Source organism: Saccostrea echinata, unplaced genomic scaffold (genome assembly GCF_033153115.1).
Source record: "Saccostrea echinata isolate AGI-Se365-2 ecotype Australia unplaced genomic scaffold, CSIRO_AGI_Sech_v1 ptg000043l, whole genome shotgun sequence".
Taxonomy (NCBI): Eukaryota; Metazoa; Mollusca; class Bivalvia; order Ostreida; family Ostreidae; genus Saccostrea; species Saccostrea echinata.
The window spans coordinates 2,775,199-2,836,146 of record NW_026889792.1 but is presented as its reverse complement, the minus strand read 5'-3'; the positions used below and the strand labels follow the sequence as shown (position 1 = coordinate 2,836,146).

The 60,948-nt window shown below is 35.3% G+C and overlaps 5 protein-coding genes across 5 annotated transcripts; 3 read left to right on the top strand and 2 right to left on the bottom strand.

Moving 5' to 3' along the window:
• Positions 1–516: 516 nt before the first annotated feature.
• LOC133201363 (tyrosine-protein kinase Abl-like) lies at positions 517–19,965 on the top strand. The gene is made up of 11 exons (XM_061337178.1): positions 517–847; positions 8,026–8,199; positions 9,781–10,079; positions 10,646–10,841; positions 10,960–11,121; positions 12,528–12,705; positions 12,798–12,982; positions 13,253–13,405; positions 14,822–14,911; positions 15,630–15,746; positions 16,591–19,965. The coding sequence occupies exons 1-11, from the start codon at positions 733–735 to the stop codon at positions 18,741–18,743; spliced, it is 3,822 nt and encodes a 1,273-aa protein (XP_061193162.1). The 5' UTR covers positions 517–732; the 3' UTR covers positions 18,744–19,965.
• A 12,414-nt stretch (positions 19,966–32,379) lies between these two features.
• On the bottom strand, positions 32,380–46,867 carry LOC133201366 (exosome complex component RRP4-like). The gene is made up of 8 exons (XM_061337183.1): positions 46,720–46,867; positions 45,337–45,441; positions 45,097–45,232; positions 42,099–42,164; positions 40,776–40,844; positions 40,168–40,344; positions 35,299–35,427; positions 32,380–32,689 (listed from the first exon to the last, which is right to left on the bottom strand). Exons 1-8 carry the CDS (start codon positions 46,842–46,844, stop codon positions 32,609–32,611), a joined length of 888 nt encoding a protein of 295 aa, XP_061193167.1. The 5' UTR covers positions 46,845–46,867; the 3' UTR covers positions 32,380–32,608.
• A 238-nt stretch (positions 46,868–47,105) lies between these two features.
• On the top strand, positions 47,106–48,298 carry LOC133201360 (N-terminal Xaa-Pro-Lys N-methyltransferase 1-A-like). The gene is made up of 2 exons (XM_061337175.1): positions 47,106–47,264; positions 47,772–48,298. The coding sequence occupies exons 1-2, from the start codon at positions 47,112–47,114 to the stop codon at positions 48,279–48,281; spliced, it is 663 nt and encodes a 220-aa protein (XP_061193159.1). The 5' UTR covers positions 47,106–47,111; the 3' UTR covers positions 48,282–48,298.
• Positions 48,299–49,873: 1,575 nt separating this feature from the next.
• On the bottom strand, positions 49,874–54,645 carry LOC133201359 (F-box/LRR-repeat protein 6-like). Its single transcript, XM_061337174.1, has 10 exons — positions 54,377–54,645; positions 53,561–53,731; positions 53,198–53,384; positions 52,770–52,901; positions 52,329–52,442; positions 52,057–52,200; positions 51,801–51,904; positions 51,441–51,606; positions 50,582–50,739; positions 49,874–50,480 (listed from the first exon to the last, which is right to left on the bottom strand). Exons 1-10 carry the CDS (start codon positions 54,529–54,531, stop codon positions 50,348–50,350), a joined length of 1,464 nt encoding a protein of 487 aa, XP_061193158.1. The 5' UTR covers positions 54,532–54,645; the 3' UTR covers positions 49,874–50,347.
• A 289-nt stretch (positions 54,646–54,934) lies between these two features.
• On the top strand, positions 54,935–56,583 carry LOC133201286 (2-aminoethanethiol dioxygenase-like). Its single transcript, XM_061337084.1, has one exon. It carries the CDS (start codon positions 54,955–54,957, stop codon positions 55,642–55,644), a length of 690 nt encoding a protein of 229 aa, XP_061193068.1. The 5' UTR covers positions 54,935–54,954; the 3' UTR covers positions 55,645–56,583.
• The last annotated feature ends 4,365 nt before the right edge of the window (positions 56,584–60,948 follow it).

The window sequence follows — 60,948 nt, the reverse complement described above, 5'->3', positions numbered from 1 at the left end:
GGTAATAATAACATTAATTAATCATCAGCATTATCAAAATAAAAAAAATGTTAAGACCAATTTTATTAACTTGATGTACAACCCCATCCCCCTCCCAAGAAAAATCCTAAGCCAAATTTCCAGCTGGGGTGAAAACTTATAAAAAGGTTAAATGAAAACCTCAGAGTTTGTTTTTTTTTCTATTCTGACATCCTTTTTTTTCAAAAAATTTAAGATGGGTGCAATTTTATGCATCACTTCCACTGGCACTGGAATCCGCCATGCCCGTGATACTTGACAGTATCATATTATTTGTAGTGTGACAAGGTAACACCAGTGTTTTTATATTTATCTAGGCGAATCAAGCTGGTCGAGTATTACATTCGTTCACGTATGTTTTTAATCACTTTCAATTTCATATTTTGAGACCAATGTGACTCAAAACATCGGATCGTTTCTAGATTTTTGCTTCTAGGCTTTACAATGTCCTTTCGAAATATCGAGTTTCGGATGGGATAGATAGAACAATTACCGCCTCGTTTTCGCATTGGGAACAGACCAATATGGCGGACTCGGAAGGAAGGAAGTGAATACGAGGGAATAGATTATCGACTTTTTCCCTGTTGTGTCAACTACATGAGTTCAAGTATTTCCTCAAAATTTGCTACTTACCAATTATCTACAATGACGTGAAGTGGTGCAGACGACATGCAAGGAGAAGGGGGCTAGGGAGTCGTGAACAACCGGAGAGAGATGGGAGCCCAACAAGGAAAAGAAGGCAATCCTAAAGCGGCCAAATCCAAGACAAAGAAGGACCCACCCCCGGCCAAGATTCCTCAAGGGAACTTTTTCCCTTCTGACCAGCCTGGTAAGTGGTACTTTTCGGACGCTACCTCAACACGGATTCCATAGTGGGTTTAACTGGAATCCAGAGTACACAATGACTCATTCTGTGTCAGACTGACTACCGATTGTCTGTCTGGGTCGACAGATATGCCATGGTCAGGGTGGTCATGAGTCCCAGGGAAGGGGAAAATAGTTGGTTTTGAAGTGCTTATTTGATATATAGAAAAAATACTTCTATACTATAGAAGTTCAATCAGAGCAATTTAACTTGATCTGGTGGTGATCATCTGTAGTAAAATATCCTGTGGCCATGATAATTATGTCAATAGAAATCAACCTTTGTAAAGTTATTTAGAGATTTTCTATGAAATACAGTAGAGAAAGGGTCTCAAATTTTCCATATTTTTATTCATATCTTTAATGATTTTACCCATACATACTTTGAAGTTTTGATAATGGAGATGAGATGGTCATCCATTGTAACAAAATGGGCATCATCAGCATGATGCCCATTCATGGTCAGGCTCATTTTTATCACGTGCATGATGCACATTCTTAATCAGGTGCATGTGATGATATGAGATTGTTTATTGTTTGCAACATTTTGCACTGATTATTTTCATATTTGTTACTTCATGTCACCTAGCTTAGCTATATATTCCTGGAGCTATGAAGATATTTCTATGGCACACATGAAAATAGGTCATACATGAATTAATGTAGTAAGAGAGGTTTAATTTTGTTCCACACTGAGTGAGAATCACAGTAGAATTCAAATGAATTCTTCATTTCTCAGTTTGCAGTGAGAGATCTAACTATTAAATCTATATTTTACAGTGACTGTGACAAAAATTGCAAAATGTTATTCGAAGAATTTGAAATAACTTGTGCAAGAGATTAAGACACAAACATACATTATATAATTATTGACTTGATGAGGTCTACTTTTGTGACTATACAGGCCTGGTCAGGTATTGGTTGACCGAGGCCAAAGTGTGTAACAAAATCGAACCTCTCTTACCACATAAATTTGTGTTTACTTCACCTCACAGATGTATTTCATTGAACTAAATTAATATTTTTATGGCATGGCCATTGTTATGAGTGCAGTTCTGTATTTATTACTGAATACTATAGTTTACACTTAAAACTTAGATCCCCCTCTTCAGTGAAACCGCACAAGACTCAATCTAGCCTGTAACATCACATGACATCATATGTTGGTTGCATTTCCATGTAACTGAGTTGAAGAAGTGCAACTTTGTAAGAATGAGCATTTAGTCTACTATCTTTCTGCAATTCCCATTAAAGCAAGATGAGTTTTCTCTTTTATTTGTGAACTTTTGTTCGGTTATCATGAGAATATTTTTTGGGCATTCATATGCAATTTATGGAGGGTTGTGGGTACTGAGTTAACTGCAAAAAAATTCTGTTGAATCAATGTGCAGTAGTCCAAGTTTTCTCTTCACACAGGGATTGTTGTAAGAGCTTGCTGCACTCACAGTATTTAGAGCCTTTCCTATTATTTTACTTCCTAAATATATTATAAGTAAAATTATCAATGCATAAAAACTGGCCTTTTAACAAGCAGCATTTTGGGGGATAGGTAAGTTGTACAATCCTAGCTTTCTTACATATGCTAACTCAGTATTGATAGCTGGTAATATGTATTGTTAGTCAGGTTTATGGGGAAGCCTTCTGTTTGTAACAAGTAATTTTCTTAATGAAAGGAATAGAACATAATTTTGTGTACAAAAAGGAAAGTTTCCGTCATATGTCCAAATGTCAGTTTTAGTTGAAAAGAAGGTTACTGAATCAACCATTGACTATTGTGTTTAGTGAGTTTGACACAAGTGTTATCAGTCTAGATGAACTCTAAAAACGGCGTGAACTCCGAAAACGAAGTCTTTGGCTCCATCATGCATTGCGGCAAAATGGCGTCCGATGTAAACAAACGATGGATTGTCGTTCGCTTTCTCCAAATATACGGGTGCATGATGGCTGTATTTAGTGCATTGTGACTTTATTTTAATTTTTTGTTGAATGGATAATTATATTTATTAAATTATTTTGTGGATATTGACTTATTTATTGCTTCAAACTCTTGCATAGTAGTAAATTGGATATACGACATTGAATTCAATACTGCCGGTAAGAATTATTTTCTTATTTGATTTATTGTCTCCTTGATTTAATTTTCATGTTGTTCCTACAATATAGGTGCTTTTATTTGTTTTTGAAGACACTCAACTTGTATTTATTTTAATTAGAAAATGCGTATTTTTCACCACGGAGCAGAGATATTCACAGGTTCATTTTTAGAAGACATGTTGTGACCTTATAATTTCTAGAAGAGTGGTCTTTAAAGATTTCATATTGATAACCAATAGTTTTAAAAATGTTTTCATAATAATATCTGTTCGTATGTGATAAAAAATCGGTAAATAACGATGGTAAGAACTTACGCGTTCAATTCAGATGTCTAACACAAATAAAAATACCGGAATGCTAATTTATGTGTAAAATTCAGTCAAGTTTTTAACAGTTACAATATATATTATCCCATTTTGCATATATATCCCTTTTATTATGCATTTTTACTTCTCAAACGTATCGTTTTCTCTGTAATTGACCTGACTTCAAACGTCAACTTTGAAAGTAAATATCTCCTTTTTTGCAAATAAAATAAAAATTCTGACAAATACGATCTCTTCCAAAGTCTTTTATTTAGCATTTCTGAGTACTGGCATAATTGCCATACTTTCAAAAACTTTGCACAGACAGTTTTTGTAGACCCATCATTTTTGCCTAAAAATCGCCATTTTTTGTGCGTGTGCGCATGCGCGGACTCTTTTTTCGGAGTCTTTTTCAGTCTCAATTTCTTACTTCCGGAAACGCTGTTTTTGGAGTTCGTCTAGACTGGTTATCTATCTTTTGTGTTAATGCACCATATCAGAAAGTCTGTGTATTTGAAAGCCAAGGCTGTGCTCACGATTAGTCAAGACATAATGTGTGAACAATCATATATAATGTGTATGGAAGAGAAAGCAAAAAAAATTTTCTTTATGACCCGTGCCCAAGTAGTCTCTGATTTTAGTTAATGCTGGTTAAATTAAGCATATTAATGATATTATGCTTTTATCTTTTGGGAGAAATACCAGTCGCATATTTTTGATGTTTGAGAATTTCAACCATGGAATTTTCTATTTTTCAATTATACCACTGAGCCATGTGCAGAACAGGAATCCTGAGTGTACTCATTCACTTGTATGAAATATGTACAGTTTCAGTTTAAGTTGCATGTTTTACCAAAGTTCAGCTTGTTAGAATTGCTCAATATTTATTGCCATATGTTTTATAGGAACACATTTGTGTAAAATTACAATATTTTACATTAAGCCAATAAGGATGTGTATTTTACGCTTTGGACAAGGACATGGTTGTATTGTTTATGTGGACTGTGTTGTACCAGGTGATGTTTACAAAGGTCATTTATAAGGGGTTGGAATGATGAGTGTTTTTAATTTACTAATTGTTTAGGATATTGACATTGTTGTATAAGTGCTTGAAAACCACAAAACCACGTAACAATTGAGTAAAACTTGCCTGTACCATATCTTATATATCCAGTCACAGTTTTACATCCTACAGGGAGTAAGTCCTAAGATTGTTTTATGTAATATATATATAATGATATACATGTAGTCAAGTCAAACTTTATATAGTTGAATGTCTGTAATCCTGATTCTTTACCTTTTGTAGGGAACAGAATAAACAGCTATACATGTATCTACCAATCATAAATGTTAGGTTTCAGTATTCTTTAATCCGGAGGATTCAATTATCAGGATAATTTTCTCAGAAACATAAGCTCCAGATTTATAAGGCTCAACTATATGTATATTATATATATTAATTTAAATGGATTGTATTGTTTTGCATTGTCTTGCAATGTAAGGTGTGTATTCCTTTGCATCCAGAAGATGTTGTTACCAAAATGCTTTATCACCCCAGTGTTGTCCGTAAGAAATGAAATAGTAGGGGACATTAAAAAAAGTAGAAGGGGGTCTGGGGTTCCTCCCCTAATAGGGGGTTGAGGGGGAGTACCAAAGTAACTGGGGATAACATTAATATATGTGGGGAAATTCCCTGGCCCCTGGGTCTTAGGGACAACCCTGCCACTGTACTCCATTATCTCAAAGCACTAACCCGTCTTACTGCTATTTAAGTACTGTACTCAGGGGGTTATTTTCGCCCTTTTACACTTTAGAATAATTTTGCCCTGTTTTAAATTCGCCCATACATAATTGTATTTAAGAAATAACTGTTTACTTTGAACTCACCCAATTGTGATGAGGGCAAAAGGGGTGCAAGTAAAATGGGGGGGGGGGGGGCATTAACCTGTATAAAGTTTATTGTTCATTACTTGCCATAATTGGGATTTTGTACATTTACCAGTATGTGTTCTGTGATATATCAGTCCCCAAATTTCAGTTAATAAATACTTATGGGAAATTATGTATAAAGGTGAATAGAATGCAATTTCTTAAGAATAGCTTGAGAGAGAGGTTTCTTAATCAAAATATATAAAAGGTGTATTCAATTAATGGTTGTAGTATGTGCATGTTTATAACATTACTCCCAAAATAATTCTTTGGTTGTGCTGCACTTTGGGTAAACTTAGAGAGGTAATTCATAACTTGTGTTTTATCCTTCCTTCTTAATTCAGTGTTTTAAATCAAAATCTGGTGATTTATTCAATGGATGAGGATAGTTTTGCACCTGGTGACTGTCAGGTGTTGATAACATCATTTCTAAATGAGGTATTAAAAGAACAGGTCAACAAGTAGAGTCAGTAAGGGGAATTGTCTTTAAAACAATCGTACAGGTTTCATAAAACAAGGAGTGCAAATTTTCATGCAAAAACTGTGATAGGACAATGTTGTAAATAACGTATAGGTGTGTTCAGTGTAACTTGTAGGTGTTCACAGGCAACAGGATCTTTAATATACACAGTATATGTACAGGTAATACATGTAGATGTGGATAAACAGAGAATTACTGGAAGGTATTTACATAGTCTTAACAATCACTGGTTTAAAGGGCAACTTATGGAATCTTGTGACCCAGTTCATCTCGAAGGAAATTTTCACTGTCTGCAAATTAGCTGCATTTAAACATTTCTTGCTTATATTGCACATGGTTTGAGCTCTGATATGTTAATTTGAGATTTGGAAGAGCCATAAACTTGGGAATATCTTGGTATCTCCCCAGCTGTACAACAGAGAGAAAACAAGTATGATTTGGTCACAGCAGGAGTCTAACTGCTGAAGAGACGTTGAAGAATTGTTTAACAATAAAAAATATTAAGTTTAGTTGGCAAGAGGGAGAGATTATGAGAGCTGAATGTACTTGGCACATCATCAGCATGTTGGTCAGCTCCTGATGTACAATTCACCTGTTCAGGTGTACACACCTGTATACCTTACCACAGTAAATACACATATCTGAAGGGCACCGTCCTAGGCTGTGACCACCGACATTTAATCTTCACCATTCAGAAAATTAACCTCTTTTCAAAAGCTGTAAATGACATTTGATACACACCCACAGATAACATCTCTGTGTTTACATGAAAAGTTGATTTATAGAAGAAATGCTTTTGTTATTGCTTTATAAACTGTTATGTCTCTTTGTATTAGAGAGGTATTTATAAATGAGTTTAGAACAGCTGATGTATTTATATGTCTGTATTGTCACATGAAACAGTTTGACCCTAACTTGATGGACAGGGATGGTGTGGACCATAAGTGAGTATTGGGAGCCTGGTCATTATTCAGAAATAACAAATAAAGAGAACACAAGGCAGTGAGGCATGTCTTAGAGCTCTGCTGGAGAGAGGGCTACAGAAAACAGTCCACAATGGTTTGTGTGGCTTGAACAGGGCACATGCTGAATAAATAACAGATATAACATGAAATGAAAATATTTAACATGCCTCACAGTGACACATTGTTTAGAAGGACAAATTTTAAGTTTTTACCTTTTTTTTATTTTAAGTTTGCAGTTTTTGTATCAGTGATGGAGATGTGCATTAATCAGCTAATGTTGGTTAATGATTCCTCATGTAATTCATCAATCACCTTTAAATCTAAAGAAAAGATGTATTAATTATGTGTGGAATGAGAGACCACTGGTAAATTATTGATTTTTCTTTGTAAAACTGCACGATGCATGAGGCACATTGATAGAATTGATTCTGGTGTTAAGCTCTCTGATTTTTTTTTTCCATACTTTGTTCTGAATTCATTTTGATCTTTCTTTCCCATGGCTTGTTAAAAATGAACATTTACTGTTGCAAGTTGTTTTCCACATTTGAAGAGAATGCACATTTGCAAAAAGGAAAGTTCAATATTAGACAGCATCATGATAAGCAGAAAGAAGTAAGATACCAGGTCGTTGACCAGTGAGGTTTTTGTATGTGTCAGAAGTATCTGCTACAGCAACAGACAGATTGCTACAAATAAAACAAGCTTGCTTCAGATCATTTTGATAACTGAAAGCAACTCATTTCTCCTGTCTAGCATGTGAAAAGTTTCTCTGGCTGCTCTGTGTATGTTCAGTATCAATTGAGATACAATACCAAGTGTTTTCTTCTGCTGAAGAGTTTTCTTAACAAGTTTTATGTATATTCAGATTGGCCCATGTGCCTGATTATGCAGGAGAGAGAGTTATGTAGGATTGTTCAACAGATGGGATTGAATAATGAGAATTTATTAATGTAGATAATTGGAGTCAACTAACAGATAACTTGTATTCAGAAATTAAGACCCAGACCTCTATGCTGGCTGGGTCAGACAGATTATACTTGGCATACTGGTTAACTTTTTATCGCAATCATGTATTCAGAAAATAATGAAGCAGCATAAATCGCCACTTATCTCTAAACAACAGTACATGATACATACAATTGGATCAGCCAGACCCAAGGGAAGTTGATGAATAATGAAATTTAGACAATTTAAAAAAAAAAAAAATATATGCACTTGATTGGTAAAGTCATCATCATATTCTAAAAGGAAACTGACATTTAATTCTAAATATTAAATATATGCATGCATTTAATTGAAAGAAGCTTAAAGTGTGTGAGGTATCTTTCTACTGTATTTAATATATGTTGTTTTTATTTGTGACCTTCAGATACACCAACCTTGACAACCCGCCCTCTACCTCCATCCCCACTTGGTGACTTCCTGAACACAAAATGGATGTCAAAGGAAAACCTACTGGCACAGAATGAGGATGATCCAAATTTATTTGTGGCACTGTACGACTTCCAGTCAGGGGGAGATAATCAGCTCAGCATTATCAAAGGTACTAGTCACAACCCTGCTATCAAAAACTGAAGGTTTGGACTTATGTTTTGAATTTGGATCTTTTAGATCATTTTTGTCAAATTTATTAAGTATTCAGATGTTAAAATTGTCTGGATTGCATAAAAATCATGCTTAAAAGTGTATACCATGTTGTACTGCATTAATACTAGTATGCAAGTACCTGTACTAATGTATGTTAATACTAGTACACAAGTACCTATACCATTCAGGCCCTAGACTATACAATGCTGCTAGTTGAAGTTATCATTTATAAAAAGTCAGTTAAAATTAGACACTAATCTAATGCTGTACATTCTGAAGGTATTAGAGTTATCATTAATATGTATATATAACAAGACTGTTCAGGGGTACAGTGAAGGTAGTAGTTTGACAAATATTGTGAGGAGATACTTACAATTCATTGATGACCCACCCTGTTCTTAGGGAGGAATTTGATTTAATTTCTATCATTCCAAAGCAGAAACAGCAGGACAGTAATGAATTGGTGGAGGGATCACTTGATGTGGAATAACCCCCCCCCCCTTTTTTTTAGGATCTGACATTGTATTTCACAAGAGCAATACAAGCTCCTATTGATTGGTACAGAGATGCTAATGCATCATAATAACATTTCTGCATGACTGAATTAATATAATTTTTTGTGTAAACTTTCTTTGGATGTACTTGAATCATAAGAGTCATAGTTGGTGTTAGACATATATTTTATAGTGATTTCTATTTTGTTGTTGTCTTCTATTACACAATTATTTTACATGTAGATGTAGTAGACTCCTATCTTGTGTAGAGACTTCATTCATAAATTCTTAATCTTTTACCTGGCTGTGTGTTGGAACCTTTTCCATACAGTCAGACATGTTCAATAACACACCAGCACTGCCCTATCAATCTGAGGAATGCACGACTCCGTGCAGGAAAGATATTGATTTTTGCTTATTCTTCACACTTGGTATAGGTGCTTTCTATATAGCCATCTTACAGTGATGTCGTCATATCTGCAGACAGGCCTACAATCATCTTCACTGTCACACATCCACAATATTGATAAGAATTGCAGCATATCTCTGTTGTTAGATTAGTCTTTAAATCTTGCTTTTTTGACAGTCAAGTATTTATGAAGGGTAAACATTGGGTTTCAGAATATGCCTAAATGTTGAGTATTTAACTATTAAGTGATTCCCTTGTTAATCTGAATTGAGATGAAATTTAATATGGTTATAGGTATCTCATATATTCAAAAGAAAATTGATCCTTTTAAAAATACATGTCAGCTTGAATATATAGGGGCTAGACATTTCTAACATTAATAGACCATCTAGAAATTGCTAAGGGAAAGTAGAAGTTATCTTGTGTAGGTTTAACTACTTCATGAATAAAAAAAATAATTTAGTTGAGTTAGAGTTGATTGTTGTGTTGTTGTTGGTTTTTTTTTTTGGGGGGTATTTTATGTAAATGATTTGTTTTGCCTGTGTGTTGTTAATATTCTGTGTATGCTGTTGATATTATGTGTATGCATGCTACCCTCTGCTACATCTTTCTATCACCTTGCACTTTGTTGAAGGGGAACAAATCACAATCCTGGGCTATAACAAGGGCGGAGAATGGTGTGAGGTCAAGAACAAAGCTGGAGAGATAGGCTGGGTGCCAAGCAACTACATCGCCCCCGTCAATAGCCTGGACAAGTTCTCATGGTACCATGGACAAATCTCCAGAAACGCCTCAGAATATCTTCTCAGTAGTGGAATAAATGGCAGTTTCCTTGTCAGAGAAAGTGAAAGTAGTCCAGGTCAAAGGTCAATTTCTGTACGATTTGAGGGACGTGTATACCATTACAGAATTAGTGATGATTCAGATGGAAAGGTAGCTTTAAATTAAAAAACTGTAAATCGAAGTATTTTAATATTACTTAATCAATTTCATAAAAGAAATTGTGTTTCAAATTTGATTGATTGATTGATTGTATATTGTTTTATGTCCCATTCGAGAATTTTTCACTCATATAGAGACGTCACCATATACCGGTGAAGGGCTTCAAATTTTGACCTTTACTCGGCACTCAGGGCCATTGAGCAGTGAGGGATCTTTATCGTGCCAACGCCTGTCGTGACACGGGCCTCGGTTTTTAAGGTCTCATCCGAAGGACCCGCAACTTTCACTTCAAATTGCCGAGCGCATGGCGAAGGAACAGTTGCTACCTATTTTTTATCGACTTAGGTCTGTCGCGGCCGAGATTCGAACTCACGACCTCCCGATCACGGAGTGAGCGCTCTACTGACTGAGCTACCGTGAACGGTCGTTTCAAATTTGAAGTAAAGTTAATTGTTGTTCGTCCATTTTATTTTTATCGGTGTTGTGTATGACTGCCAGAATCAAATCATATCATGAAGATAAATTTATCTATTAATGCAAAAACAATTGATTTTCAGGTGTATGTTACAGCAGAACACAGATTTAATACATTAGCAGAACTAGTCCACCACCATTCGATCCACTCTGATGGTTTGGTTACCACTCTTCTGTACCCTGCACCGAAGCGCCAGAAGCCCACAGTGTTTGGTCTCAGTCCTGAGCCAGATAGGTGGGAGATCGAAAGGACTGAAATTGCCATGAAACACAGACTAGGTCAGAGTTGTGGCCCTTCTATTTTATACAAGATTGTCACATATTGTTGGATCAAACCAAAGTGAACAAATTAAAAGTAAAAGAAAATCGGAGACAACCTGTTGTATTTCTTTAACAGGTGGGGGTCAGTATGGTGACGTGTATGAAGCCATATGGAAGCGCTACAACAAAACCGTCGCTGTAAAAACTTTAAAGGAAGATACGATGGCTCTCAAAGATTTCCTGGAGGAAGCTTGTATAATGAAGGAGATGAAACACCCAAATCTAGTCCAATTACTTGGTAAACTGGGTTTTAAGTCAAGTTTGTTAAACTCTCTTTTTGGGATATTATTATGCCAGTGCATTCTGAAAAAAAAACAATGGGTTGAAACTGAAAGGACATTTAAATGATTTCTAAAATACAGGCTTTTTAAGGTAAAGATTTTCTTCAAAATCAGTAATTTCAGATTTTAATTGAATTTGAATCAATTTTAGATTTATTAAAAAGATGTGATTAAATTTCTAAAATTATTTACATAAAGTCATACAGATTTCATTTTTTAATAAGTATGAGAACTCTCTGTTTCAAACAATTTTTTCAGTAAAAAAACTTTTTATAAACCCCCCCCCAAAAATTGAGCCAGTGAGGCCAACAGAATTGTTATTGTCCTAGAAATTTGCTTAAATATTAAGCAATAAAGTTTAACAGCACACACTTTTGAAAGCATTTTGTGTTTTTAGCTCACCTGAGCAGAAGGCTCAAGTGAGCTTTTCTGAAGGAATGGTGTCCAGCATCCTTCTGTGGTCTTGTAACTTTAACTTTTCACATTTTTACTTCTTCTCAAGAACCACTGGCCACAAAGCATCCTTGGGTGAAGGGAATTCAAGTTTGTTCAAATGAAGGGCCATGCCCTCTTTCAAAGGGAGATAAAACAGAATTAGTGAGAATATAATGGCATCTTATAAAAATTTTTTCTCAAGAACCACTGTGCCAGAAAGGATGAAACTTATGTGAAGCTTCATTACATAATTGTGTAGATTCAAGTTTGTTCAAATCATGACCCCCAGGGATACATGTAGGATTGGGCCACAACAAGAGATCAAAGTTATACATAGGAATATATAGTAAAAATCTTTAAATATCTTCTTAAGAACAGCAAAGCCATGATTAGTCATATTAATACAGACAAATTCCTTAGGTAGTGTAAATTCAAATTTGTTCAAAGTATGATCCCCAGGGATAGCGTGGGCCCACCATAGGGGATCAAAGTTATACATAGGAATATATTGGAAATATCTTTAAAAATCTTCTCTCAAGAACAGCAAAGCCATGATTAGTCCTATTAATACAGAAGCATCCTCAGGTATTGTAGATTCAAATTTATTCAAAACAGGATCCCTAGGGGTAGGGCAGGGCCACAATAGAAGATCAAACTTTTACATGGAAATATATAGGAAAAAATCTTTAAAAATCTTCTAAAGCCATGATTAGGCAAAGAAATATGGAAGCATTCTCAGGTAGTGTAGATTCAAGTTTGTTCAAATCATGACCCAGTGAGGGTGTAGTTTTGGACCACTTATATTAAACTTTTCAATAATGAACTGATTTCTGCTTATCTCTAGCCAAAGTGTTCAGGTGAGCAATTTGGCCCATAGGCCTCTAATGTAGGTTTTTATCAGGGAGAATCATAAGGAGATTTTTTTCAGGTGTCTGTACACGAGAACCCCCTTTCTACATTGTGACAGAGTTCATGGCTCAGGGAAACCTTTTAGATTACCTACGGAGCACCACTAAGGATGACATAGGCCCTACAGTGTTGATGTACATGGCTACACAGATAGCCTCAGCAATGGCGTATCTCGAGGCCAGAAACTTTATCCACAGGTATAGTTCTAAAAGGAACTAATTTTTAGCTTTAAAGAACTTGGATGGTTTCTTGAAAAGAACAAAATTTTTATGTAAACCTGATTTTGTAGGGATCTGGCTGCCAGGAATTGCCTTGTGGGTCCCGATCACCTTGTAAAGGTGGCAGACTTCGGATTGGCTCGGCTCATGAAGGATGATACCTACACTGCTCACGCAGGGGCAAAGTTTCCCATCAAATGGACTGCCCCAGAGGGTCTAGCCTTCAACAGATTCTCCACCAAGTCTGATGTTTGGGGTATGATTTCTCTTTATTAGTGCTGTAGAATTTCATTTATACATGTAAATGTAACTATATTGATAGAGTATTCTAAGAACAAATTGATAAAGATACATGAAAAAAAGTATTGCAGTAATAATTTCTGATTTACTACTTTGCCAATTCTATACATGAAAGTTTTTAATTTAGACAGGAAATGTGCATGTAACTAAAATTGTAGCCAAACATAATGTCAAGTTTATTATCCAATTTTTTATATAATACATGTACATACTTTTATATTTTCAGCTTTTGGAGTGCTGCTGTGGGAGCTGGCTACCTATGGGATGTCACCCTACCCCGGGGTAGAGCTCACTGAGGTGTATCATCTCCTGGAGAGACAATACAGAATGGACAGACCCGCAGGATGTCCTGCTAATGTGTATGAACTCATGATGAAGTGTATGTATTAGAGGAGAGAGGGAGAGAATCCTTCAATTAATACTAAAAAGTACAGTGGTTCCCGTTTTATCAAATAGTCAAGTTGTCAGCCTAGTTTTATCCGAATAGCCGAAAATTAGAATAGCCGATTGCTCCATACCGAGTCCAAAGATAGATGTATAGAGCTACATGTATTGATAATACATCGTAGCAAATTTCAAGCTTGCACTTTCGTTTTTCTTTTGACATGTTTACTTAATGACTTTACTAAAAATAATTTATTTCACTTACTTATGAATTTAATATGAAATTTTTTTTCAAATAAATTGACGTATAGAATATATTCTTTGATATTTATTGCCATCTTTCTTCAGCACATGTTTACATTCCTTCTTCGATGGTCGCCATTTTGGAAACGGAAGTAGACTAAATGCTTGAATAATAACCGTAAACTATTTTTCCCTGGATAGATTGTAAATTAAAAATAAACAAAAATATTAAATATATATAATTGTTTCGTTTTTATTTGTTTCTTTAATACGGTTACGTATTTTATACTGTGTGTGAGTTTACCAGTCTCGTTCTTGTCTGCTGAAGAGAGATTTTGAGAGCCATGTGAAGAAAGATGGTATGAATTTTGAGACGTATTTTTAGAGAATGGGCCATTTGTGATTTTTACCATAAATTTTGCACTGAAAAGTGAATAAATATTAAGCCAATTGACCAAGTTAAACGATTGAATAGGCTTATTTCATTATCCAAGCAAATTGTCATACACAAGCTAATCAGTTCAATAATTAAAATTTCACGCTGAAAAAAAATTACAAATAAATGTCATAATTAACAAGTGCATCGTTGAACCCAAGCTGATCACCACAACTATAATTAAAACATATCTATTTACTATGCCCACTATTGACACAGGTAAGGTGCCTGTGTGCGTCCAGCCGTAACTAATCCCCTTCATTGTCGTACTCAAGCCAGTCAAGGTAATTGGTGTCAAACTGTGTAAACAAAGGCTTCACATACGAAGTTGGAGGTGTGAACAAGGTGCTGATTATCAAAAAACACTATGATAGTCCAAATATTTGTATCGGATAAAACGAAAGTCCAATATTTTCTCATCAGAATATCAGGTGAAATTATTAATAAATATATAAGAAATGGTTTTGTGCTCTGATATTATATTGAAATAGCCGAAATATTCGTTAAACCACTATCCGATAAAATGGAAGCCACTGTATTATTTAAATAAACACTATCTTTAAGGATTCATTGTTTAAGTGTACATTATGCTGTGATACAGAAAATAATATGAAAGAGATCAAGCAGAGGAATGAACTTTAAACAATTATCCCATTATGCAGGGATTTAGAATATAGATTGAAGAATGTCTTTGTGCTACTAATTTCAAAGTGGCTTCCCTTGTTTTGGCAGGCTGGCAATGGGACCCAAAAGATCGACCAACTTTTCTAGAGATCCACAATTCACTAGAACATATGTTTGATAAATCAAGTTTAAATGAAGGTAAAGCTATTGAAGAACATCAGATTGAAATAATTGCTATATTGTCATCACTATATTTTCAGATTCATTTACTGTGAATTCACATATTTTTGTGTGGTCAAATTTTCAAGGTTTGAGGAAAAATATTGGTCTGGGGTGTTTTGATTTCTTGGGTAGAGTAAGTGTTGAATAGTTAAACATATGAAATTGTACATTTCGTGGTGGACATGAATTTGTGGGTCTCTTCATACTTCGAAAACAACAAAAATTAAACCCCCAAGAAAAAAAGTGATTTCACAGTATTTAAACTCCCACTCTGAAAAACAGTGGTGGTAAATTCTTATTTCTTCATTAAGTTCCTTCTGATTTTATTGTTTCAGGCTCATTATATATAAACTTCCAACATAAGTACCCCTTTACATGTAATAAACAGAGCTAGTTCACATACATGCATCATTGACAGGCTTGTTTTAGGTTATATTATTTTATTGTTTCAGGCTCATTATATATAAACTTCCAACATAAGTACCCCTTTACATGTAATAAACAGAGCTAGTTCACATACATGCATCATTGACAGGCTTGTTTTAGGTTATATTATTTTATTGTTTCAGGCTCATTATATATAAACTTCCAACATAAGTACCCCTTTACATGTAATAAACAGAGCTAGTTCACATACATGCATCATTGACAGGCTTGTTTTAGGTTATATTATCTGTCAACCCATGTCTTGTAGAAATTGAGAAAGAGTTGGAGAAAACGGACACAAAAAAGATTCCAATACTTCAGTCATCAAAGAAAAGAAATGTATCGGAGGCTGATCACATGACAGACGGAGGACAAATGAGTGCCAGTACGTGTGTGATGAAATATTTAGGGAATAACTGTCTTCTCATTCGTTATTTGTGACTGTTAATGCTGATTTAACGGTCGCAAACTGAGTTTTACCAGCAAGAACCGGTAAAACGGATGTCTGCGACTGTTAAATCAGCACTAAAGGTCGCAGTTAACAAATCAGAAGACAGTAATTCCCATTCTAATGCAATTTATGCATTTTGTTCAATGTTTTCATCTTATTTTGGGAGTTTGTTACATGAAATACATCACGAAGTGTTGTGTTTTTGAATCGTTTTATTATAACATCACAGTCAAAAGCTTTCATTCTCATTAATGCTCGTTTTACTGCCTCAAACATCAGTGTATTATCCAATCAAAATACATTTTACAAAACAGTTGCATTAGAATAACCAATTAATATAAGAATAATGCTTAGCAACTTAAAAAGGACCTCTTTAACTTCATTCTTTAGTGTACAATATTGTATACTGTAGATCATCAAATTTTCATGACACCTTATTTTTGTGAGATAGGCATTTGGTTTTAAGGGAGACAGAACTTTTCATGAATGCTCATTAATGCTGTATTATATCCTATGCTATTGCTATTAAAAATGTACACGAGAATGAAATTTTCGATTTCATTGCCTCAGGATAATGAGATACATGTACATGATCTTATGAGCTAAAAACATATTTTAATTACCTAACTAAGTTGTCCTAGATTTAATTTAAAATACATTTTCTGTCAGTTTAAATATTTGATATATAACATGTACAGATGTGTTTGATAAATCTTTGTTTTACTAGAGTACAGCTTGACGTGAGATGTAATATCTTCTCATTCTTGTCCTTTTGTAGGTTCCACACCTCTTACAGGAAGGAAAGTCTTGCCCTCCAGGAATTCTGATGAGTCTTTGAGACAGGTGTCTGCTGTTTTATCCAACAAAGCCAAGAAGAAAGGTGGGGCAGCACCACCTCCCCCACGGAGAACCACTTCTTGTAAAGAACAAGAAAGTCCTAACATGGAGAGTGAATTAAAAGCCAAGATGAAGCTTCAAAAAGCTAAGATAGAGAGTTCTAGTAAAGTGGAGTTCTATGGTGAAAATGACTTGGACCAATCAATAGCTAGTGATTTCGGACCAACAATATCTTTGCAACCGTCAAAGCGATTGGAGTTAGGATCACCTAAAACGTTCCAGAGAATGGATTCTAAAGAAGGAATAAGAACATCCGAGGATGGAAGCATTGGCCAGAATAGCTCAGACAGTGTTAAAAGAGCACCGATTGATAAATCAAAATACATGATTAATGTTGACAGTGCCACAAAATCTCCTTCCTTTGAACAGGGGGATAAGAACACCACTCGTAAGTTCTCCATACCTTATCATAGAGAACTAAGACTAGCATCAGATGTGGAAAACCGACAAAAATCTGACAAAGAGACAAACACTAATTTTTTGGAGGAAAACAAAGACTTTGGACATGTTCAAGTGAAAGGAAGATCTTATCCCAAAAAAGCACTCCCTCTCCCCTCGCAGGCTCTTCAGAGGAAAAAGTCTGGAGGTGAGCCCTTCAGAAGGGTAGAGGCTGGAAAGAGCAACACGATGGTGGCCAGGAGTCTTGATGCTGAGTCTGACCAAGTCACCATTGGACGTTTAGATGTGAATAATGTTACTAAAGCTATTAGTCGCTATGGCACCATTCCCAAAGGTCGGAGGATTGAGGCTTATCTTGCCTCTATGGAGAGTGGTGTTGATCAGCAGCGTGTGGATAACCTTCCTACAGTTGAAGATCATGATTCTGGCACGGACACAGCCAGCATTGCTTCCTGTCCTGTGTTGTTACCAGAGAACGAGAACGGACTAGGTGATCAGTGGAGACAAAACCAGAATGTGGTCCCTCCCGATTCTGTGGAGGGAATAAAACCTGAACCCAACGTAAAACCATCTGCAGTTGTCAAGTCACAGTCTCACAATGTGATAGCTGAGAATCAAAATTCTCATTTTAATTCCTTACTTCAAAGACAGAAATCTGACTTGACCCACACTGGTGGTGGTGCTTTAGACTCTTTTTCTCGGCAGTATCCTGATCTGGCTCAAAAACCAAAACCTAGTCCTCGATTATCCCGAATGTTCACTGAGCCTGCAGATCAAGATAATCTCCATGATAAGAGTGTGGACCAAACTACCCCTTCCTCCATGTCCCAGAGTTTGTATAAATCTCTTCCTAGTTACTCTGTAGATAAAGGTGGAGAGAATGCATTCTCCCCAAAACTTCCATCAGAAGTTAAAAAACAGTCTGAATTTGTTTCCCCAGCCATGAGACCACATCTCGCTCAAAAAATGAGGTCATCTTCTATTGGTGAGTATCCTTACACGGAGGAAACTGCGGAGAAGGACGACAAGCAGAGTGCATCTGTTTTATCAAAAGTAGCAATGTTTCAGTCTGCTGGCCCAGACTTTGGACATATAAAGCCATTCTCCAGAGGAGAGCAGGATAGGAATTCAATGAGGGAGGGGAAAGCAAGCAACATTGATGACATTATTGCAAATAAACCTGTATTACCAAAACCACTTCCTCATAGCATTGGTATGCAGCAGTCATTTATGTCAAAATCTGTGTTTGATTCCTTAGAGCCTGTGCAAGAGAGTTACCATCATACAGGGGGAAATTCTGATTCTGATAGTCCTTGTGTTTCTCGTGACAGTATTTTGAACATGTCTGATGATGTGTTATCCTCTCTTCAGAATTTAACTAGTACAGGAAATAAAAACAGCGCAAATTTTATGATTCTGTATGAGAAAGTCCTACAATTTCATGACCTATGTTCTCAGTTCTTTGATTCCATGCCGCCACATGCAAAGTTTCATGCCAAGGAGTTATTATCGCGCCTTCTTTCTCAAAGTGAAAATGTCAAAACAATCTGTAGTTCCAATCCTGCATTTGGAATGAAAATCATTAACGATGTCCATGTTGCTATCCAGGAAATTGTGGATCTAATACGAAAGTGATGCATTGAGCTTGCATATTGAAATTCATGAGGTTGTATCCTTGGGGCATACGTATTTCTTTTTATATGTATTATAGGTATTTTTACGTGAAAAAAGCTTATCAATTTCTAAAGTGCTGGTATTGCTATTCTGTATAAATATTACAAGCTGTTTTAATTATTTTTATTTCAAATGGCATTATTTTTCACAGCATTGCCGATAGATTTTACACATGATGGTTGTTAGCTGCTTTCAGTGACCTCTTGTGGTTGTCGTAAGAGTTATGCCCCTTCTCACAGAAAATATAAAAACTTTTCCAGACTGTCCTTCAGATTCTTCCATATATAACCAAGGTGTCATATATTTTGTGTGAATTTCATTTATTGTCATCTGTACAGAATTTTCATCAGTAAATTTTTGTTTCCATTCTGTAGATAGGTTACCAGTGTATACAGTTGTAAACTACAGATTCATACCTTGAGGGTTCTTGTAAAATTCTTTTTTGCTAAAACAAGATATCCTCTTCAATGCAATATTATCAGTCATTTCATCCTATTTACAGGACTGCACAAAAAAAAATTTGCACTTTTTCAAAGTCATACCGGTATTAAACAAATCACATGAGTACCTCTTTCAAACAGAAATCCCTTATTTATATACACTTTATAATATGCTGCAAATTACTGATAATATCTTTGGGGTAGAAGCAATTTTAAGTAATTAACTATACCCCTTGAGAAAAATTAATTGAAAGGCATTAAAATGTTTTGTATTACAGCAAATTTTTGCATTTTACAAATGGACAACATATTTCAAGAATTTTTTGTTTATGCTCTACATAGACAGCTGTATAATTTTCAAAGTCTGTTCAAATCTTTACTCTGAACTACAGTTTTTGAGTACTTATCAAGGTGAATTCCACATTTCTAGATCTGTTTTGTAAGTAAGAGTCCTTTAAGAAGGTATAGAAAAAATAATAAATGCTGGACCAGTGCAAGAAAACTTAATATTGTCTTTGGTGGAGATAAGCTCTATATGATGAGAGAATCCTATAGAACACAGAGAGAATGTGGGGAGGACTAAGTTATTGAGAACAATCTGTTGTAATTCTGTGAATGATAGTGGACTTTTATGTTTTTCATCCAGGTCCAGAAAGCAAGCTTTATTTAAACTTCTTTAAATACTCAAGGTTACTGTAATTGTAAATGAAACTTTTCAATGAAAATACATTTTTATAAGTGATCATGATGTCTGTTGTTATTTTTTTATTGTACTGATAAGCTTGGATCTTGTGAATGGACTATCAGTATAACACATTGATTTAGGTCATCCTGAAATCCCTACATCTATAACAGATGACATAGATACTAGTACCACAGTAGATAAGCAGGCAAGACAGGCTATACAATTTACCCATTTTCATCTGTAATTTTACAAAGACAACAAACTCCTGTGCAGGCCAAAATTGTTAAGCCTAGCTGCTTTTTTTTTTTTTTACCTAAAAGATATTTTGAAATAAAATTTGTAAGTCTCTAAATCTGTTTTGGTTACCCATGAACAGATTAAATTTCAAAAGCCTAACTTAAAACATAGGTAATTAAAGATTCAAAAGGTCACCTTAGCGGATGTTATTTATAAGACAAGTCTCACACCAAACAAATGTCCTGGTAATGTGCATCCGTACATACAGCATCTACCAACACAATTTTGGTCCATAGATACTTGAATATGACCCTGCTCCAAAAACTTTCACTGTACAATAACCCTGCAAATTAAGGTCAGATCCAGCCTCTTGAGCATATCTGGATGTGTGCATCCAAAGTAACATGCAAAATCGATTAAGTTCATCGACAGTAGAGCTTAAAATTACTAGAGTATGGACCAGCTGTAAATATTTAAACTGTTCATTCACCTGGAAAATGAATCATCACAATAGCTCAGTTGGTAGAGTGCTTGCTCCATGATCAGAAGGTCGTGAGTTCAAACCTCAGCCATGACATTGACAGACCTCTGTCGATAAAAAAATAGGTAGTAGCTGTTCCTTCACCAAGCGCTCAGCATTTTGAAATGAAAGTTGTGCCTCTTCTGATGAGTCCTTAAGGTCAGATGACACATTGCTCAAAAATATATTTTCCAAGAATTTGCAATTGAAATACGACTATTTTAAGAAATTTCCTCAACAAAAATTTGGGTACATTACCAGGCATTTGTGCAAGATCCTGGATTATGGCATTTCCTATATATTTCTATACTGGAAATCACTAGAACTGCTGATAACACAATTTTTGGTTAATATACCTGGGTACATGTTTTTTACAGACATGTCAAAAATAGTTTACAATTCAAAAGATATTGATAATTATAAAGATATTTTTGTATTTTACAAAGGAATGCAAAACCAGATACATGTATTCGAGGAACATGTTGTCAGACCTTAAAAACTGAGGTCCTGTGTTACAGAAGAGAACAATAAAGAACCCTTGCTACTCAATGGCCCTGACTGCTGAGTAAAGATCTAAATTTGAAGCTCTTCACCAGTACATGTATATGGATTATGGTGATGTCTGTGTGTGAAAAATTCTCAAAGGAGATGTAAAATAACATACTGTAACGGGATGGCACTCAATCACTGGGGTGTATTAACTGATTAACGGTACTTTGAACACCCAGAAATTTACTAACTTTAAACCAATTTATTTTTAAATTAAATGATGGACTCCAGTAAATAATTAAAATAAGATTTAAATAGCTTGAGATGATGGTTTATTCTGGCTTAATCTCAATTAACAAATTAAATAAAATTTAATCAATGATAAAAATTCAATCAAGAAAAATACAATAAAAAAAAAAATAATAATGGCTGCAGTCGTCTTAACCCCAAATTCCCAAAAATATTAAATTTCCCTAAGACATATTAATTAATATTGTGAAACGGCTCTAATAAATAAATAGGCCTAGCTAAATTTCTTCAAATTACTGAGTTACTAATAGAAATAAAGAAAAATTCCCCAAAAGTTCTTAAAATTTCACCTACATCTTATCCTAAAAGCCCAAAAATCTGGAGTCCCCGTTGTACAACGGGTGCTCACTTATATACCCTCGGGGAACGGTATGCGTTCCAAAACAACACGGAATCCGTTGGAAAGCAACGGAATCCGAAAGAAAAATACAACGGAAAATAGTTCCCATCTATAAAAAAATTACTTTAACAAGTTTAAAATACGAATAAAATATAACTCTAATTCATTAATATATTATGCAACATAATTAATTACCTTAAAGCTCATTTTTCTAATTAATAGAAAAATCTGTCAGCGCATAAATATCTGGGGTGCGCGGATCAAAGAAGTAAACGAAAATTCACCCATAATGCATTGCGCCGACATGTAAATAGAAAACTAAGACTGTCTGCAGCTTACAACACGTGTTTGCACAATACAGGTAAAATACCAGTAAAAAACGTAATTTTCTTAAAACATTTAGTAGATCATGCTCTAGTTACAGCATTTATGCAATTATTTCAACAAGGACATCGTTAAATATGAAAGGATATGCATATATTACATGTGTTCGTTCTACTTTCACTTTACATACGATGACATGAAAAGTTGTGAATCCAAATTTAGAACATTAAGTAATAAACATACAATACATATGATCAAAATACTCAAATTATGAATCATTTATAGAGGTAGATTAATATGACAAGATTTGTATTTTAAATACAAATAAAATATGGAAACTTGAAATGATCAAACTTTACATTACCCCTCCGTTAAAAACATTCATGTCCTCATGAATAATAATCAAATACTATGACAGTACCATTGCAAGTATGCAAATAAAAAAATATGTACAGTTGATGAGATTATGAATGTTAATAACAAAACAACATTAATAACAAATTATCAGCATTTTAAGATGTATACTAACCACAACTCAATTCACTCACAAAAACTTTCTATTATATACATACATCAAGTCAATATCAATGATGCTTATAAATATGTTATATCCAGGTACACATATTTAAATATATACAGTCATACTGACATTGTTTTTCAAAAAAAAATCCACCTCTAACCCACATCTATAAACAATTTACCCAAATGTACAGATTTATTTTTAACAACAAAGTTTATACATAATCCACAGATTATTAAAAAAAAAAGAAGAGAAAACACTAACAATACAAATTCAGATTAATGATAGTAATATATTCTTTACTTCCTCCTGTTATACGGTGCTTGGTACCTTTGATACTGGTTGTTGTTCCTTTGCCTTACTGGAGATCTTGATCTTGTGAATTGATTTATGGCATCATTCCGGGTTGTCTGTCTATCATTCCTGGTCATCTGATACTGATCCCTTAGGCCCTTCAAAATATCAGTCTGTGTTTGCATCTCATGATGGATGTTCTGCAGGGTCCTCTGAACATTGAATAGGTGGCCCACGATGTCATACATAAGACGAGTCTGTGACCCTGATCTCGATCTCTCTCTTGGTTCTGCCCTTCCTCTTGTCCTTGCTCTCCTTTTAGTACTCTCTTTCTCGTCTTCACTGAAACTACTGCTACTTCTACTTCGTGATCTCTTTTCTTTCTCCATCGACTTCCTTGGGGCTTGCCTTCCACCTACTTCTGTAGCACTGGTAGTTTGTGTAGGAATTATAGTTGCTCCTTCTACTTTCTCTGGTGGCAGACAAATTGGTGTAGCGGTAGTTTGCTGTTGAAGAGGCTCCCCCAGAAAGGAAAAAAGTTCCGGGTCAACATCGTCCAACTGCAGCAAGTCTGGGAAGGTGGGAGTGGGTTGGAGTCGTTGAAAGGCAGAGTTGCTAACCTGGCTTTGAGTGTTACATGTAACACTGGTTACTGTGGAGGGCAATACTGGTGGAGTAACAACAATGGGACTATTATGACTCAATGGTTGAGGCGTAGGGGCAGCAGCAGCCTTACTAGTGCCCTTCAGTCTGTCCAGCCAAACTTTCCTAGACTCCTCTTTTCCTAATCTTTCAAAATGCTGGTCTTCCTTGGGAATAATACCATCTCTGTTCTTCTGTAAGTAAGTCTCGTCACTCCCCGGCTGTCTCCCCAAGCGTACCAAGTTATCCCTGGCCTCCTGGTGTCTGCTGTAACTCTTTACATGCTCCTTGAGCTTATTCTCCTCATCCGTCTGAAAATGGCAGAGGGAGCAGTAATATGGAATTGAATCCAGTGGTATGTGGTATTTGTATATGTGGCTGATGACGTACCGCTTCTCCCCCTCCTGCTTGTCGCAGAGAAGACATCGATATACTCTGCCTCTCTTCAGTATCTCCTTGGCAGTTGACATGTTAACTTCAGCCATCTATACAATATAAATATTAAACATATATACAACATCCGTTCATTAAGTACTGTAGTAATAACTTCAAGATAATATCCAACCCTTCCCCAGGATTCTCTTAGATGAATAAAGTTGACGACTGCAGACCACATCTCTTTTAATATGAGACATTGTCCAGATTAAAAACTTCACAAAAAAATAATTTCCTAGCTTCCTATTTATAATAATTTCTTTTCTAAATGATAAAAGATGATGACATTGTATAGGGACGATAACTCAGGAGATTATCAGTATAACTACTCATAATAAGGTTTTAGCTTGTCATGATGTATAACTTTCTGGGTAGGATTATCAAGGGACTTCACTCTGTAAGTAAGATCTGAAATTTTCTCCACAATAATACAAGGTCCCCAGTAACAATTACTGAGTTTTCCCGTGTCGGATTCATTTAGAACCCATACTTTGTCTCCTGCCTTGTAATGGTTGAGAAAAGTTTTTAGATTATAGAAGTGTCTTTGTCTTTCTGTAGAGCTATTTAAGTGCTGTCTAGCTATCTTGTGTGCTTGTTGTAAGCGATTTCTTAGTGATTCCACATATTCCCCATAATCTACCACAGAGTTATCTTCCTTGGTTCTACTGCCAAAGATAATTTCTGTTGGGATACGCACTTCGCGTCCTAGCATCAAAAGATTTGGTGTAACACCTGTCGATTCATGCACACTTGATCTATATGCTGCACCAAGGCATCCCAAGTATAAGTCCCAGTCTGTCTTATCATCTTTTATATAACTCTTGATCATCTTTAGAAGTGTTCTATTGAATCTTTCAGTTTTTCCATTACATTGGGGATGTCTTGGTGTTGTTCTTTTCTTCTTTATTTCAAGTAAATTGCATAATTCTTCAAAAATTTTGCTCTTATAATTTCGACCTTGGTCAGAAAGTATAGAGTCTGGACACCCATAACGACTGATGACTTCGTTTAGCAGAACTCTTGCTGTAGTGACAGCTGTTAAATCTGAGATGGGGATAATTTCTACCCAATTTGTAAAGTGGTCTGTGGCAGTTAGAATGTATTTATTTCCTCGAGCTGTTTCTGGTAATGGCCCAAGAATGTCAGTTGATAATCTATCTAAAGGTGCTCCTACAGTCATTTGTCCTAATTTAGCTTTTGGACTTCTATATGGCTTTTTATTCCTTTGACAAATTTTACAACTGGCCACATAGGCACTTATATCTTCTTTCATCTCAAACCAAAAGAAATTTTTTGATATTCTCTCTTGAGTTTTCTTTCTCCCTAAATGACCACTTAACAGATTATCGTGAGCAAGGGACATGACCTCTTTTCTAAATTTCTTAGGTGTAACCAATTGCAAATGAAACCCGGAGTTATCCCTTTTGTGAAATTCCTTCACCAAAAGTCCATCCAAAATTTTCAGTGAGCTAAAAATATGCCAGTAATATCGTAGTGGTTTAGATTTCATTACTATATCTGAGAACTCTGGTCTACAATCCTCTTCAACCCATTTGTAAATTTCACTGAGGTCAGGGTCATCAATTTGTTCTTTTTGAATCTGTGATTTACTGTATTTCTCCCACACTGAAGAATATCCCAAGCTAGTTTTGTTGGTCTCCTGTCTTGTTTTAACAGCTCTAGTGCATTCTGCAGTGTTAGCATCTAACGAAGGTTCATTTTTTGAAACAATATTGTTTAGGAAAGAACTACACATGTCGGTAGCCCTTTTCTTACATTTGTTACATGGGCCACACTTTAAATACTCAAGACTGTCTGTCTCTGGGCAAGAACAATCTGCTGGATTATCGCATCTACTCAAAGCATCAGCATTGTTGTGTTTTAATCCAGGTCGATACTGGAAGGAGAAGCTAAAATATGACAGAATTTCCAACCAACGCGCAATGCGTCCTTTAGGCTCCTTTAATTTAAAGAGCCATACAAGGGCTTGATGATCAGTGCGCACAGTAAAGTGACGACCTAATAAATATTGTCTGTAGTACTCAACAAAGTAGCGTAGTGCAAGAAGTTCCTTGTCAGTTATACAATAATTTTTCTCACATTTGTTTAAAGATCTGCTACCATAGGCTATGACCCTTTCTTTACCATTCTGCATCTGTGACAAAACACCTCCTATTGCTAAGTCACTCGCATCAGTATCCAAAATATATTCACCATCATCCAAAGGATAAGCAAGTATTTCTGGACTTATAAACAACTCCTTGAGTTCACTGAAAGCTTTTTCACACTCGTTAGTCCAAATGAAGGGTCTTCCTTTTTTAGTTAAATCAACTAAGGGTCTAACTAAATTTGCAAAGCCTTTGATGAATTTTCTATAATAACTGCCCATTCCTAGCAATTGTCTAACCTCTGTAACTGTTGAGGGCCTTGGCCATTGTATTATTTTGGCAATATTGTCGGGATTAGGAAGTACTCCTTCAGCTGATACTACATGACCTAAAAATGTGACACTTGTCTGGAAAAGATTACACTTTTCTGGTTTAAGTTTCATTCCAGAATTTCTTATTCTTAAGAAGACATCTTCAACTCGTTGCAGGTGCTCTTGGAAAGATGATCCAAAGACAACAATGTCGTCAAGATATATAATACAAGTCTGCCAGTTTAGTCCTTGCAAAACAAGTTCCATAAGTCTCTGGAATGTGGCACAAGCTGTGCTCAAGCCCATGGGCATTGTAGTAAATTCGTAAAGTCCATATTTAGTAATAAAGGCCGTTTTAGGAATATCTTCCTCTTTTACAGGTACCTGGTGGTAGCCGGATGTAAGATCAAATGTAGAAAAGTAGACAGATCCTCGGACTGTATCTATGCAGTCCTGAACTCGAGGAAGTGGAAATGCATCCTGGCGAGTTACTGTATTAAGACGCCTATAGTCTATGCAACATCTGGTTTTTCCATTTTTCTTTTTAACTAGTACTATTGGACTAGCCCAAGGAGAACTTGATTTTCTAATAATTCCTTGTTCCATCATTTGTTTGACAACTTTTTGTTCTTCATCTGCAAATGCCAAGGGCACTCTCCTTGGAGGCTGTCTAATAGGCTTGGCACCTCCAGTATCTATTTCATGATGTACAAGAGTGGTGACTCCTAAATCGGTATCATTCTTTGAAAAGATAGACTGATAATTGCAGAGAAGATCTGAAATTTGTTTGCATTCTCTTTGAGTTTTATGTTGGATTGCCCTACAATACAAATCTGAAAGATAATTAGGAACGGTCGACTCTGAAGAGTTGTCTCCCTTGTCAGAGTGATCTACTTGTACTTTTCTGACTTGTTCACTACTTGATTGAAGCTTACTTTCTGAAGACAAGACTTCAGCCACATTTAGGGTATCAATAAGCTCTGCTTCTCCTAAAATATCATCCTGTTGTATCTTGGCTTCTGTATTGAAAGGATTTAAAACTCTAATCTTTGCTGAGACTTTATTTTCCATGTCTATCAAACAAGAAGCCATCAAAAGTGGAAACCTGTTATTGAAATCATTTGTAGGTTCAATACAAAAAGTATTACATAGCAAATTCTTGTCAGACTCAAATCTGTCTACAAAAACATCTATCAGCTTCTCACAGTTAGCTGGAATGACATAATCATCTGCTGCTATAACCCTCCTAGTTCTGTCTAGTGTTTGTCTAAATTCAATTTCTGTTCCCCTAAAATTGATTATATTTTCATGCAAGTTAATATTGACAGGTCCATTTTCTGGTTTTAATAATATATCAAGTCCTAAAAGTGCTTGGTCTTCTATTTCAGCCACAATTATCTCCTCTTGGAAAGTTTCATGGTCGAGTTGAATTTTAAAAATGGCCTTTCCAAATTCTTTCAAAGGTTCTCCACTAACACTTGTTAATAGATTAGATTTCTTTAACTTTGGTCTCTGGTCTTGGGGAATTCTGTCAAAAGTTTTCTTTGATATAATGGATCTGGTTGCACCAGTATCTGTGGTCCATTCCAAACCTACTCCCTGTACAGATCCACTTATATATATTCCTGGACAGCTGTTGATTTGTCTTAAAACACTGGTAAAATGGGAAGAATGGTCAGATTCAATAGCCGTGCAACAACTCGTATTAAGGGATTCACCTGCATTTGTATCAAGCATCTCACTTGATGTATGTTGAGGCTCAGACAGACCAAATGTCTGATTGTCACTATCAGGGTTCACAATGGGCACCGCACTACAGTCCACCAAACTGTCTCCAAGTGTGTCCAAACTTCCAACAACCCTATTTTCCTCAACTTCACAAAGTTCTTGCTGATCATGAGTCTCACAAGGTCCACTACCTGTACTCTCAGCATCATAAAATACATCATCAGTTAAGTCGCAGTGATCTCCCTTAATTTGTTGTAAACTATCATCTACAGTCTCAGTGTTTTCAGAAAAATCAAAACAGGAATCTTGTTTCTCATTTTTACAATAATTTTGAAATAGTTGGCCATTTTTAAAATCCCCTGGGGTCATCCCTTGGCCCTCAGAGCTGACCCTTTCTAGTTTGACGGAGGTCTAAATTCAGTGGCTCTAGGGTTAAGACTACTCTCTGCATTTCCATTTTGAACTTTTTCGCTTGAACAATTTCTCGCAAAATGCCCTTGTTCTCCACAGCGGTAACATATCAAGGGGTATCTCAGCTTATGTCGCTGTTCTATGATCGAAGAAGGTTTTGAACAGAGAACTTCATTCAAAATATCCTTAAGCTCTGCTCTTGTTATAAAGTCAGAACTCTTCTGATTCTGTTTAATTTTAATGTCCTGTTCGGGAGAAGTAGGTTTTTGCTGATATATTATGTCTTTTTGACGATTTTGAGGTTTTGTGAAACTTCTAGGATTTTTGTCTTTAGGCTTTAGGGAGCTAGCAGAATTACTTTGTTGGCTTACTTGTCGTATTTGTCTCCGCCTATTATAGCGGTCATTTTCATCATTATCTGCTCTTGGGTACCTAGTTGTCTCCTCATACTCAATTACAAACTTAATAGCTTCCTCAATGGTGAAAGGATCTTTGTTGAGCTCAACATGAATCCTAGCTTTCTCATTTATGAGTCCTAGTAAGAACCGGGAAACTAGATCCTCTTGTCTTGTGACATGATCTCTGTTTGGGTAAGCCTTACTATAGAGGCTTTTTAATGCTGCTCCATAAGATTGAGCAGATTCTCCATTCCTTTGGTCTCTTCTCCTGAATTTAGTCTGAAAAGTCTTTGGTGATTCATAAATTCCAAAGCGATTCCCAAGTTCCCTTCTTAATTTCCTATAATTTGTCAAAATTTCAGGGCTGAGTTCCTCAAAAGCAAACTCGCCTGCAGTGCCTTGTAGTCTTGGCAAGAGCTGTCCTAACTTTTGTTTGTCTGTCCATCTATTGTGATTGGCAACAGCCTCAAATCTATTGATGTATGCTTTCCAACTTTCATCTGGGTCTCCTTTGAAAGCAGGTAGTTTCACTGAAACATTATGCTTTTCTTTGAAAATTTTTCTTGTAGAGACAGAACTTGCATGGTCTGATGAATTTTCATCTGAATCAGATTCACTGCTTGACTCGACATTGTTTATGTCTCTGTTGTTACTCTTGTTGAGCCTACTCTTTGACTGAGTTTTGTGTTCTTTATGGACACGGCTAGTCTCTTTAATATTGGTAAACTCACTTATAGTGGTTTTGAAGATGTTCCCTATTGTCTCAGTCATTTTGCTGAGTGCTCCATTTATCATTTGAGCTAATCTGTCTAACATGTATGTGTTCCTTTGATTCATTGAGCCCTCATTTTCCTTGTCAAGATTTATTCCCTCATTTTTGGTACTTGTGTCATGTGTGAGCTTTGTGGGTCTTGAGACTCTCTTAGTGTATGTCTTGTTTCTTTTGTTTTTAGAGATGAGAGGACTTGCATTTGAAGATATGTTTACTTTTTGTGGGGACTGTACAATAATTTCAGGGTACAGTACTTGTATGCCCTCTGTGATATTTGAGTTATTCTCTGATTCAGAGTTGCATGTGAAGTCCTCCTCATACTCTGTTAAAATTTCCTCTTCACTTTCTTCATTGAAATTTCCTATTTCTCTAGGACATGCATTTTGATTTGTTTCACTGTTGTTCATTTGTCCTTTCAAAGCTGCCTGGCGTCTTGTAAACATAATTGAAATATGTATTCAATCAGAAATAACATTCAGAGCAATTTCGTATCGCTGGATCCACGCCTGAAAATTGTGGATCCCACTTCTGACACCAAAGAAAATATGTAACGGGATGGCACTCAATCACTGGGGTGTATTAACTGATTAACGGTACTTTGAACACCCAGAAATTTACTAACTTTAAACCAATTTATTTTTAAATTAAATGATGGACTCCAGTAAATAATTAAAATAAGATTTAAATAGCTTGAGATGATGGTTTATTCTGGCTTAATCTCAATTAACAAATTAAATAAAATTTAATCAATGATAAAAATTCAATCAAGAAAAATACAATAAAAAAAAAAATAATAATGGCTGCAGTCGTCTTAACCCCAAATTCCCAAAAATATTAAATTTCCCTAAGACATATTAATTAATATTGTGAAACGGCTCTAATAAATAAATAGGCCTAGCTAAATTTCTTCAAATTACTGAGTTACTAATAGAAATAAAGAAAAATTCCCCAAAAGTTCTTAAAATTTCACCTACATCTTATCCTAAAAGCCCAAAAATCTGGAGTCCCCGTTGTACAACGGGTGCTCACTTATATACCCTCGGGGAACGGTATGCGTTCCAAAACAACACGGAATCCGTTGGAAAGCAACGGAATCCGAAAGAAAAATGCAACGGAAAATAGTTCCCATCTATAAAAAAATTACTTTAACAAGTTTAAAATACGAATAAAATATAACTCTAATTCATTAATATATTATGCAACATAATTAATTACCTTAAAGCTCATTTTTCTAATTAATAGAAAAATCTGTCAGCGCATAAATATCTGGGGTGCGCGGATCAAAGAAGTAAACGAAAATTCACCCATAATGCATTGCGCCGACATGTAAATAGAAAACTAAGACTGTCTGCAGCTTACAACACGTGTTTGCACAATACAGGTAAAATACCAGTAAAAAACGTAATTTTCTTAAAACATTTAGTAGATCATGCTCTAGTTACAGCATTTATGCAATTATTTCAACAAGGACATCGTTAAATATGAAAGGATATGCATATATTACATGTGTTCGTTCTACTTTCACTTTACATACGATGACATGAAAAGTTGTGAATCCAAATTTAGAACATTAAGTAATAAACATACAATACATATGATCAAAATACTCAAATTATGAATCATTTATAGAGGTAGATTAATATGACAAGATTTGTATTTTAAATACAAATAAAATATGGAAACTTGAAATGATCAAACTTTACAATACAATCAATCCCCTGGAAAATGTAGGAGCAACTCATGATCTGAAGCAAGTCTGTAGTGTGTAATGGATTTCTAGATGCAACATCCATGCAAGGTTGGTCAAGGTAGGTTACTTCTAGTTGATTGGAATTGAACCTGCTTCAATAAATGTAGGTCAAATCCAGCATCTGAAGCAAGTCTGGTAGTGTGCATCCCTAGAAGCATCATCTATGCAAGGTTGGTCCAGGTAGGGCTTACAGTTACTTGCAATTGAAACTGCTCCAATTTTTAGCTTGCTCATTCATCCACAAAATGTAGGTTAGATCCAGCATCCAAAGCAATTGTGGTAGGGTGCATCCCTAAATGTATCATCCATGCAAGTTTCATTTATAGTGGGCTTACAGGTACTTAAGAATGAACCTGCTGTAAAACTTTTGACCTATTCAATCATTCAAAAAATATCTAAAGCAAGTCTTGTGTGCATCCCTAGATGCATTATCTATGCAAGATTGGTCTAGGTATGACAGACCTGTTTACTCATCTGGAAAATTTAGGTCAATTTATCCAACATCCAAAGCAAGTCTGGTAGTGTGCATCCCTAGATGAATCATCGGATTTCATGGAACTTGATGGAAGTTTGGTCAGGTAAACATATTTACTAGGAATTTAATCGAGGTGAGCTAAAAATCAGAAAGTTTTGCAAGGAGAAATTTAGATTTTTCCGAAAAGTTGTTAAATAGTTTATCACTCTGGGAACAGCTTTATACAAAATGCCACTTTGACAAATTTGACAAAGCTGTCCGTAAAACTTTTCTACACAAATGGGTATTTCATTGCAAATTCATTTTGTTCCTGTTCTTCAAATTGTACATAGATGTCAAAGGTGTACATAAATGATGTCAACAAACCCTGTATCAAAATGCTGAACTAAGAAGAAATAAGAATCAGCTATTTTATTAACAAAACTGCATCTGCAGAATTACAATTTCTTTCACTCCTAATGTAAAAAATCACTGTGTACAATATTGCTGATATGAATTTTAATGTCTCTTGAAGTTTTTCATTCACATTATATGTGGGTTTTTTTTTAGAACACAGCTTGCTGAAGTAGAGTCCTGTTTAAAACAGGGATTGTCTTAGGTCCACTACCACCGTCTGCCATTATAAGGATAATGAGTCATCAGGTACCCTCCAGTTCTAGTCTTTGCCGAGTATGATCAAGGATTTCTAGTCCAATCTCTGGCTTCAAAATGTCCTTTATCTGTAACAAAACCAAGACATCCAGATCAGATGGTAACTCTACTGGTTTGATCTCAAAATAGTGCACAGTTGTATCAAACCAAATCAAAGGTGTAAGACCTAAAAACCAGCAAATATTATTTAAAGATCTTTCTTGGTTGTTTACATCTGTTGAAGTTCTATGTAAACACCATGTGAGGTGTGGAATTTCATTGGTTTTATATTAATTTGGAAGTACCATGTTTGTTCCATTGTAGAACAAAAGGCCCAAGGGCCTTAACAGTCACCTGAGTATAGTAAATCACTATAAAGGATCCATTGAAGATAAAACAAAATAAACCGACAAATGAAGATACTTGTATATTGCCACAAAGCAAGAGAAATTGGTATCAACAAAGTATTTAGTCTAGTACTCGGTAACGTATCATATTTAGCCATTTACTTGCCTGTACATACTAGTGCTAATACACTCTTATTTGTCACTGTCACCAAGCAGACTACACATTAGTGCTTGAGCACAAGTAGTAAACCCATCTCATTCTCCCTTACATTTTCCTCTCTTGGTCCTTGAAAAATATTTAATGTACAAAGAGATTTTCAAAGAATTAATACATTTTCACTATATAATCAACAGAACCCCACCCTAACACCAGAACCCCTGACCCAGGGGCCATAAATTGCACATTTTTGGAAGAGGCAACTTTGCTAATCATAATAATGCTCCTAGTTTGACTGCTTAATATACAGGGGGAGAGAAAAAGTTTTTGAAAGAATAAATGATTTTTCCTTATATTGTAGGAGTCAATTCCCACTCTAAAATAATTTCATTTTCACCCAGGTTCGTTCTGAAATATAACTGTTCTGGACCAAGGTTAACTTTCCTTAAATAAAACAAATTGTTAAGTTTTCAACAATTTATTATGACTATAAACATGCAATAATACTGAAAATTATGTAATACCTGATTTAGGTGGAACAGGTGTCAACCCTAGTCTTTGAGTAGATACACTACTGATAATTTAAAGGTCTGTTATGATTTAAATAGCCAAGAGAATAAAAGAAATGAAAGTGACCAATAGATATTTTTTATGCTTGACTGACAATTGACCATCGATAGCCAAAGTATAATATGTTAAACTGTGTTAAACTGAATACCTTTAATTCTATGAATCGCCAAAAGTGAAATCTACTACAATATGATCAATAGAAGCCCAACTTAACTCCAGAATCCCTGATCTAGGGCCATGAATTTTACATTTTGTTAGAGGGATTAATGCTTATTACAATCCTGACATAGTTTGACTGCTTGATGTCCAGGAGTACAGAAAAAGATTTTAAAATATTCTATTAATTTTGATGGTTTAGCCCTACCCCTAAGGCCCCTGGAGTGCAATGACCTTGAAATTCATAATTTTTGTCCCCCTTTACTCACAGATGCCATATGGTAAAATTGGTTGAAATATGTTTAGTGGTTTCAGAGAGGAAGCTGAAAATGTTTAAATATTAAGACAAACAACAGACAAAAACAGATAGCAGACTCAGTTGACCTAAAAATCAAATGTTATATTCACCTGGAATGTCAACTGCATGTGAATACATGCAAAACTTTTTGATTTTTAGAATGTTGGATTTCAGCTAGGAATCCTTGAATCATACAATAAATAGTTTTATTATATGATTGAATAATACCTATCTCTCTGATTGGCTGAGATCCAACAATGTAGAAAAAATACTATGTTATATTCACCTGCACATGACCTTCTAGGTGAATATAAGGATTTATTTCTCTACATTGGTCTAAAAATAGAACAGGGAAATACCAAATTGATACAAATAATTTTGGAAAGCTATTTCACTTGCTACCAATTTCCACTCAGGTGAACATAACATTAGGGAATATATAGTTTAGGGTGGGGTGGTTGGCTTTGTGGGGGGTGCAGGGGGAGGTCCCCACCCCAAAACACTTTTTTTCTGAATGTAAAATTTTTACTTTTAATTTAGACTAAAAATATTCATTGAAAGGCTGGTCCCCCACTAATGGACCTTAATCCCCCATCCATAACCCCAACCCAACCCCCAAACAAAATTTGAATTTAAGAGAATTCTCTTTTCATGAGAACTAGTCAGATTTTTTTCAGCTGTCAGTTTTCCCTCATAATGCCCCCCCTTTCAAAATCGATCCTATAAAAGAGTCTGACATAATTTCCTTTTTTTCAAAGCAACTAAAGTAGATTTAAAAATTTCAGATTAATACGACTGGTAATGATTATTTAACCCTGCTTCTCTCCTTGCATTTGGCTACAACTTCAGCAAATGTAAACAAGTAAGATCGCATGAACTGCTTAATGAGTTTGTATCATTTAAACATTGAATTGAGGCCTTCGGGCTCGGTGAATATTGTACTCCTCAGGTGGCTAAATCATTGTATTGACCTCAAAATCAGCAATAATTCTATAATATATTTTGTTATAGACCACTTGTTTCAGGTATTACTGAAATCAGATCTAAACTGTACACACAGGAGCTGTTTGAAATATATATAGTTTACAAAGGACATAGACAGACTCCTTACCAAAGCATAAGCTCTTCTGGTCTCTGCAGAACTAGTGAATTCCTTATACATGTATTTACCTGAAAGTTGAGGGATGCTTCATAAGTATACAGTACACTGGTGTCATACAATTGCATTTTGTGGGCAGCCAGAAGCTGGATACAGTTCCGCAACCTAGCAACCGCTTCTCTGTCAGATCTCTGTACAGGCTGAAATATGGAGGTCAACTAGTGCTATTAATCCAAGGTAATCACAACAATGTTATTTGTGTTATGAGAAAAAGACACAATTTATGATTCTTAAATGATGACAATATATCTAAAAATTACTACACAGAAATGTTTCATTGCTTGCATGACTATTCAATTCGGTTCAAGTAATTCTTGCATAATAAGCACATGTATCTGGCACATGCCTTGCTCATCATTAACCATTGAAACCTTTAAATTCAACAACTTATAGAAAAATACATGTATCCTATGTTCAATGTTTCCCAACTACCTTTTGACCTCAGAGAATCTATAACAAAGAAAAATAAAATATGAATAAGAGTATAATCTTTACCTCCATAAAAACCATATAATTCTGTATGATCATCTATCATCCTTACCTCCATACTAAGTTGTTAACCTTCAGTCCTACACTAGACTATCATCCTTACCTCTACACTAGGTTGTTATCCTTTAGTCCTACACTAGACAATCATCCTTACCTCTACACTAGGTTGTTATCCTTTAGTCCTACACTAGACTATCATCCTTACCTCTACACTAGGTTGTTATCCTTTAGTCCTACACTAGACTATCATCCTTACCTCTACACTAGGTTGTTATCCTTTAGTCCTACACTAGACTATCATCCTTACCTCTACACTAGGTTGTTATCCTTCAGTCCTACACTAGACTATCATCCTTACTGCCATACTAGATTGTTAACCTTCAGTCCTACACTAGACTATCATCCTTACCTTCATACTAAGTTGTTAACCTTCGGTCCTACACTAGACTATCATCCTTACCTCTACACTAGGTTGTTATCCTTTAGTTCTACAACAGACTATCATCCTTACCTCCATACTAGGTTGTTATCCTTCAGTCCTACAACAGACTATCATCCTTACCTCCATACTAGGTTGTTATCCTTTAGTTCTACAACAGACTATCATCCTTACCTCCATACTAAGTTGTTAACCTTCGGTCCTACACTAGACTATCATCCTTACCTCCAGACTAAGTTGTTAACCTTCAGTCCTACAACAGACTATAATCCTTACCTCTACACTAGGTTGTTATCCTTTAGTCCTATACTAGACTATCATCTTTACCTCTACACTAGGTTGTTATCCTTTAGTCCTACACTAGACTATCATCCTTACCTCTACACTAGGTTGTTATCCTTTAGTCCTACACTAGACTATCATCCTTACCTCTACATTAAGTTGTTATCCTTTAATTCTACACTAGACTATCATCCTTACCTCTACACTAGGTTGTTATCCTTTAGTCCTACACTAGACTATCATCCTTACCTCTACACTAGGTTGTTATCCTTTAGTCCTACACTAGACTATCATCCTTACCTCTACACTAGGTTGTTATCCTTTAGTCCTACACTAGACTATCATCCTTACCTCTACACTAAGTTGTTATCCTTTAGTCCTACACTAGACTATCATCCTTACCTCTACACTAGGTTGTTATCCTTTAGTTCTACACTAGACTATCATCTTTACACTAGACTATCATCCTTACCTCTACCCTAAGTTGTTATCCTTTAGTCCTACACTAGACTATCATCCTTACCTCTACACTAGGTTGTTATCCTTTAGTTCTACACTAGACTATCATCCTTACCTCCATACTAAGTTGTTAACCTTCAGTCCTACACTAGACTATTATCCTTACCCCCCATACTAGGTTTTCATCCTTAAGTCCTACACTAGACTATCATCCTTACTTCCTTACTAGGTTGTTATACTTCAGTCGTACATAGACTATCATCCTTACCTCTACACTAGGTTGTTATCCTTTAGTCCTACACTAGACTGTCATCCTTACCTCTACACTAGGTTGTTATCCTTTAGTCCTACACTAGACTATCATCCTTACCTTCATACTAAGTTGTTAACCTTCGGTCCTACACTAGACTATCATCCTTACCTCTACACTAGGTTGTTATCCTTTAGTTCTACAACAGACTATCATCCTTACCTCCATACTAGGTTGTTATCCTTCAGTCCTACAACAGACTATCATCCTTACCTCCATACTAGGTTGTTATCCTTTAGTTCTACAACAGACTATCATCCTTACCTCCATACTAAGTTGTTAACCTTCGGTCCTACACTAGACTATCATCCTTACCTCCATACTAAGTTGTTAACCTTCAGTCCTACAACAGACTATAATCCTTACCTCTACACTAGGTTGTTATCCTTTAGTCCTATACTAGACTATCATCCTTACCTCTACACTAGGTTGTTATCCTTTAGTCCTACACTAGATTATCATCCTTACCTCTACACTAGGTTATTATCCTTTAGTCCTACACTAGACTATCATCCTTACCTCTACATTAAGTTGTTATCCTTTAATTCTACACTAGACTATCATCCTTACCTCTACACTAGGTTGTTATCCTTTAGTCCTACACTAGACTATCATCCTTACCTCTACACTAGGTTGTTATCCTTTAGTCCTACACTAGACTATCATCCTTACCTCTACACTAGGTTGTTATCCTTAAGTCCTACACTAGGCTATCATCCTTACCTCTACACTAAGTTGTTATCCTTTAGTCCTACACTAGACTATCATCCTTACCTCTACACTAGGTTGTTATCCTTTAGTTCTACACTAGACTATCATCTTTACACTAGACTATCATCCTTACCTCTACCCTAAGTTGTTATCCTTTAGTCCTACACTAGACTATCATCCTTACCTCTACACTAGGTTGTTATCCTTTAGTTCTACACTAGACTATCATCCTTACCCCCCATACTAGGTTTTCATCCTTAAGTCCTACACTAGACTATCATCCTTACTTCCTTACTAGGTTGTTATACTTCAGTCGTACATAGACTATCATCCTTACCTCTACACTAGGTTGTTATCCTTTAGTCCTACACTAGACTGTCATCCTTACCTCTACACTAGGTTGTTATCCTTTAGTCCTACACTAGACTATCATCCTTACCTTCATACTAAGTTGTTAACCTTCGGTCCTACACTAGACTATCATCCTTACCTCTACACTAGGTTGTTATCCTTTAGTTTTACAACAGACTATCATCCTTACCTCCATACTAGGTTGTTATCCTTCAGTCCTACAACAGACTATCATCCTTACCTCCATACTAGGTTGTTATCCTTTAGTTCTACAACAGACTATCATCCTTACCTCCATACTAAGTTGTTAACCTTCGGTCCTACACTAGACTATCATCCTTACCTCCAGACTAAGTTGTTAACCTTCAGTCCTACAACAGACTATAATCCTTACCTCTACACTAGGTTGTTATCCTTTAGTCCTACACTAGACTATCATCCTTACCTTCATACTAAGTTGTTAACCTTCGGTCCTACACTAGACTATCATCCTTACCTCTACACTAGGTTGTTATCCTTTAGTTCTACAACAGACTATCATCCTTACCTCCATACTAGGTTGTTATCCTTCAGTCCTACAACAGACTATCATCCTTACCTCCATACTAAGTTGTTATCCTTTAGTCCTACACTAGACTATCATCCTTACCCCCCATACTAGGTTTTCATCCTTCAGTCCTACACTAGACTATCATCCTTACTTCCTTACTAGGTTGTTATACTTCAGTCGTACATAGACTATCATCCTTACCTCTACACTAGGTTGTTATCCTTTAGTCCTACACTAGACTATCATCCTTACCTCTACACGAGGTTGTTATCCTTCAGTTCTACACTAGACTATCATCCTTACTTCCTTACTAGGTTGTTATACTTCAGTTGTACATAGACTATCATCCTTACCTCTACACTAGGTTGTTATCCTTTAGTCCTACACTAGACTATCATCCTTACCTCTACATTAAGTTGTTATGCTTTAATTCTACACTTGACTATCATCCTTACCTCTACACTAAGTTGTTATCCTTTAGTCCTACACTAGACTATCATCCTTACCTCTACACTAGGTTGTTATCCTTTAGTCCTACACTAGACTATCATCCTTACCTCTACACTAGGTTGTTATCCTTTAGTCCTACACTAGACTATCATCCTTACCTCTACACTAGGTTGTTATCCTTTAGTCCTACACTAGACTATCATCCTTACCTCTACACTAGGTTGTTATCCTTTAGTCCTACACTAGACTATCATCCTTACCTCTACACTAGGTTGTTATCCTTAAGTTCTACACTAGACTATCATCTTTACACTAGACTATCATCCTTACCTCTACACTTAGTTGTTATCCTTTAGTCCTACACTAGACTATCATCCTTACCTCTACACTAGGTTGTTATCCTTTAGTCCTACACTAGACTATCATCCTTACCTCCATACTAAGTTTTTAACCTTCAGTCCTACACTAGACTATCATCCTTACCCCCCATACTAGGTTTTCATCCTTCAGTCCTACACTAGACTATCATCCTTACTTCCTTACTAGGTTGTTATACTTCAGTCGTACATAGACTATCATCCTTACCTCTACACTAGGTTGTTATCCTTTAGTCCTACACTAGACTATCATCCTTACCTCTACAATAGGTTGTTATCCTTCAGTTCTACACTAGACTATCATCCTTACTTCCTTACTAGGTTGTTATACTTCAGTTGTACATAGACTATCATCCTTACCTCTACACTAGGTTGTTATCCTTCAATCATACACTTGGTAATCATCCTTACCTCTATCCTAAGCTGTTATTCTTCATTTGTACAGTAGGTTATCATCCTTACCTCCATACTAAGCTGGTATCCCCCTGTTTGGTCCATCTCCCCAGTCTCTGTGGGACAGATCCACACAAATCCATTGTTACCCAGAATAATAGTGGCCCCACAAGGCAGGTGATGAAAGTGGGTTTTCCTTCTTTTAATCAGTGAGGGAGAGACATGAATTAGGGTTCCTTGTCCTAGCTATGGTTTCAAAACATAAATACAGTTGAACTTTGGTATCTCAAACACTGATATCTCGAATACCATGGATATATTGAAGTGATTTGGAAGTCCCAACCACTTAATCTTTAAGTATTTTACCCCTGATATCTTGAATCCTCAGATATATCGAAGTTTTTTCTCAGTCCCATTGAGTTTGAGATAACGAGGTTTGATTGTATGACTAAGATAATCTATTCAGAGAATTGAAAATTCAAAATATAATACAGAGTGAATTGTAAATAGAAGGCAGATAGTTACAGCATCCTCTATAATTCAATGCTGCATCTCTTCGAAACAAAGTGGGTATTTACAGAGACATTTCCCATATTAATGGATTCAGTGGATCTAATATAATGCTACAGGATCAAGTTTATCAATATGTTGTACATGGGTATTTAATAGTTGCCTACCTTTCCATATTTAAGACTTCTGGTGTGCAGTGATAATGAACCATCAGCAAACACTGATTGAACCTCTGCCTGATATCTAAGGTCAAGGATATATATATGATATTTGTTTACTCGCTGTATTTAAAGAATTATCCTGCCTCTGAAAAAAATTCTGAAATTTCATTGGTCAAGAAGAATACTGTGCAACAGGAGAGGAGAAAAATGCGAACACACCAACCCAGGCTCTTCCCTAGCAGGTCTTTCACCTGTCACTTCCTGGTCATGATACAGCACAAATGTAACAGGCGAGGAGAAAAATGCGACGGACCAGACCAGGATTCGAACCCAGGCCCCCTGAATCTCCAGTCAGGTGCTCTACCAACTGAGCCATCTGGCCACCAGCGATCAAACCTGTTTGACCGCCACAACTGTATAAAACCATATTATGCTGACTACCGGCATTATATTGTTAATATGCCCCCTCCTTGTGACCTACTGACCACATATCAAATCAATATACCCTCTCCACATGCCATTCTGTCCAGATCATATTCAATACGCTGTTTTCATTTGAACATGCAAGAAGCCTAATAAATGACATCACATAAACATCAAACAACATGAACAATGTAAATGATTGTTACTGAAAGATTTGCTTCATTAAAAATTTCATTAAAAACTTCATTAAAAATTCTTCGACAGGATAAATTTGTTATGTAGACACCTATAGGGGTAATACGGAAATGTATGGGGTCCTTGAGAAAATGCATACTTAGCTTGACGTAATATGCATTTTTCAAGAACCCCATATATTTCCGTATTACCCCTCTAAGTCTCTACATAACTTACAATTTCTCCCCATATAAAAGACTTTCTATACACTATGCTATAAAACTTATGTTTTTGGACATTGAAAAAATTATATCTGACATATAAATGAGAATATTTCAATTACAACATAGGGTGCAAGTCATTTACTCCCAGGAAAAAAGTCAATAAAGTACTGATGAACAATAAATACATGTAAATAAAATGTTTTGACCTAATGGAATGCTTGAATTGATTACAAACTGAAGTTTAGATCTAGTGAAGTACAGTACACTGACTATATAAATACTATGAAATTAGTTTGGAGGTAACTGCAAATATGCTGAGAACATTGAACCACTGGTATCTTGAATCCTGATACAGTTTCTTAATTAAGTTCAATTCCGTTAAAATACCAGTAATAATTTTATAGATCTAAACATATTCATGTACACCTACAAGATAGTGTTGAAACATTCAGTACTCTTTCCAGAATTTAATTACTTTCATCTCTATAATTTCCATCTATTAGGATACACTAATCAAGTCTCCCTCCTTTAAGTACAACCGCATCATTTTTTCATCTTCCTCAGATCTTCTTCTCTGTGAAAATAAACATAGGTAATCAAAGATTACTAAGCTCACCTCGACGAATGTTATCTATAAGTAAGGCAAATCTCACATCATATTTTTTTCCTAGTTAGTGTACATCCATCAATATTAGATTCAAAATCCAAAACAAGTCTGGAAGTCTCCATCTCTAGATACATCATCATCCATGCTAATTTGGTTAAAATATGGCTAAAATTCACTCATGTGGAAAATCTAGGTCAGATCCAGAATCCGAAGCAGGTTAGTTAGTGTACATCCCTAGATGCATCATCCATGCAAGTTTGGTTTAGATAGGGCTTACAGTTTCTTGGGAATGGACCTGCTCCAAAAACTTCAACCTGGTCAATCATCTGGAAAATCTAGGTCAGATCCAGCTTCCGAAACAAGTATAGTAGTGTCCATCCCCAGATGCATCATCCATGCAAGTTTGATCCAGGTAAGGCTTATAATTTCTTGGGAATCCGAATGGACCTGCTCCAAAAACTTAAACCTGGTCACTCATCTGGAAAATCTAGGTCAGATCCAGCATCTGAAGCAAGTGTGGTAGTGTCCATCCCTAGATGCATTATCCATGCAAGTTTGGTCAAGGTAAGGCTTAAATAATCACTTGGGAATAGACCTGCTCCCAAACCTTTAAACTAGTCACTCATCTGGAAAATGTAGGTCAGATCCAGTATCTGAAGCAAGTATGGTAGTGTTCTTTCTTTGATGCATCATCCATGCAGGTTTGGTCCAGGTAGGGCTTATAATTGGGTACCTGCTCCAAAAACTTTAACCTGGTCACTCATCTGGAAAATCTAGGTCAGATCCAGCATCCGAAGCAAGTGTGGTATTGTCCATCCCCAGATGCATAATCCATGCAAGTTTGGTCCAGGTAGGGCTAATAGTTCCTTGAGAATGGACCTGCTCCAAAAACTTTAACCTAGTGACCAATCTGGTAAATCTAGGTCAGATCCAGCATCCGAAGCAAGTGTGGTAGTGTCCATCCCTATATGCATCGTCCATGCAAGTTTGATCCAGGTAAGGCTTATAATTTACTTGGGAATGGACCTGCTCCAAAAACTTTAACCTGGTCAATCATCTGGAAAATCTAGGTAAGATCCAGCATCCGAAGCAAGTGTGGTAGTGTCCATCCCTATATGCATCATCCATGCAAGTTTGATCCAGGTAAGGCTTATAATTTACTTGGGAATGGACCTGCTCCAAAAACTTTAACCTGGTCAATCATCTGGAAAATCTAGGTCAGATCCAGCATCTGAAGCAAGTGTGGTAGTGTCCATCCCTATATGCATCATCCATGCAAGTTTGTTCCAGGTAGGGCTTATAGTTACTTGGGAATGGACCTGCTCCAAAAACTTTAACCTGGTCAATCATCTGGAAAACCTAGGTCAGATCCAGTATCCGAAGCAAGTGTGGTAGTGTCCATCCCCAGATGCATCATCCATGCAAGTTTGTTCCAGGTAGGGCTTATAGTTACTTGGGAATGGACCTGCTCCAAAAACTTTAACCTGGTCAATCATCTGGAAAACCTAGGTAAGATCCAGCATCCGAAGCAAGTGTGGTAGTGTCCATCCCCAGATGCATCATCCATGCAAGTTTGGTCCAGGTAGGACTTATAGTTACTTGGGAATGGACCTGCTCCAAAAACTTTAACCTGGTCACTCATCTGGAAAATCTAGATCAGATCCAGCATCCGAAGCAAGTGTGGTAGTGTCCATCCCTAGATGCATCATCCATGCAAGTTTGGTCCAGGTAGGGCTTATAATTCCTTGGGAATGGACCTGCTCCAAAAACTTTAACCTGGTCAATCATCTGGAAAATCTAGGTCAGATCCAGCATCCGAAGTAAGTGTGGTAGTGTCCATCCCTAGATGCATCATCCATGCAAGTTTGGTCCAGGTAGGGCTTATAATTCCTTGGGAATGGACTTGCTCCTAAAACTTTAACAGGGTTCGAAATTCACTATATACAACTCGCAAAACGCGAGTTAGAATTCCTAAATTGCAAGTTAAAAATTAGGTAACTCGCAAAAACTTGCGAGTTGATTTTTTTTGCATTGAAACTATAGCAAAATTATATAATATGACAGAACACAATGATTTTGATTTAAATCAGTAATTTAACAAAGTCACACTGTAGTTGTATTTTGTGTATTGTACAGTAGTTACTTTTTCCTTAAGTTACATATTTAATTTACATAAACTTAACTTTATATGAAAATTGCGAGTAGTCTCATAAAATTGCGAGTTCACTTTCTTGGTACTCGCAATTATTTGCGAGTTGTAATTTTAGGGAGTTTCTAACCCTGCTTTAACCGGGATGCCGACATTAACGCCGACGTCAACACCAGGGGTATAGCACAAGCTCATCTCAACTTCGTCGAGGTGAGCTAAAAATGGTTTATTATGTTTCAAGACCTCCAAAAAGCAGTTATTCAAAAACTCTTCACTGCTGGTACATTTTAAAAAATATTTTCAAAAAGGATCCATGTGCTCCTCTTACATCTATATAGGCATGATATTCCACTGTTCATAATTCAATAAATTGACTCAATCCTACCAGGTAATCATGGGTGGCATAACCTTTCAAGTATTTTTTTTACTACGGTATAGACTTAATTGCTTCTCAAGAACATACTCAACAATGTAACTTTTCCGTAATTAATTTGATAGATTCTCCATCAGTGAGAACCACAGTGGATTTTAAGCTGATCAATATACAAGTAGTGCTCCATTCCTTAAAAGCAATGGGCCTCAGCCTCTTCGGGGCATCAGCTCCATTACTTTTAAGGAATGGAGCACTACTCATATATTAACCCCTACATCATGTAGACACATGTACACAGAAGTTCTCTACCTGTGGCAACATTACCAGTTCTCCACCAGTCAACCTTTATATCAGTTCTCCGATAGTGACAACCTTACCAATTCTCCTCCTGGTAAATTTACTGATGACAACAAAAGAGAAGAGTCAAGTTTGGAGTGGGTTTCCACCTTCCATCTACGCTGCTGGACCTCAATTATCCTCCCTATAACTACATCCCCAATCTCTCCATTGTATCTGAAAGGGAAATTTTGCTTTCATTTCTAAACAAACTTATTAATAATTCAGAAAAAATCTGTTCTTAGAGATATTTTGTTTGTGACAGTTGAGTAGATCTTCACCTTGTTTTCAGTGGTTTAACACATATCAACTTATTGACTCGTTCCACGACCCCAGCCACTGAGGCGAGCAACCTATCATCTTCTGAGTTGTAAGTACCATGTCCTCTGTGAAAAAAATACCGAAATAAATAATGAATTCAACCGCAATAAAATATGCATGAAGTGAAAGATTTAAGATAATGCACAGCTAGGAGGCATGTGAATTATTGCTGTTCTTATTATGCATTTGTGAAAACTGTTATAACAAATTAGTAATCTGTTATAACAAATTAGTAATTTGTTTTCACAAATTAGTAATTTGTTTTAACAAATTAGTAATTTGTTTTAACAAATTGATAATTTGTTATAAAAAATTAGTAATCTGTTATAACAAATTAGTAATCTGTTATAACAAATTAGTAATTTGTTAAAACAAATTAATAAAAGATACTGCTGCGGCCCTAATACGCTTCCGTACCCCTGAGTATTTCTCGGAAAATACCTCAATTTTTCACACTATGACCAGTTTTTCTTTACTCACAAAATATTACAAGCAATAAAACTCTTTAAAAAAAATGAAATATAATAGGAATGGAACAGCGTTGCTTCATATAAATAAAAGAATAGAGTTTGGGCCATAAACTTATTATTTATTTCAGTCCGAATTTCCTCTGTCAGATTTCTATTTTTTCCCCGTTTTTAATCTAATATTACAAAAATCTGAATGCTTAGAACTCTAAATTATTCATTGCCTCAGTTTAGTTTTGTTGCCCTTATTCTAATGTTATTAAAATTATATGAGGTCAATGATCAAATTAATGAGATATGTTGTCTGGAATGTTTTTTGGTCATATTTTTGAATTTCTTTATTTCATGGCATTCAATTATTTGAAATAATTCATGAGCTTTAACACATATAATATTTGCAAAATGATGTTTAAAAATATATGTAACCTTTACTTTGTAATTGATATTGCAAGAAATAAAATTTTGTATCAAAAATTAAAAATTTAGTTCGAATTTCCTCTGCATTACCATATATTGACTTTTGTTCTTGCATTTTTTCTTAAAATAATAAAATATTAAATTTTTAAATTGATATTGAGTTAAAACTTGGTTATTTTATCCATTTAGAACAATTTTTGATTTAACATATTGTACTTTATAAAATTTCCCTTCTGTCTTCTGAAACCTGAGTAAACGTCATCCTTAAAACAAGTTATCAAATGAAAATCAAAAGCGCCAGTAAAATAGAATATTTTACAACCTCCTTTGTGTGGTATTAAAAACACTCCAAGAAACAAGCACAATAACTGAATAAATGCCCTATGATAAATACCCTATGATGATTTTCGATAGATCTACTATACTGTAAATATGGCAAGAATTGCATTGGAAACATACCGCATAAATCCTGTGTCGGAAGTAATGATATCTCCTGGGGAAACAAGATTGTCTATTTCATCGATTTGTGTTTGCTTTTTTCGGTTATTTTGGATTCCGGTAGCACTAATTCTAATGTCCATCATGCAGAGATTTTTCGAACTTCCTCGTTATTTCTAAAGATTTGATAACTCTTTCATAGAATATTTCGGACTCAAATTTCTAAACATTTATTGCTTTTTCTTCATAAAGTGAACATAAATTTGATTAGATGGGAACTTTAGAACAATATCTCAAAAACAAAAATAACATGGGCCTAGTATTCAAAGTTTCATTAAGTATAATAAAATTAATGTGTCGGCTAACTATTGATCAAGTTGTCAAATATCTGTAATCCCCAAAATATTGAAGACATGTCTCTCGATGATGAAGAAAAGTTCTACGGCGATGCTAAAAACTATTGGGAAGGAATTACGCCAACTGTTGATGGTATGTTGGGAGGATTTGCCAAAATTTCACCAACAGACATCAATGGATCACACGCGTTTCTTCGCCCGTTACTTGTGGTAAGTTTTTACCATGTTGACTGGTTGATGTAGACTTACCAGTTCAACTTGAAGTTCAAGTGTTGTTCAGTGGGAGTTCATGTCTAACGAATACAATATTTTGAAAAATATTGATTGAAATGCATTGAATAATTATATTCTCTTGTCGGTTTATTGCCCCTGTTATTGTTGATGGAGTAACAGAAAAGCTATATAACATAATAATACAGTAAAACACGCTTATAGCGAACACGCTTATTATGAATTGACGCTTACAGCGAAGTGATTTTTATTTCCTGTGGCTTTGTTAACTTAATGGATATAACCAGGTATGTTTATAACAAGTAAAATCGTTTGTCCCTGGCACTTCGTTATAAGCGTGTTTTACTGTATTGCTTTTTTGATTGCCTGGACTATCTCAAAGGCAGGATTATGATAAAACATCATTTCTTGTTTGCTTTATTGATTGAATAGGCCCAGGCCCCAGGGCTACTTTTTTGTTTTTAACAGATGAAATTCTTTTAACAGATTGGAGGTGGAAAAACTGAGATGACAAGGGCTTTAGACTGTGGAGCTGGAATAGGGAGGATAACAAAGAGACTACTGCTACCTATATTCAAAACAGTAGACATGGTGGAACTTAATCAGAAATTTTTAGATGAAGCACGGTCTTTTATTGGAGAAGAATCATCACGTGTGGACAATCTCTTCTGTTCAGGACTACAGAACTTTACACCTGAACCAGGCTCCTATGATGTGATCTGGACTCAGTGGGTACTGGGGCACCTGACTGATGAACACTTGCTCAACTTTCTTAAAAGGTGTCAATTAGGTCTGGCCAAAAATGGTATTGTTATCCTAAAAGAGAACATTTCAGGACAGGAGAGAGAGTTTGATGAGCTGGACAGCAGTTACACAAGAACACGTGCTGAATTAGACAAAGTGATTTCCATGTCAGGACTCAAAATTCTCAAGTGTGAAAAGCAGAAAGGCTTTCCCAAAGGATTATATGATGTTTACATGTATGCATTACAATAAATATGTTGTACTAAGAACTACCTAGTGATAATACTAACTTAAACTAGAATGTACTGTGTATTTTTGCATATCTACAGTATATAATCTGTTGTACTGCAATGGCCAATAGCAGAGAAATCAAGGAGCACCAAAATCAATATACATGTATATTTACCAGTACTAATTATTTGGTAAATACATGTACATTTGTATTACCTAATACATGTAGATAAGATTCAACACCAAAGAATTCGTGATTTCAATTTAACTGACATAAATAAAACATTTCAATTTTGACTTATGTAGAACACCACTTTCCATCTTTATTGAACACTGAGCAGTATATCCTCATTTCTCTTACATCCATTCATTAGTTCTACTGGCCAACGAACACTGTTTGTACAGAGAAGATAATTCATATTTTTTCCATTGGCCATATCTAGCTTCACTCTTGCATTCCCTTACTATAATTAAAAGGGTATACAGAAATTTAAAGTACTTTTTTCAATGGGGTCAAAATTCTGCGGATTCACAATTTCTGCTCAATCAGCGGGTAGAAAATTATGCAGATATCTTAGATTGCCATTATACGCCTTAAATGTACTTTTAAAAGTACTCTGGGACAAATTTTCACGAAAAGTTTGTGACCGCGTTCATAGCATGAATTAATACTACAGGGAAATAAGTACTTCAACAGTAGTTGTTACAGTGAAATCAGAGACAATATCAGGTACATTGGTCTTCAGGTACGCTGGACTGCTCAGTATAGGATGCCTGAAGTTTCATAGTTGTATTAACAATTCCAGTTTGAAAGGTCTTGACTCTGTGCATAACCTGAGAGATAGTCCAACTTGAAATTTAGTATAGTGCCTTATACAGTAAATATTTTCACTGTATGAACAAACCATTGTGAGGATTAAAGAAAGGAATTAAATTATTTACATTTATAGATACAGAAATAAACCCACTGCTTCAAAAGTTCATCAGACCAACCATTATTGCAAAATAACTTGTTTAATGTTCTTCCATTATGAAGTTATAGTTTACCCAAGGACGGGGTATAAAAATAGTGCCAGCTAGAAACAAAGGTAATGAAAGATTTACATAGCTCACTTTTTAAAGTAAGGCAGTCTCACACCTAGCAAATATTCTGGTAGTAAGCATCCCTAGATAAAACATTTATACAAGTTGGGTCTATGTAGGATTTTAGGAATGGACTAGCTTGCTTCAAAACTCCTGTTCAATCATCCAGAAAATTTGTTCAATCATATGGAAAATGCAAGTAAGATTCAACATCATAGCCATATCTGGTAGTGTGCATCCTTGCATCCTTAGATGCATCATCCATGCAAGTTTGGTCACCATAGAAATTACAGTACTTAAGAATCAAACCTGCACCAAACACATTTGAAGACAATGAATGAAATCGAGTACATGTATTATTTTCATAATTCTGGTGAGATGTAACTGACACCATACACTGGCCTTATCCTAGCCACAAGGCCATCATTTGAACAAACTTTGATATATTAGAGGAAAAACTTATGCAAATGTCTTTATTTTAATAAAGAATCATAAAAAATATACCCTTTATAATTCATTCAATAACCAAGTACATGTACTGCTTCAAGAACAAATAGGTATATCTATATTAATGTAAAGGTCTAAAGTTAAAATACGGTATATAAAATATTTCTGTTAAGAATATAATCATACAGAATAACTTTTGTTCATTTATCAGGCACCAGATAAAAATTTATCTTGTACTTGAGCAACATTTCCAGCCGGACTAATGTTATTCCTGAATTTTAACAGAATACCTGAGTAATTCTACCTGATGATCAACAGTCTGTACCAAAATAATATAGTCTTTGGTAATGGGAATTCCTGAGTGACTCCATCTGCTTAAACTGTAATTGTCTTAAGAGTTTAATACAGAATTCTTTGAACTTCATCTATTCACATGTTAGCAAACTTTATCAAGACTTGAAGTTTGTTGATTGATTTCAAAATCACTCTTAAAAAGTGTCTGATTTTGTAATCACTGTTAGAAAGGACCTGTAGTAGCGATCTACCACTCAGATAGTTCATTTGATGCCACAGAATGACTTCAGTACTTTTATCTCTGTATTCTTGTACTCGCGCTTTATTCCTCTGGGAAGAGCACGGCATGATGACAGATTGATGTAGTGAAGTCTCCCACAGTGTCTCAGAATATTTCTGAAAGATGAAATATAAAGATAATATAAAGATATTAACTACATATTTTAAAAGCTATATGCGGACTTGTTGATTTACTGGTTATTTGTGTCTAAACTCACTCTACACTGGCTTGACTAATGTTTGTTTCTGCAGCGTTCACCATCTCTAGAACACTAGCACCACGCTGAGGGGTGAACAATTCTTGTAGAGCAGTGACTAAAGAGTCTCCCTTGAAGATGTTTTTATCAATGTGCAGAATTCTAAGGCTCAAGCTACACTGGGTAAAATAGACACAAATCTAAATGAACATGATCATTTAAGTTAAACCTGTTTGTTTACATGCGCATACTAAACCCCCAGTGTCAAGACTCGGAAAGTTTCATATAAACCCTGGTAATATTTGTAGCAATTTGTAAATTAATGAATATGTTATGAACAAAATTAGTAATAAATGTTTTCACAGTAAACTTGAATTGCTTTTTGAGGAAACCCAGGAGCTCCTTGAATAAGTATATAATGCTCAAAGAAGATACTATACTGCAATTAGGATAACTTTACCTTAATACACTGAGACTCTACAATTCAGACTAATCTTCTGCAGTAGAGGCCCCTGGTGGGTAATTGAGACTCTTTACATTTCTGATTTACCTTCTGCAGTAGAGACCCCAATGGGTAATTGAGACTCTTAACATTTCAGATTTACCTTTTGTAGTAGAGACCCCTACTGGGTAATTTAGACTCTTTACATTTCACATTTACCTTCTACAGTAGAGGCCTCCAGTGGGTATAAATTGAGACTCTTTTACATTTCAGATCTGCAGTAGAGGCCCCAGTAAGGAATTGAGATTCTATACAATTCACATTTACCTACTGCAGTAGAGGTTCCCAGTGGGTAATTGAGACTCTTTACATTTCAGATTAACCTTCTGTAGTAGAGACCCCATTATGTTATTGAGACTGTTAACATTTCACACTTACCTTCTGCAATAGAGGTCCCAGTAGGTAATTGAGACTTATTGGAGAACTGGAGAGATAGAGCTGTTCAAGTTCAGTGAAAGGGAGGCCCAACAGGGGGGACATGTCTTCCATGTTCCAGCAACCTCCAAGATCCAACAGTTTTAACTTGGAAGATTTTACTAGAATACTGAAATTCAAACAATAAATGAGTAATATATTTATCTATATGTAATATGAAATGTAAAAGGCAAGCACTCTTCCTTGGCATATGAGGTGTCACTGGTGTTACAGTTTAAAACGGATTACTGGGTACCCAGTATTTCTAAAATTCAAAAGAAAGACCCTCGTCATGTGAGAATATAAAATTTAAATGAAACCTACTCATATACAAAAGCTGTATTGATTCCACCACTTTTACTCCTGTCTATGCATCCCAAGCTCAGCTCTTCTAGTTCTTCAAATCCTGTCAGGTCTCCACTCCCTTTCTGTTTTAAAACAAGGCCTTTAATCATTATAGTTATCTTTCAGAAGAAAAGAGCAAAATTATGATTTTATTTAACTTCTTAGGGTAAGTTTGTGCTAGGCTAATGCAAATTTTGCAACTTTTCTCATTTTATTTAAACAAAGATTACAGTACCTTTAATCTGAATTTAGAACTCCCCATTCGAAGGATTCGTAATTTTGGACAGCCTATCTGAAACTTTTGCACATTAATGCTTTCATAATCTCCTGAAAATCGACAGTTGGATACATCTAATACCTCTACATTGGGACAGTTTTCCTAGAAGATAAACATGTTTGTTTATAATTCAAGGGGAACAACTTTTCCATTCACTGCAACACTGCACACATGAAAAAATGATAGCTAATAAAATTATGCACAAATGCTCTGAAAATTAGTGAACTTACAAATAGGCTGTTTGCAAGAGCTGAAAAGTTTACATAGTAGTTTCCTCCTAAATGTAGTTCTTTCAGTTGAGATCCATGTTTTACCACAATTTCTTTTATTGCATTGGCACTAATCTGTTCAATACACATGAAAATGTAAGAAAGGAAATGTGTACGTAAAAATCTAATTTAGTAACAATTGGTGTGGCCAAGCAAAAAAACTTCTAGATACCCCAGGATTTCAGATATTGGGGTTAAAATACATCATGTAAAAAAAGTAAAAAAAAACTTTGACTTGTCCATGGTATTAGAGATTTCAATGTTCAACATACCAAAGTTCATCTATTATGCAAAATTCAAATTTTACAAAGCAAATATGTTTCACTAATTTTATTATTATGCATTATGAATGTAAAACATATATTAGAGACTACTTTGTTAATTAAACAGAAAACAACTTACTGTTGTAAAGGAGACATCCAGCTTGTGTAATCTTGGACAGTTATCTACCAAGGCTGTAAATCCATCCTGAGATAATTTTTTACAGCGAGATAAATTTATATTTCTTAATTCAGGACAGTTCTGTAGTACCATCTACAAGAAAGAGAGGAAGTAGAATTTTCAGTCATGCCAGTCTGGAATTCACAAACTCATGACAAAGATAATGGAATAAAAGCACTTTTTTGGGAGAATAATGTATAAAGGATAATAAAAATAGAGATAAAATGGATGGATAAATTCTCAATTAAATAATTAGATGATAAAAACAGAGTGGAGTGAGCTGCTACAGACATTTATAGAATGCATTTCTCTTTATCTCTTACACTATTATCTAGTATACATGAATCTCATTATATTCTGTGAGTAAAACCAAAAGCTAGTATCAGTACCTTAAGTTGGTCATTAGTTATGGTCCAATTTGTGAGATTAACCTGTGTGCACTGAGTTAATCTCTCTCTGACCAGCCACCTCAGAGTATCCTTTTTGGGACAAATCCATCCAAATGATAAGTCAACCTTTTTCCACAAAGATGGATGACTTGCAAGAGTCCGCCATAGCTTGCATACTTTTGCTGCTCTGAAAAAAAGAACTTTTGTTTGCAAATAACAAATTCTAAGGGCAAAAAAAAAAAATAAAATAAAATAATTAATCATTTTAAGGGTACCTCTTGACTCCAAAAAAAAAAGAGAATCATTGAATGGTCTGACTTTTTTTCTTGGATTTAAAATTACATTCTTTTGTTAAAAAGTAACCTGCATAAAAAAGGTAATGGGCCCATCCCTTTCACAATAATTTGAAAGATGTAAGTCCATATTTCTTCAGGCAGGCTGGCACATGCATTCCCTGTCTTCACAGAATTATTTGGTTCCTTGAAATGTTCTGTGGTTGGTTTTTCACTTGATTTGGTTTTCTTCTTCTTTTTCCTATTACCAAATTAATGGCTAAAACTTTTAATTGGATGAATTGAATAGAATACTCAGTAAAGTGATAAGAGATAAATTCTTCCTCATGATTGTCCATTCTGCTGACTGTAAGAAATGGGAGTAAAAGTTACTTTAAATCCAGAACGACCTTGACATTGGACGCTTAATCAGGTTAAGACCAATTGTCCAATTAGGATATAATATCCCAAACTGAATATAAATTTACAGTACAAAAAATTAAGATTTTTCATTCAGCTATAATTCTTTAAATCTGCATCAAAATACTTAAAAAGCAATTTTTGGTTAATAAGTTTTTCAGTATCCCCAGTGTTTAGGAGATTGATCTCTCGGAAGATCCTAAACTCACAAACTGTAGGGTTAAAGAAAAACTTGCTTGCCAAAAGTTATTGTATTCAGTTTATATTTATGTGGACTTATTTTACCGATATTTTTTTCTCATTTTTGGCACTGTAATGTTTAGTGGTCTATTATATCCTATTTGTGCGATTGGTCCTAATCTGTTTAATCTTGAGATTTTAGCTCAATAAACTCTTGGATAAAAAAAAATAAAATTGTGTTTGTACAGAACAGTCAACAAAAAGATTGAGCAACAACGAACGGATCAAACGATATATATATACACACCGTTTTGGTCTTAAATCCTCCTCATCTGATGGTACAAAATCCGAATCTGAATCATCCGAAGGCCATTCTTCGCCCTCTCTTGCAGAAAAAGAGAATAAAATTTGATTCTTTGGATCTTTTCTTATACCTAGAATCCCTTTGTTGCACCTTTTCATTTTCTGCACGTTCAGTTCAACGGCTCAATAAGATTTTAATTTTACAGTTGTATGTCCTGTTATGGCTTCTGGCACATTTTTTCATTTGGGCCTAGACTCTTCAGTGTTCAGACTGTTCTGAGCCGTTTCTGGACTGTTGGCAGTCAGTGTTGCACAATGTTTTGCAAACATTCGATGTATTCAAACCTTTTTAAATCCTTATAATAAACACGTACTTTAAAACGGTCAAATGACCCATCATTAAGTTTGATTGTATGTTAGCATGGTTAGTTTAATCCTAAAGGTATTCGACTGAATCATGATCGATCATCCTATACAATTTTTGATGAATACGAAAGATTTACGTACAGATTACTAAAATCTGTTCTTAATTTTACTTTCACTTTCAAATTGGGCATTCTGGGCCCATCTGATCTGGTAAATATGGCATTTCCAATACAAAAGGTTCTAAAACTTGCGCATTCGACGTTTTCTAAGTTGTCAAAAGGGGTGAATGTTGATGCAGGGACCTTGTCGCCAATTAAATCCCTTCTGAATCAAATCAGAGCATCCGATGTCGACTTCGATGCGTCGAACTTTCGGGGAAGACAAGCACCTGTTACTTATGTTAAGCTGTACGAGGACAAAGTGATGAGTGTTGGCATTTTCGTTATGAGAAAAGGCGCAAAGTTGCCCCTCCATGATCATCCAGGGATGTATGGTCTATGTAAAACTATTCATGGAGAAATGAAAGTTGAAAGCTATAGTAGGGCGGTTTTGTCGGATGACGTATTACGGAGGAAAATGAATACCCTTCCTTTTTCTAATGTAATCCCTGTGAATAAAAAGGACAGTGCGTGTTTATCGGAGGAGGATGAATGTTGCGTTCTGACACCGGAATCCGGTAATTTTCATGAAATCAAAGCCATTGGTGATATGGCAGCGTTCTTGGACATTTTGGCTCCACCGTATGACTATGAAACTATGACAAGAACATGTCAGTATTATACACTTTTGGAGGAGACTGATGAATTAAATGATTTACATGTCCAGTGGTTGAATGAAATTGATGAACCGAGAGATTTTTGGTGTGACAGTTCAGTTTACACAGGACCACCGCTACATGACATCTAGATTTGTTAACTTTTTATCTTAACCTTCAAATGAGTTTTAGCATCTTTCCTTATTTGACATCTATTCTTTGACATGCATCATTTGTGAAGGAAACAGATGTTTAATTTAATAAGGCATTATATACATTACATAAGTATATAATATTAGGGTTGATGAAATTTCACATCAGGGTTTGGGATAGATCTATTTTAATTTAAATGTCCTCTCACTGTTTTCCATTACTTTTGAACTCTGTAAAGAAGTACAATTATATTATATTTGGACAACATGGGAACCTAGACCAAGGAATTGGTATTTCTGGGGAGGTGTCCTATAATCATTTCTTGATTTATTTTTCTACAAAAGGCAGAATATAAGATAGTGTGAAATTATCTTCAAAAATTCCAATTACTGGTATTATTTTTAATGCCCTTGTAATTTTTGTCCAACTGGATGCCTTGCTTTTGTTCTGAAACTGCTTTTGTATCATGTACTCCAAATTTGGTCATCATCCTTATACCCCCCTCCCCTTCCCCCCCCCCCCCCCCCCAAAAAAAAAATCTGTATAATTTTTAAATAATTCCTGTTCTAGGCTCTCTTTTTCTATTCTAGAGATCCAGTCTAAATATTAACCATATGTAATAGTGTCATATTCTTATTTGAAAGTAAAACTGTAGAATTTATGGTATGCTTAATGACAAGAAATTATTTTTTAATGTATTGTCAATACAGATATATTGATTCATAGCAAATTATGGTGACTATCATGACTTATGACATTGTTCTGTATTTCTACTTATATTGCTGTGTTGAAGGTTGTATCACATTACTTTGATTTTTTTTAAATCTTCCACTTCCTTTAAATGTGACATGATTTTGGCATTTATATCAAACAGAGGTTACTCAGTTTATGCTATCCGGTGTTTGCAGAAGAGTAAAATTTGAAAAGACCTTTTTTTTTTTTTTTTAAAAAAAAAATGTTCCACGGAACTTATACTTTTTCATATAAAAGATACTGAAAGTATCTTTTTTATGATCGTTTTTGGTCATGTCGAGCACTCTTTCTCGATATGTAAGCGCTAGGCAAAAATACTTAATAGTCTGCCTTCGCACGAAAAACATCGTATATTAAAACAATTGTGTTAATATAGGATTTACAGATAGTTCTTTACATACTCTATTATAGTGTGAAATATTGATGTGCTAAAATTAAATATACATTGTACTCTAGCGCGTTGCATTTTTTTTTTTCCTGATCGTTTAGCAGAATGAAGATAACGCGAAAGTTTTGCGTTTATTCGCGAATGTTACGCGTTATAACGCGAGTTTCGCGTTATAACGCGAAAGTTACGCGTTTATTCGCTGAAGTTTTGTGTTATAACTCGAAAAAAATTTTAACCTACGAAAATGAGCTTAAGGATACACCAAAGGTTTCCAAATGCCAGAATTTAATATGCATGTAATTCTTTCATTATCAAAGATAACATAATAAAAGTATATATCATTTGAAAGCTTGTTAAATTTACTTTTAATTATCCTAATTTAAACTTTAATTAATAACTTATTTAAAAATTATTTAGATATTATGTAAATTTTAGCGTATAAATATTTTTTAAATCAACTTTTTTGTATTTAACCCCTCAAAGTCGTCATTTTGCCTCAAGGTAGATTAAAGATTGAACTTAAAAACTGTATCTAAGATTTTTGATAAATCTTCTAATTCAAAAGTTACAGCCAGTTGCACTTTTATTAACCTAATTTAACATTTCCCTCAGTAATTCCAAAACTAAGCTGGACATCAAAATCTGAGATACGGTTTTCTGAACACACATTTGAGAAGCAATCCTTCCATTTTTCAGAGAAATTGGTCAATAAATAAGGGAGCTGAATCCTTTGAAATAATACCACAAACTGTCTGATTTTACTTTACAGTAGAGGACAAAAACCCATTACACAACAAAATCTGCCAAAGCTAGGAATATATGACACCTTGGAGATTCAGCTTTGAATATCTGTCACTTAGCCATATTTCCTATGCATATTCACAAGATTGGGAGGTTCTTTTCTGTATTTAGATGCTTTTAATGAAGTAAAATAGGTTCAATTCTGAATCAGAAAGATTTCCCGGCAAAATAGCAAGAGCTAAGCTCCACCTCCTATTTTATGGTCTTCAGTGATCTGTTCCCCTTCTCTAAGTCTAGAGTCCCTGTAGTTTAATTACTGATAACCTCTGTGCGGCTAGTGAAGAATTCCCCAAGTGGTCACAGTGATTTATTGCGTCTTTCATGAGCAGGCAGTCACAGATCAAATCAGAAGCTTCAATAACGGAACATTCACATGTGGTAGTGTTTATGTTTCATTATTGTTAAATAATTAGAAAACCATTTCATTATTATCAAGAATTTTACATGCATTATAAAGCATTAACTTCTTTTTCTTAGCCAAAAATCTCAAAATTGTTGAAAATCTTGAAAAAAGCCTTTGGTGTATCCTTAATGGGCTTTCGTATATTTCAAAAGATGAATGTAAGACGGGTTTGAGGAAGAAGATAGTTACAGACGGATGGACCAGGATACAGTGCTCTTTCTTTAGAGAGTGCGGGTAAAAAAATAAACAACTATTCCAAAAACTGCACATCGAATTTCCTTGGAGCAAGTAATTCTTGAAGATGTACCATTATTTAGCAGTTTATGTTCTGCAGTTTGAGTTTGTAAAAATTACCTTTTTGATTATCTACACAATAATTACATTTCCAAATATTTTTCCTTAAATAAAGATTCTTTGCAAATTAGAAAAAGTTCGTTTTCTCATAAACTACCGTGGGATGAGTAAGAATATTTCCATTGTGATGTGATTGAAGTAAAAAAAATAGTGCAATATTTTTTTTTTCAAAAATGATTGTTGAATGACAAATATATGTGGCAAGTCATCAGAAAAATAATGTAAATATAAGATATGAATTTAATTTTTTGAGAATTCAAGAGGTACATGGACTACAACGCTTCACGCTTGCATAAAGCGCTTCATGAAATATGCGGGCGTGAAGCGTCGTAGTTCATGTCCCCATGAATTCTCAAAAAATAAATTAATCTCTTAAATAAGTAGTTTACAGGTATTCACAAGTAGTGCATTCATTTTGGTATTTATTAATATTTTCAATCTGGAAAGGATTCATGACAATTTCCATATCATTTCCAATTTCAGATGGAAAATTAATAGACGAATAATATGTAATGGTGTTAGTGAATTATTTGAATTATAATGAAAACAAACCAGTCTAAGATTTCTTCTGAATAAGAAATGTGAAGATCACATACATTCGATTCTGTAATGCCATTGAATCACTATTGGTTTTTCAATGTTTTACGCGCCATTAACTACGCCTCCATTCTTTGAAGTCTCAGCCCTCCAGCTACATTCGTCATGGACGGACTAAAGTTACAGGGAAAATATTGTACAAACTCCCTCCGGAAAAGCCATCAATCCGTGGCATTGATTCCGAGTCAATGTGTTGATAGAGTAAAAGTAATAAACGACGAGGACCTGTTGATCATTCGTTATTATATGTCACGTCCAATATTTGAACACTCTGATTAATGTCTTGACCAACTGCTGAGGATGACCAAGTTCTGCGACAGAAGAAGATCAAAAGGTTCCTATAAAGCGACATTCTGATGTTATGTTTATCAATTACCAGCATAGCAACTGCCAGTTTGAAAACTGCATTTCAACAATTTTTTTTCATTGAAAATATATAAAATAAATTACAATAATAATTTCAACTTGATGAGAAAAATAAGATAAATTTCAATATACTCTATACAATGTAGTTGTTCTGTGAACAAACAACTTATATAAAAGTTTCAATAAAATGGATTTTACAATTTATAACTTTTTTCTGGTTTTATGCATCATGTTTATTTTATGAAAATAACGAATTCACACAGAAGTTCCATATTACATATGAACATTATTATTCTTGTTTTTAGAGTTACTCCGAGCGGTGAATACATCGTTAATGATGTAAGGAGTTGAATGGCTTTTCATTTTGTCTGCTTTAGATAGTGCGTTGAGAACTATAACTATCTCCTCTTGAAAGTCAATTTCTTTATAGTATTTTCATTGAGTCATTATCAATATTTAATAACCTAAAAATGTATAATTCATACATAATCATATTGGCAATTGAAGATGAAAAAAGTGTCTTTAGCCTCCTTTTCGAGAGTGAAGACACATCAGGGAGTATTAATATGAGTGCATATGATGCTTGTGATCATTAACTTTCACCATAGCTATATATATGCCTCATATAAATTGTATGCAATCCTGCAATTCACGTTTTTTCACGTTAAATTCAGTAGATTTTTTGTGTGGTGAATTTCATTGTTCTTTTCAAGTGTAATTCAAGTTGAATTTTAGGATTTGTGTGTTTCTCGTTTCTGCTATTTTTACAAGAATTTATACCGAGGCAGGCTATTGACAAATAAGTCGATGTTACAATACTTTCTTCTATCTCGTTTAAAGTCAGCAATTCACAAATTGTTTTGGACGTCATATTGACCTTGTTTGCAAATGCGACTTACTGTTCAGTTAGATAGTATTTTGATTGACCAACTGTTAGGCCATTGTTTTAAACTAATTTTGACTATACATTCGCCAATTACCGAATCAATACAGAGGGTGTGACCTGTCGGCAGGGGATGCTCTCTCTTCCTAGACACTTGGTCCCACCTCTGGTGTTTCCAGGGGTTCGAGTTTTTGCTTTTGATCACGATTCAATTGGATTTAAAATGTACGAGGATTTATAAGAGTGATCACTGCTCGTTATCTTCAACTTTTTCTTTTACCGTCACGGTATCTCAGTCGGTAGAGCTCTCGCTCCGTGATCGGAAGGTCGTATGTTCGAATCACGGCCGCGACTGACCAACGTCGATAAATAATAGGTAGCAACTATTCCTTCTCCAAGCGCTCGGCACTTCGAAGTGAAAGTTGCGGGTCCTTAAATAAACGAGATCCCGTGTCACGGTGGGCGTTGGCACGAAAAAGAACCCTCACTGCTCAATGGCCATGAGTGCCGAGTAAAGGTCTAAATTTGAAGCCCTTCACCGGTATATGCTGACGTCTCTATATAAGTGAAAAATTCTCGAATGGAACGTAAAACAACATACAATCAATCAACTTTTTCTTTCAATTATTATTATACTTTCAAATATCAAATAACTATTATGAACTTTATGTGAGGCCTACATTATAAAATATCCAATACTATTTTTTCAAACGAGTTATTTAGTAATCCAATTTCAGTGTAATAATATGCAATGGACC

Coding starts and splice junctions, on each gene's coding strand:
- LOC133201363 (XM_061337178.1), top strand. CDS start 733: ATGGGAGCCCAACAAGGAAAAGAAGGCAATCCTAAAGCGGCCAAATCC. Junction 848..8,025: donor TTTCCCTTCTGACCAGCCTG/GTAAGTGGTACT, acceptor TGTGACCTTCAG/ATACACCAACCTTGACAACC. Junction 15,747..16,590: donor CGGAGGACAAATGAGTGCCA/GTACGTGTGTGA, acceptor GTCCTTTTGTAG/GTTCCACACCTCTTACAGGA.
- LOC133201366 (XM_061337183.1), bottom strand. CDS start 46,844: ATGATGGACATTAGAATTAGTGCTACCGGAATCCAAAATAACCGAAAA. Junction 42,165..45,096: donor ATTTACCAGGAGGAGAATTG/GTAAGGTTGTCA, acceptor TTATTTTCACAG/AGAAGAAGATCTGAGGAAGA. Junction 40,345..40,775: donor GAAGTCTTAAATATGGAAAG/GTAGGCAACTAT, acceptor TTGAAACCATAG/CTAGGACAAGGAACCCTAAT.
- LOC133201360 (XM_061337175.1), top strand. CDS start 47,112: ATGTCTCTCGATGATGAAGAAAAGTTCTACGGCGATGCTAAAAACTAT. Junction 47,265..47,771: donor TTCTTCGCCCGTTACTTGTG/GTAAGTTTTTAC, acceptor TTCTTTTAACAG/ATTGGAGGTGGAAAAACTGA.
- LOC133201359 (XM_061337174.1), bottom strand. CDS start 54,531: ATGAAAAGGTGCAACAAAGGGATTCTAGGTATAAGAAAAGATCCAAAG. Junction 53,732..54,376: donor GAGGATTTAAGACCAAAACG/GTGTGTATATAT, acceptor ATTTGGTAATAG/GAAAAAGAAGAAGAAAACCA. Junction 52,902..53,197: donor TAACTAATGACCAACTTAAG/GTACTGATACTA, acceptor TCTTTCTTGTAG/ATGGTACTACAGAACTGTCC.
- LOC133201286 (XM_061337084.1), top strand. CDS start 54,955: ATGGCATTTCCAATACAAAAGGTTCTAAAACTTGCGCATTCGACGTTT.